This window comes from Cibotium barometz, chromosome 11 (genome assembly GCF_041138505.1).
Source record: "Cibotium barometz isolate CiBa-2024 chromosome 11, ASM4113850v1, whole genome shotgun sequence".
Lineage (NCBI taxonomy): Eukaryota > Viridiplantae > Streptophyta > Polypodiopsida > Cyatheales > Cibotiaceae > Cibotium > Cibotium barometz.
The window spans coordinates 42,764,672-42,836,760 of record NC_141056.1 but is presented as its reverse complement, the minus strand read 5'-3'; the positions used below and the strand labels follow the sequence as shown (position 1 = coordinate 42,836,760).

General features: G+C 40.0%; 2 protein-coding genes across 2 annotated transcripts; one reads left to right on the top strand and one right to left on the bottom strand.

Moving 5' to 3' along the window:
- Window positions 1-28,005: 28,005 nt before the first annotated feature.
- LOC147634195 (uncharacterized) lies at window positions 28,006-31,896 on the bottom strand. The gene is made up of 3 exons (XM_086805352.1): window positions 30,799-31,896; window positions 30,595-30,684; window positions 28,006-29,940 (listed from the first exon to the last, which is right to left on the bottom strand). The coding sequence occupies exons 1-3, from the start codon at window positions 31,462-31,464 to the stop codon at window positions 28,354-28,356; spliced, it is 2,343 nt and encodes a 780-aa protein (XP_086661478.1). The 5' UTR covers window positions 31,465-31,896; the 3' UTR covers window positions 28,006-28,353.
- A 22,133-nt stretch (window positions 31,897-54,029) lies between these two features.
- LOC147634194 (DNA replication licensing factor MCM2-like) lies at window positions 54,030-61,709 on the top strand. Its single transcript, XM_086805350.1, has 18 exons — window positions 54,030-54,411; window positions 54,591-54,817; window positions 54,898-55,085; window positions 55,333-55,421; window positions 55,573-55,762; window positions 55,859-56,078; window positions 56,149-56,356; window positions 56,451-56,585; window positions 56,661-56,852; window positions 56,972-57,144; window positions 57,240-57,428; window positions 59,589-59,705; window positions 59,790-59,874; window positions 60,143-60,289; window positions 60,449-60,574; window positions 60,668-60,850; window positions 60,932-61,093; window positions 61,381-61,709. Exons 1-18 carry the CDS (start codon window positions 54,409-54,411, stop codon window positions 61,492-61,494), a joined length of 2,748 nt encoding a protein of 915 aa, XP_086661476.1. The 5' UTR covers window positions 54,030-54,408; the 3' UTR covers window positions 61,495-61,709.
- The last annotated feature ends 10,380 nt before the right edge of the window (window positions 61,710-72,089 follow it).

Here is a 72,089-nt window from a genome sequence, read left to right as displayed (position 1 = left end):
TCATGCTTGTACGGCCCCCATTATAAGAGTAGCCATGGTTGAGTAGCAACCTGGGTGCTTGGAATCTCCACATGAGAAGGTAGCCTATGAGGCTAGATGGTTTAGAGACAACTTGGATTAGATTTGGCACACTTCCAAATAGATTACATGCTAAACTCGACTGTTATCTCATAATAGTCGTGGAGTAGTCCTAACATTACAGGGCCCGAACATGGCCCAAGATGAGTTTGAGTGGTTGTGGGAGAAGGGGAAACCGCCATACATGGAGTAGGCTCAAACAAGGTCCAAGATGAGTTTGAATGGTCATGGGAAAAGGGAAAACTGCCATGCACTACCTAGTTTATCTTTATGGGCTGATTCTACACCATGGATGGTGGCATCGACTATGACCACTGACGACCTAGGTGGTCATATCAAAGCCACCCCACATATATAGGCCTATATAGATACACGGCTAGCTGCTTCTCCAAACAATTCAATCATCAGTCTCCACATACTGTGAGTTACTCCCTAGATTCTCCTAGCATATATATAAGCTTATATGGATACATGGCTAGCCTCTTCTCTACATAGTTCATCAGTCATCACCATGAGTTTACTCCCTAGATTCTACTAGCGTACAACATTTATCTTAGCAATTCCAAATTAGCCGCTATGAAAGCTCCCTTCAGAGGAGCACATAGGTGTGGGGATTTACTATCTATTGTATCACTTCAATAATATATTCTTCTTCTTCTTCTTCTTCTTCTTCTTCTTCTTCTTCTTCTTCTTCTCTCTCTCTCTCTCTCTCTCTCTCTCTCTCTTTATGTAATTTGAGTTTTAAAGTTTTGTGATGTGAAAGATCCTACTTCTTGTGAGTGTTCTCTATATTCTTTTACATGTTATTAGAGCTCCAACTTGGTACGAAACTTATTTTCTAATTGTTATTTAACAGTTCCTTAGAGAAACGACATCTTCCTCAAGACCCCGCCCACCACTATTTGGTGCTAAAGGAAAGCTTAATAGTAACAATTATCCTCTCTAGAAGTTTAAAATTAAGGCTATTATTTCCTCATATGAGCTTTGGGACAATGTCGTTCATGTTGATGTTCACATGCCACCAACAAGGGATGTAGATGTCAACCTTCTACCACTTGCTATTGACCTTGACCTTGCCAATAATTCAAACCTTTGTAAATAGGTCATCCCTTTCCTGTGGCTCTTTGTGCCATCATTATGACCATGGAAGATAGTATGATAACCATGGTTCAGTATATCTTCACCAACTAGAAGTATAGACCTTGTTTTGTAGAGCTAATACGAGACCATGCTAACCATGGTTCAACATGTCTTCACAAACTAGAAGCATGGTTCTTGTTTTTGCAAAGCTAGTACGAGACCACAGATCCCTTAAGGATTCATAATCTCAAAAATCAACTTCAATAAGAGAAGTTGAGCGAATGTGAGATTATGGAGGTATTTCTCACCAGAATCAAGGATCTCCATGACCAAATGGCTACAACCGGCATGAGTGTGCTCTCCCTAGATCTTGTTTGTTGTTGTCTAAGGGTATTGCCGACTAAGTATGATAGTTTTGTTACATCTTTGAATGTGGGTGTCAGGCCTACTCCTCTCACATTTTAAGGAGTTTAGCGAGCATTGCTTCGGGATGAGGAGATGAGGATGTAGATTCACAGTGGTGGGGAGGGCCATGCTTTCTCTGCTAAACACAAAGAAGAATGTTCTAAATCTTCAAATCTAAAGAAAAAGGTTAAATGCTTTTACTATAATAAGAAAGGGCACATAGCCAAAGAATGTAAGAAAAATCAAGCAGATCCCAAGAATGGCACTCTAAAAACCAAGGAACAGTCCATTCATGTTGCAAAAATAGAGGTATTTGGAGCTATTTATTGCCATTGAAGAAGTGTGTAGTGAGATAATTAATGTTGTAGCACATGATAATTCTTGGATCATTAACAATGGGGCTTCTAGGCACATGACCAGTCTCACAAGGATTGGTATTCCTCCCTAAAGCCTATGGGAGATCGCATAGAGAACAAGACCATATACTTCCCCTACTCACAAAAAACATATAAGGTGAGGTCATCTACATAGAGAACAATTACCATATACTTCCCTTGCTCACAAAAGACATACAAATTTACATCGAAGGACTGTGTGAGAGACCAATAACCACAAAGTAAGCATCAATCCTATGGTACCATGCTCGTGGTGCATACTTCAACCCGTATGGTGCCTTTCGTAACCTACAAACTTTGATTTCAGAATTGAGAACCATAAACGTAGGTGGTTGTTCCATATATACCTTCTCCTTGAGGTACCCATTGAGGAAATCATATTTTACATCCATTTGGAGAGCATGCCATCCTCCTTGCACTGCCGCTGTAAGAACAATGCAGATTGTGGTTAGCTTGGCTATAGAAGTAAAAGTTTCCTAAAAGTCAAAACCTTTAACTTGTGCAAAACCTTTGGAAACTAACCATGCCTTGTACTTTTCCAAAGTATGAGTAGATCTATATTTTACTTTGTAAACCCACTTAGTGCCAATTACCTTATGCCTTGGAGGACAATTTACAAGGTCCCAAGCGTGGTTTTTCAAGATGAAGTCATATTCTACTTGCATGGCAGCCATCCTCTTCGGATCCCCTTGTGTTTCAACAAAAGTGGTAGGCTCCTATATCTTGAGTACCTATATAATAAGGGCAAAATTCACAAGATTCTCTCGAGCCTTTCTTTGCTCTTGTAACCTTCTAGATTTGCAAACATCTTGAAGTGCATCTCAATGGTGGCCAGAGGTTCTGCTCCATCCAAAAGTTACATGTACCACTTAGGGAATGGCTTACCTTTTAATGGCACATCAAGCTATGATTCTTTATCTTCAAAATTCATGTCCATAGGAAATGGGGCAGGCTTCCCTCGAGCAGAATGGGAGGAAGCCCGTGCTGCATGTGGAGGTTGTATTGCTTTGGTGATTTCCTTGTTGTATGATGAAGAATAAGGAAGCTCCTCCTCCATTCGATGTGGTTGTTATTGGAATACCACATCACGGCTCACTATGATCTTCTTTGCCTAAGGAGTATTGCGTCGATATCCCTTAATCATTTATTATCAGTGAGAAAAATTTAAGAAGAACCTCCAAGTTTCACGTGTATGAGGAGTTAAAGAGGAGCTTAGCCCTAAAACTGGCTTCTTGTGAGGTTTCTGGTGCTGCTTACCCATTATATAAGCTTTATATACATCTAGACTGTTTGAAAATTAGTGGCAAATGCTCAACTAGCTTACCTTTCTACATCTCTAAAAGCTTTAACATCCTGAGATACCCATATCTCTTATGCTAAATTTTGTTGCTACTCAAGTTAATCTGCAAATGCCAAAATCTCATACAAGTTGTTCCTCCAAATGTCCTTTGCAATGACCTTCTAATCTCCATCAAGAATGAATACACCATTCTTGTCGAAGTCAACCTACTAGTCAAGGTCTGTAATGGCTAAGACAAAAAGGAGGTTTCTCTTCATATTTGGGACCCAAATTTGAAAGACTTTTTATACAACCTTCTTTAGATATAAGTGAAATAGTACCTAAACCTATTATTGGGCACTTTACATCGTTGCCCACTACCACCATGGAAGCCTTTTTGTACAACCTCAATCTTTTATTAGGCATCATTGCCTACTACCACCATAACCTCACCTTGTATGTCTTTTATAAGCAAGGGAAGTATATAGTCATTTCTCTCTGTGTAGATGACCTCATCTTGATAGAGGATCACTAGAAAAAGATCTCACAAACACAATAAATGACCTCACCTTGTATGTCTTTTATAAGCAAGGGAAGTATATAGTCATTTCTCTCTGTGTAGATGACATCATCTTGATAGAGGATCACTAGAAAAAGATCTCACAAACACAATAAATGCTTATTGCAGAGTTTGAGATGACAGATCTTAGGCTCATGCAATATTGTTTGGGGATTGTGTTTGGCAGAAGCTAAAAATATGTATGTGAGATACTCAAGGCATTTAGCATGACTAAATGTATGTGAGATACTCAAGGCATCACCTATGCTACGAGCAAAACCCTCAATGGCTTTTGTGACTTCGATTGGGCGGGTGATTCTGCACCAGGAACTTAGTAACTGGGTATTATTTTTCTCTTAGTTTGAGATATATTCCTTGGATTAATAAGAAACAACCCCCACTATTGCACTCTTGTCATAGAGGCCGAGAGTACAAAGTTACATACTTTGCATAATGTGAGGTATTGTGGCCGAGGAGGATTCTATATGATATGAGAGTGGTGTAGAAGTAGCCTACAATGTTGCAATGTGACAATTAAAGTTGCATGGGCATTGCCATAATCTTGTGTTTCATGCTTACACACATTGAGATTCATTATCACTTTGTGCATGGGCTCATCATGCTCAAGGAGGATGAGATGGACCCGATCATAGAGAACTGTGTAGACATCTTGACAAAGGCTCTTAGCAGGGATTAGATGGAGCTACATCATACCATAGGAATAGTTAACCTTTGGGGGATGTTAGATTGCTTCACCCTTATTTTGTGATATTCAAGAATTGGCTAGCTCATTTTTGTACATCCCGCCATTATGAGTAGCCATGGTTGAGCAACCCAAGTGTCTCATATCCCCATATTCACACACGGGAAGGTGGCCTATAAGGCCAAATAAGGTCGGATGGCCATGGGAGGTGGGAAAACTGTTATGGGAAACTGTTATGCCTTTACTCCTTGTCTTTTCTACTAGCATATTGATAGAATGTGTAGCGAAAGAAGGGAAAGTGGAAACACAGGAGAGAGAGAGAGAGAGAGAGAGAGAGAGAGAGAGAGAGAGAGAGAGAGAGAGAGGAAACACAGGTGAGAACCTATTCTCAATATCATCATCCAAAGGAATACATGTCCCGGAGCAAGAGGGGAGAAAACCTCGTCTGTGAGAGACTGCACAGCAAACAATGCTAAGCAAGCATAAAGAAGGAGGGAGGCAAGCCAACTATATATATTCCCAAAAGTAGGCAGCCAACTAGCATCCACATGACTAGAATAAATGTCCAAGACTAGGATAAATATCCAAGACACCATAAAAATGGGGGTAAAATAGGGGAAAATATGTGAGGGGGCTGACCAGCCCCTATAGCTAGCATGGTCAACCCTAGAGGCTAAAATAGGACACTAAACAGAAAGCCAGCATACAAGGGGATGATGTCTAACACCCCCTCTCAGCACCGAATGCTGAGTGAACTCCAAGAAGCCAGAGACACCGTCCTCGATCCTAGATAAAAGACTGCAGAAATAGGTACCAAGAAAGCTCCACAAGCAATCTCCTTAGCAACTCAGCAACAAAAGCAACAGAACAAGCTGCCAGGTACACCGCTCCTTCGGAAGAAAATAACCATGTAGGCTGTGACGTGCTACTCCAAATAACGGTTCCAAACCCAAGTGTAAGAACACTCCCCAAGTCGAATGTCGTGTATCCAACTTCGAGAAGGTATGAAAAACCTTAAAACCAACCAAGATCAGATCCTCTAGATAATCAATCTTGGGAGAAGCAAACTGCTCCTCATCACTGGAACCCTCAAAAGAAATAGAGTCAATCTGCTCCAACTCTGTAGTACCAAGAGTACAAAAGCATCCTCGGAGAAAAGATCGGCATTGCAAGATGTAAAGACTCTATAGAAAAGATGGGGTCCATCTGCTCAAACTCCGTACCATGAGTTGCCCAAAGCTATACATGAGTACACACCACTGAGGTGGGCATCGCAAGATGAAAGGACTCCACATCCCCCTCTGAAAAGAGATATCAGACTGGTACAAGCCTAACCTGATTTTGATCCAAATCCAAAACACTCTAGAAGTACCACTGTGCCCCAGGCACGGTTAGCCACAGATCCAAAGCATCCCACTGGGTCTAAAAAAACATCCTCCAAAACAACAAACCTACAGAACTAGCAGGGGGGAGGCATCCTCAGAAGCATCACAAAGAGAGGCAGAGGTAGACTCCTCACAACAATGAGGAAGGGAAGCAGGAATATAAACTGCAGTGGTAACAAAGTCCTCAAGAGCATCACTGAGAGCAGAAGATTGTTCCAAAAGTAGAATTAGATCCCAACAAATAAATGATCCATGTGAGAGGATCACACCTCAAGGATAAAACACCCTCCTTGTTCTACAAACACTGCAAAGAACATAGGCTCGGACAAAATAAACTCTGCTCAAGGATCTCTAAAAAGATCACTACTCTCCTCCAAAACCTGTAAACTCCTATCAGAGAAAAAGTCTCCACAAAAACAAAACAGCTCCCGAAACTAATCCTCAAGTGAAGTAACTGGAGATGGCCCCCCTCTGAGTGTAGAAAACTCCTTTGGGAAGCAAAATGCAGCCAAAGCACTACTGTCCAGCAAAAAACAACACTCCACCGCCAACAGAAGGCAAGGAACATGAAGAAACCAGGAAACCATGTAGGCCAGGGACAAAGCACAGGTATAGATGCTCCAGAATCAGCAAAACACTGACTGAAATCAGAAATTCAATATCCTCCTCGAGTACCAAATTGCCTCCAAAGCCACAGTCCAAACAATAAACCCCCTCTGCAAGTGATATGTGCACCGGAGAAGAAAATGCAGCCAAACAAGGGCTACAAACCTGAAAATTTAGGCCAACTAGTGTCCACACTCCCTATGAGGAAAAACGCTAAAGAAAAGGTACCTTCGGGTCCAACAAATGAAGCCCAGATAAAGGTAGAGCTACCAGCAAGATCAATTCAGAAAAAAACGCAGCAACAAGGGCTGGAATTCTGAAAACACAAAGGTAAAAGGGGATGTAGGACGGGCTGAATCTGGAAAAGCAATAGAGATAAGTTACCACCAAGCCTTAGATCAGCAAACAGCATCAGAAAAATTGAAGGAGAACAAACGCAGCATGTAGGCTACTACTGTCCTCTGCACAAAATAGGCGGCCAGCACTACCACGGGGGGGGGGGGGGGGGATTTCTGAAAATGCTGCAAATTTGCAAAAAAAAACACAGCCAGGAGGGAGAGGAGTGAGCATCCAACACTGCAGATCACCAGCGCTCTGATACTATGATATAATGTGCAGCAAAAGAAGGGAAAGTGGAAACACAGGAGAGAGAGAGAGAGAGAGAGAGAGAGAGAGAGAGAGAGAGGAAACACAGGTGAGATCCTTCTCTCAATACCATCATCCAAAGGAATACACGTCCCGAGCAAGAGGGGAGAAAACCTCGTATGTGAGAGACTGCAGCAAATAATGCTAAGCAAGCAGTAAAGAACAAGGGAGGCAAGCCAACTATATATATGCCCAAAAGTAGGCAACCGACTAACATCCACACGACTGGGATAAATGTCCCCAAGACTAGGATAAATATCCAAGACACCATAAAAATGGGGGTAAAATAGGGGAAAAATATGTGAGGGGTGACCAGCCCCTATAGCTAACTTGGTCAGCCCTAGAGGCTAAAATAGGACACCAAACAGGAAGCCAGCAACAACAACAAGGGGATGATATCTAACACATATAACTTGCATCTTAGCAATTCCAGATCAGCCCATCGAAGGTCCCTTTACAAGAGCACATGGATGTGGGGATTTATCATCTATTGTATCAGTTCAATAATACATTATTCTTCTCTATCTTTGTTTATTGTGTAATTTGAGGTTTAAAGTTTATTGCTATGATAGATCTTACTTCTTGTGAGTGTTCTCTTGGATACACCACACATTGTATTCTCTTACAAACCCAACATCCTTGTATTCACATGAAAGGTGTCCTATAAGGCTAGATGGTTTAGAGATAGCTTAAATTAGATTTGGCATACTACCAACAAATAGGTTACATGCTACACTAGACCATTATCTCATAACAGTCCACATATGGAGTAGGTAGTAGATAGCCTATAGTGCCCGAACAGAGCCAAGATGAGCTTTGATGATTGTGTAGATTAGTTTGTCTTTATGGGTCAAGTTTACATCATAGATGGTGGCATGTTATGTCATAGTCACCTTCTTACGTATACATGCCTGGTACAGATACACGGTAGTCCCTTCTCCACACAATTTATTAGTCATCACTATGAGTTTACTCCCTAGCTTCTACTCGCATACAACCTCTATCTTAGCAGTTTTGAATTAACCATCAAAGCTCCCTTCATAGGGAGCTTTGATAGGGAGCTTTGATGCTAGTAGAAGCTCCCTTCATAAGCTTCTACTAGCATACAACCTCTATCTTAGTAGTTTTGAATTAACCACCATCAAATCTCCCTTCATATAGGGAGCATGAGGGTATGGGTCTTTTGTAATCATCGTATCGCTTTTGAATAATACAATACTCTTCTCTATCTCTATTAGAGTCCAATTTGGGGTTTAAAGTTTTGTGTTGTGGAAGATCCTACTTCTTATGAGTGTTCTCTTACATACACCACATGTTGTATCCTCCTGCAAAGGTATTAAGAATGATTTACCAAAAGAGAGATCCCATTATTGATATAAATGGATATTATTGAATTAAAAAGGACAGATTAGGCTTAAGGTTGGGGAATGAGTTTTGATGTGTAGCGAGAATGGTCGATAAGGCAATTGTGAATGAGGTTGGGTATGGCATGCACATTGAGAAACCATAAATTTGGACATGGCTGAATGGATCTAGGCACTTTTAAAGCTTCTTTTTTAAGTGTTGGTGACTCTTCAACCTGCTTTCTTAAAGCATGGCAATGTTGGCACAAAGAAGTGGAGCATGACAATGGTTACATAAATTTGAGGTGAAATGTTAGATTAACGAAAAATGTTGACCTTGACATGCAACTTTACATTGACATGGGCATCTCTACCTCGTTTGATTAGCATGATTGTGGGAATGTTTTTGCATCTTGGAGGGAGATGTGGAGCCCAATTGATTCTTCGGCTTGGAGGGAGATGTGGAGCCCAGTTGATTCTTGGGCTTCTTGGGCTTAGAGGGAGATGTGGAGCCCAATTGATTCTTGGGCTTGGAGGGAGATGTGGACCCTAGTTGATTCTTGGGCTTGTAGGGAGATGTTTTGTGCCTACAGGCAGATGTGGAGCTTGATTGATCCTTGGGCTTGGAGGGAGATGTGGAGCCCAATTGATTCTTGGGCTTGGAGGGAGATGTGGAGCCTAGTTGATTCTTGGGCTTGTAGGGAGATGTTTTGTGCCTACAGGCAGATGTGGAGCTCGATTGATCCTTGGGCTTTTGCTAGCTTTGGTGCATTGCTGCCCCGAATAGGCTCTTCGCGAGGGCGGTTTTCATGCGCCCTCTCTCTCTCTCTCTCTCTCTCTCTCTCTCTCTCTCTCTCTCTCTCTCTCTCTCTCTCTCTCTCTCTCTCTCTCTCTCTCTCTCTCTCTCTCTCTTTTTCATTCTTCTTCTTGTCCTTGGGCTTTTGCTAGCTTTGGTACATTACTGCCCCGAATAGGCTCTTCGCGGGGGCGGTTTTCATGCGTCCTCTCTCTCTCTCTCTCTCTCTCTCTCTCTCTCTCTCTCTCTCTCTCTCTCTCTCTCTCTCTCTCTCTCTCTCTCTCTCTCTCTCTCTCTCTCTCTCTCTCTCTCTCTCTCTCTCTCTCTTTTTCATTCTTCTTCTTGTCCTTTCTCTGGCTCTCATATTACTATTATTATTATGTAAAAATAAAAAAATAAAAAATATTGATTTTTAATGAGTTTTTAGGTGATGATGTGTCAACATAAGCCTATGTGATGACATGGCGATGTGAGCCTACATGATGACATGGCATTCATGAGAGCCAATGTGATGATGTGGCACTTTTTAAGATTTTGGGTGACGATGTGGTAGTGTGAGCTTATGTGATGACATGGTGATGTAAGCCCATGTGATGACATGGTAGTTTTTCTTCTTTTTTTCAAGTTTTTTAATTTCACAATGTGAGCCTACGAGATGACATGGCGATGCTAGCCTACATGATGATTTGGTACTTTTTAAAGTTTTTTTTTCAAGTGTGAAAATGTGGTAATGTGAGCCTACGTGATGTGGCAACATGAACCTACGTGATGTACTTCTTAAAGCTATTTTTAAAGATTTTTTTGATTGATGACATGGCAACGTGCGCTTGCATGATGATGTGGCAACATGAGCCTACGTGATGATGTAGCACTTTATATATATATATATATATATATATATATATATATATATATATATATATATATATATATATATAAGTTTTTTTGGGTGATGACGTGGTAATAGAGCCTTGGATGATGACATGGCGATGTGAGCCTGAACGATTAAAGTTTGTTCAGGTAATGACATGGTAATGGAGCCTATATGATTAGATGGTGATGTGAGCCTACGTAATGACATGGTAATGGAGCCTATATGATTACATGGCAATGTGAGCCTACATGATTAAAGTTTGTTCAGGTAATGACATGGTAATGGAGCCTATATGATTACATGGTGATGTGAGCCTACGTAATGATGTGGCACACATGAGCCAATGTGCATCACACTTTTTTCTTTTTTTCTTTTTTTAAAATGTTTTTTTTATGTGTGAAATGGCAACGTGAGCCTATGTGATGATGTGATATATATGAGCCAACATGATGATGTGGTACCTTTTTTTTTTCTCAAGTTTTTGTGTGTGTGTGTGGAGATTTTCTCCGAGAGGGTGTTTCAAAAATATAGGTGAAGAAATTTAAAGGGTCTAAGATGGAGAAAAATTAAAAGGGCCTAAGGAGTGGTACTTATTAGAGGGTTTGAGTGTGTGTCTGTGTATGTGTGGGTGCATATGCAGGTGGATATAGATGTGTATATGTACTATGTGCTCGTAGGTGCATGTGTGTATGTACTATGTGCTCGCATGTGCATGTTTTTTTTTCGTTTTTAGTTTTGCTTTGGGTTTTCAAGTTTTTTTATCATTCCTAGGTATATGTGTATGTACAATTTATAGAAAATATGTGCTACGTCACATACATGTGTCATTGTTCTAGTTTGAGCTAGTGAGTTGCTGTTATTTTGCTGTTATTGTGTGGCGCGCTTAGGTATTATGGAGTCATGGTGATCTTTTTGAGCCTTAGGGTTGCTCGGTGGTGCCACAAAAGTGTGTGCACAGCACTCTTTGGGTTTTGGCAACATGGGTGGCTCTTCATTGATGGGAACAAATATGGGTAAGACTACTACACATGGGCAAGGTATTGCCTCTTACTACTTGGCATCCACATATTCCTTCGACTTCTTTGAGGTGGTGTTGGCACATCAATCAAAGTCAAACCCACTATTCTCCATTCTTGCTTAAGCTTTGGGGTTGGCGTTGGAGGCATGGCTTTTGGTCTCCACTCCATCATAGCGTTTGGTGTTTAATGGCATAGTTGTAGAGGCTTGTGGTGTAGGTTTCTTGACTTCGGAAGCCAAATATATGGGAAGCCTTGTGCTTCTAGCAGCTTGGTTGGGATGACCCAATGGAATGTCAACTCCATTGGGCTTGAACTTGAATTTGAGGCCTACCGCTTGACTCTTTTTGTCAAGATACAGTCCATGAGGTTTTTGGGACCCAAATAGAAGGGTTTATGTAGAAGCCTTGAGCTTCTAACATCTTGACGATGGGGCTTAGGGTTTGGGTAAAACTCTATTGCATAGACCTCTCACTTTGGCAGATCTTTGCTCATGGATAGGCTTCTATTGTTGGCTAAATGGTGGCTGCCAAGTTTTTGCATGGGCATCATACTTTCCTTGGCTAGCCATGATACTCAAGCTCTTGGTTACCTCCCTTAAGGATTATTTAGGTTGAGGTTTTAGGGTTGGTCTTCGTCTTCATTACTGATGTTTTGGATCTTTATAATGGTTTTGCAGGGGTGGTCCAACACGGTGAGGTGAAAGGAGTGTTAGGGGTAACAGTTACGTAAGGTGATGGCTTCTTATAAGTAGAAGGATGAGGCCTGGGATGTTGATAGATGTGGGTGCCCTCATACACCAAGGGTATAGTAACCATTCCATGGGGAAGTTTGAGTGTTGTGGTTCTTACCTGTGATGAACAGACTACACAATCAGTGGGCTACAATCCATCCCCTCCCGAGGATGATGCTCTATTTCATTGTACTTGTGTAGGGTCACATAAAGCTTGCAAGATATAAGTTTAGTCTAAATTCAACTTAAAAACAACCGATGATGCTCTAAGGTTCACTCACTAGTTCTATGATTGACTTTGGATATGGTCAAGTAGGGTCAGTGGTTTGTACTTGACCACTTAATCACGTATTGCCTTTAGTTCAGTATGCACCTTTCTTACAAGCACCTGGGCTTGTTTCATTCACTCCTTCTCCAACATGGGGATGGGATACTCTTCAAGTTTATTTGGAAGGTTTGCATAGTCAATGGGTTTCTTCCCTTTGGGAAGAGCTAGTTTGAATGGGAGATTGCTTGTTGTCTCTACGAGCTATTGTGCAAACCACTTTCAATGGTCACAATGTCATTGCTCTTGATAATTGATCGTACATTGTGTTCATGCATGCTCTTTGAGCTCTTCTTCTTTTGGACCTTTGGTTCTCGTTCATTAGCCTTTTTAGGGACTACTATGGCCTTTTGGGCTTGTGCCGCAAGCTCTTGGGTTGCTAGCTTTGAGATCAAAGCTTGAGCTTGGATGTTTCCTTGGCAACAAAGTTTATGGCATTGTTTATAGAGCTAGTTGGTAATTTGGGGTTCGGAGTATAATGGCGGCTCCTATTTCCAGGTGTTCCATTCTCCCTCCAGTCATGTTTGCATTTAGTTAGCTTATTTCATCCCAAAGCTCCTCGCTTGAGGTGGATCTGAAGGATTTTTGCCTTCTTAATAGTAGAAGAGCACTTTGTTGAGTGTTGATTGTTTGCTAACTAGGACCGAGGGCTGGGTGGGTTTGAGGAAGTGTGGTTTGATGCACTATAATCGAGTATATTATCGTTTCCAATAAATAGTCTAGATTAGGTTTGTGTCAAGGGTCTCCCTCTATTGAAATGGTTCTCTAGAGTGCTTCTTAAGGCAGGTCAAAAATTGATTTTAGACATGTCTTTTTTGCTCAAGCTAAAAAATTATGTTTTTTCTAAGTTAAAAGATTTTTTAGGTATTTGATGTTTTTCCCTAGGTTCATGTGTGTTGACTCAGACCTATTGACTCACGCCTCTAGATTCACGTCTCTAGGCTCATGTGTCCAGGTTCACGTCTCTAGGCTCACATCTGCTCTAAGCTTACGTCTTTTTTATATGAACTAGGCTCACGTTGAACTAAACTTGCTTGGGTGTAATATGCGGAAGCTTACATATAGGATTATACTTTGGATAACGAATATTTAGCACCTTGGTTCTAGATGATTTGCACAATGTAGCGGAAGTAAGAGAGAGAGAGAGAGAGAGAGAGAGAGAATAAAGACATAGTACACTCGATTGGGTCCCAAATACCCTCTATATCCACCAAGGATGGTGTATTTGATTTATTGAATGATGAGAAAAAGGCTGACTTATGGAGATATTCCCTTGGCTATAAACCTTCAACTTGAAGATGACTTAAGCTCCCTTTGGTTATCTTGGCCCTTAGAAAACTTCAACACTTTACAAATTATGAGATGAATAAAGCCGTGGCTAAGCCACACTTTTATACTAATCTATGTTATTGGTCGATGGGTTCTAAAAGGGAGTTGGTGCTGAAATAAGCACATGACTTGTTTTTATATGCATAAAAGAGGTGCCTTTCACATTATGAATTGGCCACCTTATTTTGGTTGCTGCTGCCCATGGCCTATCTAGGTTGCCTATACTGGATTGGCCTCCATGGCTAGCCGACTGGCTTTGGTCAAGGCTATATGGTTTGGTCAATGGCTGCCCAAGCTCTATGACTTGGTTGACCAAGGCTTGTTGGCCCCTTCTTGGGTTGGCTAGCTGGGCAATCCCTTTTTTGGGGCTGTTATGAGCTAATGCCATGGCCCATGGGCTGCCCCATTGGTAGCCCAAGAGTAGGCCAGCATGGGTAGTCCCATGGCCCTACTCTATATATATATTCCTAAATGCAACTATATTCTTCCTTAGATGCCTGGAATTTGGATACAAGGCAAATACTCGAAACATCTATCATCATTTCAGAGGGTGACTCACAGTACGGACTAGCAAACTGATCCATTTGTGGGACTTACACACCTAACCAAGACCATGTACGAGACTTATACACCTGACCTTGGATGCTTAGAGTGGAGCCTTGGTTGACTCATCTCAGATTAGGGCTCATAAAGGACCAGTTTTCACTCCAGGTCCTGCACCTACTGTACAGATATGTCTATGTAGAATCCAAGCGAGGATGCACGTGACATCCCCTTCCGCTTAGCTTGACAGAAGCCGCAAAGCCTCCAAATAGTCCTTTCTCTTAGCTTGACAGAAGCCGCAAAGCCTCCAAATAGTCCCTCAATAATGTTTGATAATCTTCAAAGAAGGTCTTGTCAAGCCACACTGCTTCATGGGTCCTCGATCTTGAAACTTCATGAGGAATTGTCTTTCTTTTGGGGGCTGGAGCCGTGCTTGAAACGATGTAAAAGGATTTTTTCTAGAACCATAACTTTAGCTTTGTCCACACTATGTCTCGTTCCCATTCATCATGGACATTGGTCCAATATAAGACTTCAACCAGCTGACATGGAACACATTATGCATGTTTCAACTGGGAGGTAGCTTTAGCTTCATGGAAACCTCATTGATCTTCTTTAAAATGGGAAAGGGTCCGAAGCTCCGAAACGATAGCTTTGGGCGTTGCTTTCCCACATGTTTCAACCTTTGCTTCATTATCTTGAGATATACCCAATCTCCTTCTAAAGATCACATCTCTTTTGTCACTGTTGGCTTTTTGAGTGTCGACCTCCTGTGCTTTAGTCAACCTGTCTTTTATAGACTCTAAAACCTCCTGGTAGGACTTCATCAATCTGTTAGCTTCAGGCATTGAGGACAATGTCATGGTCAACAAATACTAGAACGGTCTTCCAAATGCTACCTCGTATATGGAGTCCTGCCAATAGAGCTGAAGAAAAAGAATCATTCAACACAACTTGAACTAAAGGCAAAAGTTGTTCCCACTTACCTTGTTGGTCGTGAACATAACACTTCAACATGTACGCCAAACTGATTGTAAATCTTCATCTGGCCATCTGTCTATAGGTTGAATGCCTGGAAAAATTCAGCTTAGTTCCAAAGTTATTAAATAATGCCCTCCAAAAATGACTGGTAAACCTGGCGTTTCGATTTGACACAATGGTCCTAGGTATGCCACCTACGGGGGCACCAATGCTAAATAAACAACCTAGCAACATCCTTAGCAGTCACATTAACCCTACAAGGAATAAGCATAACAAATTTGCTAAAATGATTGATAATCGTCAAACACTGTGTATTATGCTTATCTAGACTAGGAGGTAGGTTCATCACAAAATCCATCGAAATTTCCTGAAAAGGTCCTTTATAGGAATAGGTAAAGGCTGTAACAACCCTAGCTTCTTCCCATGAGGAGCGCTCACTTTTTGACAAACCAAACATTGTTGCACATGAGTGAACACATCTTGCCTCATTCTTGTCCAATAAAACTACTGCTCTAACTTATTCATAGTTGAGTTCATGCCCCTATGACCACCGGTAACATCATCATGGGCATCAAGGAGAAGGGTCGGCGAAGAAATTTTTTAACATGCAAAGTCGACCTTTGTAGAAAAACCAACCATCGTGTATCAAGAAATGGCATAGTCCTATGGCGAATGCTTGTTCCCACTAAGTACTCGATTATTCCACCAAACTGTTGGAAAATCTGGATTTAGTGGTGTTGACGGTCACTCCAATTTGTGCTTGGCATCGTCTAAAGCCAACGCAAAGCCTAGTGCTCTTTGCAAACCTCAAAGTCGCACCCATAAAGAAAATGTTTCCAATGCTTTAGGGCATGTATCACCGTGAGGAGTTCTTCCTAGTCATAAAGCAAGTAGTTCTTCTCTGCAGGGATTAACTTATGAGACATGTAAGCTATTGGATGCCCATTCTGTTTTGCAAGACCACTTTGATAGCCATGTTACTCGCATCGATGAGATCACCTGAAATGGGTCATCCTAAGAGGCTAACGCTAAACAAGGAGCCTCAGATAATACAACCTTGAGGTCCTTGAAAGCTTGTAAACCCCGAGGGGTCATCTTAATCTTTTGCCTTCAAGTCTTGATGTCTTTAAGAAGATCACTATTAAGAGCTGTCGAGACGTTATAAAACTTATCGGTGTGGGTGGAGTATGCTTGGCAAATACTCACAAATGACCTGACATCATATATTGTTTTCAAAATCTCCTAATTAAGGATCTTCGCCACTTTTGCTTAGTCTAATTGGATGCCTTTGGCATGAATTATATATCTATGGTAGTGAACCTTGTATAAATAAAATTATGATTTCCTCTTATTGACAAAATCTTGTTGCTTTCCAACAATTTCATCACTTTTTTTATGTCAATGTTGTGTTGCTCTTGTAGCTCAGAAAATTAGTATGTTGTCCAAAAAGATGAAGACACACTTTTCTATCAAGTCCCTGAAAACCCACACCATCATGAGATAAAGCATAGCTGGGGTATTTGTTAATCCAAAAGGCATGACCAAGAACTCGTAGCGGGCTCGCTCAGTTTGGAATGCGGTTTTGGGGATGGTACCACTTTTGAGGTCAATTTTTGAAAACACCTTTGCTCCATTCAACATCTCTAAGATGTAATCAATCAGGGGCATATGGAACTTGCTCTTTATCGCGTTAGCTTATTGAGCATGCAATAATCTACGCAAAGCTAGGAGGATCCATCCTTCTTTTTCACAAAGAGGATTGGGGTTGTGAACGATGACACACAAGAGCGCATAAAACCGGATTGTAGTTCTTTGACTTGATGGTCCAACTCCATCTCCATGGCCTTGCTCAGGCAGTGTGGAAACTTATTAGGGGGTTTGGAACCTAGGAGGAGCTTAATTATATGATTGTCCAATCTAGATGAGGGAAGTTTGGGAGGTAAGTTGTCTCAAAGAAAGATCTATTGGAAACGATCATGTAGGGCCTTGTACTTCTTCAAAGCACTCGTCTCACGGTCTGGGTGGTTTGAACGTAGATCACCGCACACTTTATGCCTTTTTGAATCTCTCATTTAGCTTGAAGATGACTAATGATTGGAAAGTTAGGTATCCTTGGTTCACACTTAATGATCATGGGAGCCTTTGACACATTTGAGTAATTTGAAAGGTGTGTTGGTCCCAATCAATGTCTGGGGTCAACTTGTGAAACTGCTGGATCCCTAAGATTTTGTTTGCACCTACAAGAGGGGCAACCATGAAATTACACACAAATCATGTGCCCTTAATGATTTATTTAGCCCGGCAAGCTTCAAACTCGATGGTCACTAACATGCCCGTGCTAAATCCCTCCACTTTCTTATCTACCGAGATCAACAAAAAATGGGCTTGTCGAGTGGCCTGTTCTGTGACCAGGTCCTCTGTACTACTTCTATCAAAAAATATGATGACTTTGTGGCCACCTATGTAGCCAAAAAATATGATGACTTTGTGGCCACCTATGTAGCCAAAAGTCATGAGCAATTCATTTTATTCATACTTCTGTCAAAAAAGGTGACGACTTTGTGGCCACCTATGTAGCCAAAAGTCATGAGCAATTCATTTCGTTCATACTTCGAGTCATGGTTACCCTTCTGCTTATCTTCAAGCTCCCAGCTGTTGACAATGGCACCAACCAAAGTTGGGGGTGCATGAGGACTAGTGACAACCTGGGGAGTCGATGGCTCACCACAGCAGCCATTGAGGCTTAGCAGGGGTATTCTTAGGGCAAACCCTAGAAGTGTGTCCTTTTATATGACAAAAGAAGCATCGCCCCTCCTCCTTGTATTATTTTCGTGTTCTTTAGGTCTGATCTTACCACCTATCTTGCTAGCCAGAGTCTTCTAGTTTGGAGTAAGGCGAGGTCCATTGTTTGAGTAGGCGAGGTCCACTGTTTGAGTTCTTAGAGCCAGAGGCTCTCGGATAGACCTTGACTGGGTTTAGTTCTTGCCCTTGCTAGAGGCACTGCTACCTTGGCTACTCCAAGCTAGGAGATCTTTGGTTTTCCATTTTTATACTTCATCTTGGCACTTTGCACAAGTGAAAGCGCCCGATCAAAAGTCTCTAGTTCAAACATACGTACATCCCACTGGATTTGTGTCTAAACCATAGAGGAATTGACCTCTTTTTTCTGCATCCAATTTTTGTAGTTGTAGAACCAAGTGAATGACTTTATTTACAAATTGGAGGGTAGGTAGGTGTTTTGGCGCAATTCCCAAAACTCATTCTCGAGTCACTCAAAATAAAGAGGCAGTAGAAAGTGCTTCTTGAGGCTAGTGACAAATTGGTCCCACTGAACTCCATAGTTGGAATTGACTTGGGCCCAATGAGTCCACCATGGCTTTGCCTTCTTCGATGTAGCAACAACTAGCTAACACCACTGTCTCTATATTAGACTTCCTACTAGTAGCAAAGTAGGCTTAAAACTGATGAATCCAAGAATACAGAGTTGTGGGATTGAGTTTACCATTATACTTACTAAAATTCACCTTGTCTCGTGAAGGTGAATCAAAGAATACAGAGTTGTGGGATTGAGTTTACCATTATACTTACTAAAATTCACCTTGTCTCATGAAGGTGAGTCAAAGAAGTCACAATTATTGTCATTGCATTAAGAACTGTAACGTGTCATCATTGGTTATCTAGTGTGGCAGTGCGGGCTGTCGCTTATGTTCGAAGCTCTATCTCCCATACTTGCAATTTATATAATGCACTGGAATGCTGTGTTAACTCCTCAAGGGAGATAGCCGACGCATGGATCTGGGAAGGGGTTTGGGAAGGGATCTCGGAGATGGAGGGGAGGAATGGGTGTTGAGGTTTCGTGAAGAGGTATATGTTTCTCCAAGGCCTGTATATAAGCTGAACATGCCTACATATGTTCCCCTTGTTGTGCTATGATGCACATAAATTCCCAGAACATGGCGTTTGTGTCATTAATGATGATGACCTAGCTTCTAGAAGTAGTCGTTGTCTCAAGGAAATAATTTCTGCAGGGATTTGGTGTTCTCTCTCATCGTCAGAATTTGCCGTAGTGGGAGTGGTTAGGAGTTTTCTAGACTGCAACAACACCATCCACTATGAGTGTGGGAGCCGCCGTTCCCGGTCACTTCCAGAAACCAACCATCCTTCCACAGATATGAGTCACACCAGAATGGGAGTGCAACCGGTGTCTAAAAACCAACCACACAAGCGAATTTTCTTTCTTTCTTTTTCTTGGCTGAACCTCCTTAACAAACGGCAAAGATATGATACCACTGTAACATGTAAAAGCTTACATACACAATTATACTTTGGATAATGAATACCTAGCACCTTGGTTCCAGACAATTTGCATAATGTAGCAGAAGTAAGAGATTGCGTAATGTAGCAGAAGTAAGAGAGAGAGAGAGAGAGAGAGAGAGAGAGAGAATAAAGACACAGTACACCTGCTGATTGGGTCCTAAATACCCTTTGTAGGGCGCCCACCAAGGATGGTGAATTTGCTTTATTGAATGATGAGAAAAAGACTAACTTCTAGAGATCTTCCCTTGGCTATAAATCCTGAAGATGACTTCGTTCTTGACCTTCAATCATCTTTGCATTATGCATCCTTTGGTTGTCTACCCTTAGAACACTTCAACACTTTGTGAATTATGAGATGAATAAAGTCTTGGCTAAGCCATGCTTTTATACTAATCTATGTTGCTAGTTGATGGGTTCTATAAGGGGGTGAGTCTGTTGAAATAAGCCCAGGATCTATTTTTATATGTATGAAATAGGCATCTTTCACATTATGAACTGGCTGTCTTGTTTCTGGCTGGTTGTTGCCTGTCCAGGGCCGCCTTTGAGGTTGGCCACTGCTGGACTTGCTGACTCGCTAGTCAAGGCCATATGGGCTGCCCAAGCCCTATGATCTGGCTGACCAAGGCCCTTTTTTGGGTTGGTCGCTTGAGCAATGGCCCTTTTTTGGGGCTATTATGGGCCAATGCCATGGCCCACAGGCTGCACCTACCGCTGGTAGTCCATGAGTAGGGTAGCATGGGTAGTCCCATGGCCGTGCTCGACATGCATTCCTAAATGCAACTGTATGCTTCCTCAAATGCCTGGCATCGGGCTACAAGTTGAATACCCAAAACACTTGTCATCATTCTAGAGAGTGACTCACAGTACAGACTGACATTGTTCCATGTGTGAGACTTGCACACTTGACCAAGACCATCTATGAGACTTGTACACATGACCTTGGATGCTTAGAGTTGGGAACCCAGGCTGACTCATCCCTGATTGGGGCTCACAAGGGACAAGTTTCCACTCTGGGTCGTCCTGCACCTGCTGTGTATAGATATGTCTACGTGACATCGAAATGCAAGATGCACGTGACATTGAGGCATATAATTTTATGTACGAAGCCTATGACATGGTTGGTGTGTAATTATTGGTGGGCAATAATTATTCTTAAATTTTTCAATAATTACAAAGGACAAAACTTAACTTGAAAATTGTAGCTAGTACACATTATATGTAAGAAAATCCCTAAAGGACATGAGTAGATATATCCTTACAAGTCTTTAAGGTCTTTAAGGCAGTAATAATTGGTTAGTACAATATTAGCTATACCTACTTTTAGACTCACTCGTGTCTCCAATCCATGGCTCATGTCTCTATGCTCATGGCTCGTGTGTGTCAACAACTGTCTTTTTTCATGAGGCTATGGGCCCATGTCTCCCAACCCGAGAGTGTTTGGCCTAGTTTTTGAAAATTTTTGAGGTTTTTTGGACTTGCTGAGGGTGATTAAGAGTCCTAATCTTGATTAACTATTGTTATATAAGTAATTAAGTATTTTTTTATTGTTTTTTTGTTGGTTTTGCATGCTTCTAAGCTACTAATTCAAACAATACACAAATAAATTATGAAAAATGTGAACTACATAAATAAAAATTGACTATTCCACTATAGTTCACACCTAATAGAGCTTAATACTCATGTTTTGGGAGTGGATTCCACTCCTAGTTACAATTGCTAAGCTATTCCTTAGCCTAATGCAATGAAATCTAAGCCTTGTGGGCTCCAAAATCATGTAAATCACCAAAAACCATGGTTTTTTTCCTTCGAAGATATAAAAATAGAATGCCCTAATTCAAATAAACTTTAAATCAAAATCAAAAGCAACAAAACTAACACATGTAAGGCTTCAAAATAGCATGATTTTTTGAGTGTGATCTCCTAATCAACACAAACGAATATTAAGTGATCCCAGTAGCTTGGAATGGATGAATAAATGAAGCTAAACCCTAGGCTATTCCACGGCAGCGAGCCAAGTATGTTCTTCAAGTTAAGATCTTACCGTAGCCTTGTAGAAGCATGTGTCATTGGTAAGCAAGCAAGAAGATAGAAGAGGAGAGCTTACAACTAAAATATTGTAAGGGAATGATTGTCTATTGCTTATTGTCAAAAATAACTTATATACAAGTGATTGGTTTTCACACTAGGGACGTGATGGACGAGCTAATGTACCCACAATAGGAAGTTGCATTTGCGGCTCTAGACAAGACCTAATGACAGATGCTTTGGCAAGGCTAAGGTAAGCTCTTAAATTGAACATATTTGGTGCTATTAACCACTTTGTTGGTTGACATGGTTTCACCCACCCGACCTATCGTAAGGTGCTTGGCCATCTTACCCACTAAAATGGGCACTTATCTTTTGTAAGACGGAATTGGAATATATAAAGCGACCTTACCTTATGCTTAATGTTAAATAGGGAAAGTCTAAGGACTGCATAAGCTGAGTTAATGTAGTTAATAACACACTATAGGGTTTCTTTACATACCTAAGAAAGTTTGTCTTTTTGAAAAAGCCCAATTTGATGATCTTTTATCTATGGAGCCTAACTATGAAACAAAAAAAATGGCGTGAAGTGTTTGAAGAAGCATTACCACTCGTTTGTCACATAGAAGCTACCGTTTTGCCAACATGTGATGATGCCATGACCCTATCTCAAGTGGTTGATTTGTTCTGGCAAGAGCATGAATGCTCTAATACCAAAGGAATGAAGGGAGGGCTCTCTATTCCTAGATGGAGGTAAGAAGAGATGGTCCTTTGCAATGGTTCTCTCTCATAAAAGGCAGGAAAAGAAGAAGAAGCTATTGCAAGAAGAAAACCTCCAATCAAACCTATCTTGCATACACCCATCAAGCACCCAATCAAACCTATCTCACATGCACCCATCAAGCAAGCAAGATTTAATGGCATACACGCAAGAAAGAAGAGGTAAGAGGAGAGCTCACAAGTGAACTATTGCAAGGAAATGATTGTCTATTTGCAAGAGAGGAGAGCTCACAAGTGAACTATTACAAGGGAATGATTGTCTATTGCTTATTGTAAAAAATAACTTATATACAAGTTACTAGTTTTCACATTAGACGACAGACCAAACTTTAAATTGGTCTAGTCTTTATTACTAGTCTTAAGCAAGTATATATTACAAGGGAATGATTGTCTATTGCTTATTGTCAAAAATGACTTATATACAAGTTACTAGTTTTCACATTAGACAGACCAAACTTTAAACTGGTCTAGTCTTTATTACTAGTCTTAAGCAAGTATATACACTAAGTCTCTATTACTAGTCTTAAGCAAGTATATACACTAAGTCTTTAGAATTTCCCTATTTGACATTAAGCACAAGGTAAGGTTGCTTTATATATTCTAGCACCATCTTACAAAAGATAAGTGCCCGTTCGAGTGAGTAAGATGGCTAAGCGCCGTAGGTCGAGCGAGTGAAACCGTGTTTGCCAACAGAGTGGTTAACAACTTGCTATTGGCTTTTACTCTCAGGTTGGATTTTATGAGGATGCTCGCAAGGGATAATCCTTGTGCATGTGTTTTGTACCACAGCTTATGCAAAGCATAGAGTTAATGTGGTTCTAGCTTTGTGAAGTACTATTCTTCATTGGACACTCAGCCACATGATGAGGTCCCTTGCAATAATAACACTACAATGATTGTCTTTCTCCCAATGAGTTAATGCCTCTACCCTTGGGTTGCACTGTAGCTCGGTGTACGAGACGGTATTGCCATTTGTGTTGTAATGGCTCCAGTCTTGTGTTGGTGGGTTGTGAGCTTCTAAGAGCTCGATGTAGATAGTTTTTTGCACTTTATCCTCCTCATCTCCCATTTTTTGTTAAGGTCAATTAATTCATGCATGTTACACATGAAAGTGGTGGTTGAGGGGATAGAATTAGTGGTGGTAGGGGCATGTTTCGTACCCTTAGGATTCCTCGTTGGGCCATGACCTACCTTTGTTTGAGGTGTGTTGGCAATCAAAGGTCTCACGATTGGAGCTAACAAAGCCAAAGATGATCCCGTCCCCCATTTGCATTAGCAAGCAAGGCTAGCATACTATTTCACTTATTGATTCCTATAGTAGTGAGTCATGTCATGGTTATTGACTCTAATGCAACAATGTGTAAATTAGAGACCTCCTTGATCTCAGATTTGGACATTGTGTGCTAACAAGCATGACTTGCCCAATAAATTAGACACTAGATCAACTTGTGTCTAGAATATAGATGCAGTTGGCCAACGTTGTCTCTCCTTATACTAACCCTCAATTGTGGGCCATTTGTTGTTCCCAACAATTTGTTGCATAAGACCTACAACAAGCTCTTTGGTTGGGTGTGCTATGGGGAGCTTGTGCTTGACTTGGAAGGTACAATGCCAAATGAGGCCTTTGATGGTCCCTTTAGGTAGCTTATGTGCACAGGTTCCTATGAAGTTATCATCAAAGTTAATTGTGCGTTGGCAAGGATCTATGTCCTTGAGCATATAAGGCATTATGCATGTTATGTCTTGGAGGCCCTCTAGGAGCATCTTGGTTAATAACCACTCGTCACTTTACATGATAAAGTTATGGGCTCCAAGAAGTTTCCTTGTGTTGCTTGGGAGTACTTGACCATGAAAGCACCATTCATGGTGTTGAAATATGCCTTGTCTTCTAGTTTCAAAGAGCGAAAGCATTGTCCTACTTTACTTTCCATTATGAGAACAAAGACATTAAGCTTAATTTGGCTGTCCATACAACCCCAAGCCTTGTAAATCTAGTTGAACATCGCCATATGCAAGATAGGATCACCAATCCTATCAAACTTGGTTATCAATTTGGAAATATGAACTGGTTTTAATCTTTCATGTAGTCTTAGTACTAATACATGTACCTTTGTTGGTGGATCCTTGTTACGATCGACCTAATGCTTATATAACTCTTAATCTCATAATACATCCATCAATGAAATACGTCATTAGCGAATTCATCTTGGCTTGTTGCCACATGCTCTTGAAGCAAGAATCGTTAAAAGTATTCTATTCGGACCATTACGAGTGCTTGTCCACCAAGGTGTAGATATAAACATCGTTACTTCATAGCTTGATCATACATCATTTTGAGATATTTTTCTTTGCTTTGTGGTGTAGAATATTAGTGACATCATTATCTATTTACCCTAGAAGTGCCCTTCTTGATATTAATCATGCCGAGTGAAAGACTTCACTGGAGAGACAATGGAGAATATGTGTTGTTGTGCAAGTTGTATTCAATGATGTTCAATGGTCATTCTTTTGAAGAAGTGAGAAAGATTGGTTAGTAAATGAGAAAATTAGTGATAGATGAAAGACCTAAACAAGGTGAAGAGACCTTTGCAAATGCTTGCATTTTTCTTATATTTTTGTGTAACGCGCGGAAGCTCTAGGTAGTCTTCTTTCAGCCCTAAACACTCTTGAAAACCTTCTGATGCAAAAACGCACCATGATGCAAAAACGCAGGTAGAGAGAGAGTAGAGAGAGAGAGTGAGAAGTGCTGGAATTTCAGTATATACTATGTACAAAAAAGGTACAGATCCTTGAAGGCAGCCCGCTGCCTTCATAAAAAGGTTCCTAACCCTAATTTCTGTCCCCTATGGGACCTCCTATTGACTCACACCCCTAGTGGGTGGAATGAGTAAAACATGGAGCACTTGGTGCCTTTTATAGCACTCTTGGACAAGGTAGGAGCTGGCCGACTGCTGGTCGGCCAGTTTTAATTCATTAAATCCCTTTAATTCAGCCGACTGGTCCTGGTTCTGGCGCCTGCCTGCTGCCCTTATCTGCTGGCTCAGCCGACCACTCCAGTATGCTGCCGACAGCTCTTTGACCATGCTGATGTCAGCCGACAGCATCCCTTTGGTTCTTTCTCCAAGCCCAACCTGTCCACTACTGTATCTTGTGCTCCACAGTCTGACTCTATCTGGTTCATAATCTTTATCTGCTTGCCCTTTCTGGATTTAGCCCTAGAAATGTCCATGGCATTGCTGATGCACATGACATCCCCCTCTGCTAAACTTGATGACGGGAATCCAACCTCTTGGATGACTGTCATCATCCCAATCCTGTTCCGAAGTCCCTCTGTCATCATCCATCCCTGGCAAACCTTTTTCTCTGAAAATCCGGTCTGTTCTCCAAACCACTCTGTCTCTAATTTTCTGGTTTTCTTTGCTGAATCTTCGTCCTTGAAGTAGGCTCTGATACCAATGTAACGCGCGGAAGCTCTGGGTAGTCTTCTTTCAACCCTAAACACTCTTGAAAACCTTCTGATGCAAAAACGCACCATGATGCAAAAACGCAGGTAGAGAGAGAGTAGAGAGAGAGAGTGAGAAGTGCTGGAATTTGAGTATATACTATGTACAAAAAAGGTACAGATCTTTACAGCCATAGGCTGCCTTCATAAAAAGGTTCCTAACCCTAATTTCTGTCTCTGATGAAGATCTATGCATCTGGTCTTCCTCTAGTCCACAATCCATTCCTGCCCTGATTCTAAACACCGTCTTGGTCTTCGTTCCTGGAACTGAGTCTGGCACTCTCACATCACCCTTGGAGGATCAACCTCCCTTGGGACCGTTCCCTTAGAACCCATCTGGCTCACGGAACTGCCATCCCCATCTGGCACTGTGGAACACCACCAACAAACCTCCTGGGAGTTCTTCCCGATCTGTGTTCCCGTGTACTTTCCTGTACCTTGGACCTGTACACCATCATTTGGGCTTCGAATCCGTGTACTTTCCTGTACCTTGGACCTGTACACCATCATATGGGACTGAATCAGTGATTAGCTTGGCTGAGCCTGATGCTCTGATACCAATGTAACGCGCGGAAGCTCTGGGTAGTCTTCTTTCAGCCCTAAACACTCTTGAAAACCTTCTGATGCAAAAACGCACCATGATGCAAAAACGCAGGTAGAGAGAGAGTAGAGAGAGAGTGAGAAGTGCTGGAATTTCAGTATATACTATGTACAAAAAAGGTACAGATCCTTGCAGCCATGGGCTGCCTTCATAAAAAGGTTCCTAACCCTAATTTCTGTCCCCTATGGGACCTCCTATTGACTCACACCCCTAGTGGGTGGAATGAGTAAAACATGGAGCACTTGGTGCCTTTTATAGCACTCTTGGACAAGGTAGGAGCTGGCCGACTGCTGGTCGGCCAGTTTTAATTCATTAAATCCCTTTAATTCAGCCGACTGGTCCTGGTTCTGGCGCCTGCCTGCTGCCCTTATCTGCTGGCTCAGCCGACCACTCCAGTATGCTGCCGACAGCTCTTTGACCATGCTGATGTCAGCCGACAGCATCCCTTTGGTTCTTTCTCCAAGCCCAACCTGTCCACTACTGTATCTTGTGCTCCACAGTCTGACTCTATCTGGTTCATAATCTTTATCTGCTTGCCCTTTCTGGATTTAGCCCTAGAAATGTCCATGGCATTGCTGATGCACATGACATTTTGTTAGCCTTTTCTATGTTTTTGTTTACTTTTTGCTCACTTTCTTTTTTTTAGAAATTACAAGTAAGGGTACAATCTTTTATTTTAAGGTAAGCAAGAATCTAAGGCTTGTTAGCAACAAGAAAGAAGCAATGGAGGTCACCTTCCTTAGAGAGAAACATGGGAATCATTACATAAAGAGATTGTTGAGAGAATATGTTCCTAGCGAGGTTTGGGTTTTCAAATAGAGCAGGATTAATGGGAACAATTAGGATAACCTATTGTGGTTGCAACTTTCAAAGGAATGCAAGCGACTGATCGTACCATGGACCAAGCTTCACCCACCATGGCCCCCCATCTAGAGATGTACCCAGAAAGATGACAATGACTAGTCTATGTTGCATGCAAACTTGCATTTACATTCCGCCAGTGGATGAGCAAGTATGTGTTTCCACTCCCAAAGCAGCTACTACAGCAGTTCACCAATTGACGAGAAGAATGGCAAGCTAAATAACTCACCCATTGGCTGTTGACAGTTTAGGAGCTTTGGAGATTATTGACAAGGATTTGAACAGCTCCAAGTATGGAAGATTCCTGTGCCATTCTACCCTTTTTTAGGCAGACATTTCTTGAGACTCCCTTGGTGTTATTTCTTACCTCCTTGTGAACTACAGGTTCTTGTGTCCACCCTGCTTTTTGAGGGTGCAGGTTTGTGTGTCTATTACATTGTTTCTACAATGTGTGCTCAGACAACTCTGTTGTGGATATGATAAGCCAGAATGTCGAAGTTTTGAATAGTACCTCTTCAAGTGTTGAGGCAGCACGCTAGGTGAGGTTACCTATTGCTTGCCCTCGTTGTAGTGCACGCAAGTTTGTGTGGCTTCTCTGTTTGTGGAGAGGGTTCTTGGGGTCTGCTCTCTGGCTGCTTTGGCCCCCTTTACCATTTGAGATCTTGGTGCACTTCCTTGAAACTACCACCTTTAGAAGAAATCTTTGAGCCACCACAAAAAAATCTAAGCATGTTAACATATCAAACAAGAAAACTAAGCTGGACCTGCCATACTACTCGGCTTTTTATTTTGAGCCACTACCAGCCCAAAAGAATCAACTACAGGCTACATTGTCCAAGTTAAATTACTCAAGATTTTGAGGTTCTTTGAGAAACGATCAAAATTCATAAAGCGAATGTTTATGAGGTGAATTGCTCAGTAATAAACCTCTTTGATACTATCTCCTACAAACTTTTAACAGCTGTACAAAAAACAAAAGAATCAAACCTCCAAATGCATGCTAGGCTGCATTAAGTTCTCCTTGCACAGATGAAAAAGCATGAGACTAAAGACCCTCGCCACCTTTCAGTCAAGCCTGCTGCCCCTCTAACTTTGCTTCTAGAAGCTTTGCTTTCAGACTATTATCCCTTAAACCTCTTGACATCTCACTTGAAACTTTACTCCTGGGATCTGGAGACGACTAGTAAGGGTTTTACTGTCGAGTTGGACTGGACATCATGTTTGAACGCTGATGCATAGGACCAGATAGTGTGTTTGCATGCAAACAATTATTTTCTGATATTTGATGCCGCCAGTCAGATGTACCCCCAGATTTTGCACTCTCTTCATAGAGACGACCAGAACTTCCACCTCCTGCTCTGGTAATGCTTTCAGAATGGCCTTGTACATTCCTTCCCATCACTTTTGGACTGAAAGAGATAACGCCTTGTGAGTCTTCATGGCCACTTTGCCATGACTTGATGCTTTCCTCTCTTTCTTCTTTCAAAACTTGTTGCTGCTCTTGACTCCACTCCCTCATTTCACCTCCTTCGATACTGCGTTCTATCCATTGAGAGTCCTGTGAGTAATCCCAATGCGCATCCCTCTCTACCCTGACTTCTCCACTTCCTTCTGAATCGATTTGGTTTTTCCTTAGTCGCTCAAGTCCTTGAGATCTTCCAGCTAGCAGTTGGTTTGATTTGTCCCCAGTTGAACCTTTTTGATCTGTGGACCTCCTTCCCTTGTATTCAAGTTCATGCTGTTGGAAAGCTTGTTGTTCCCATTGACTGCTTCCAGGTCTCACAAAATATTCATTGTTCAGCTCAATTGAGTGCAGATCATCATCATCTTCTGTACTACCCTCATCCAGACCACCCCTCAAAGCACTTAGCTTCACTTGAAGGTCACGAACTGAATCCACAGAATTTCTACCTGGAATTAGAACTCTGTGTTTGTTTGGATTTGGGTGGAAGGAGTCAGCCAGATTCCCACCAATGATTGCATCTAGAGAGCGCATGCTTAGATCCTGCCTTGAAACACCTGAAACAAACTTGGAATCACCAGCTCTTTTCGCTTTGAGAAAACCCTCCAGCTCATTTCTGAGCTTATCCAGCGCTGTGTTCTTTTCTTCCAATTCCAACTTCGCCTCCATTAGCTTCATCTGGACCCTTTCCTCTCTCCAAATCTCAGCCATCTGAAGCATCTTCCGTTCCTCTTCCACTTCTTCCCTTACTTTAACAGACTCGCGTTTCAGCTGCTCTACTCTCGCTTTGTCCTCGCCTCTCTCTCTAGCCAATTCATCACACACATCTTCCATTAGTTCTCGAGCTTTTCTTTCCCTCTCAAGGTCTTGCAAAGCTTTTCCCAAACTTCTCTTGACATCCCAAAGATCTCTTGCTACCTTCTTGTGAATCACTTGAAGCTTTTTTTTGGACTTTCTTTCAACTTCCAGTTCCTGCCTAATGGACTGAACAGCTACCCTGACATTTTCCTCCTGTTGTTCCCGCCACAAAGCCCCCTCTTCTACTATTCTTTTGCTTATGATCCGAACTTCTTTGTGATGGGCCTTTTCATTCAGCAAGAGCTCTTGCAACTGAGAGCGAGCTTGATCTAGCTCAACTCGCAGCGCACCCACTAAAGACATGCTAGATGCATGTTGCTCCTCTAAACTCCACACGCGATTAAGCACCTTCAAATATTCACTTGTAGTTGTAGGTCCACAACCCAGATTACTTGAAATACCTTTGATGCCAAGCACCGAATTTCTAGGAGTAGCAGAGGCTCTGCCATCAGCATCAATCTGAACATGCGATGAACATATCCTAGAATCAGGAAAAGGTGAAATTAAAGTGGCAACAATAGCAGATAACACTAATTCCATTCAAAACCCAAATACAATAGATGCAGATAAGACAAAAACTTTGACCTCATACATCTCATGGATCCAGTCACACACACCAACATTTATGTCCTCTTCAGTTATAGTTGTATGATTAGTTCCTATCATTACTCTGAGGAAGAACACAACCCAGAGATAACTGAAGCAGGCAGAAATGTCTAACTGGCCAGCCCCCTGACTTCATGCTTCAAGCACTCCCCTCTAAAACCCCATGGTAAGAACCAAGGCACCCCCAACCTACACGAGTGATTCCTAAAACCTTCCACCTCACAAGAAGGGGGAAAGTACTCTTACATTATGTTCTTCAGAGCTTATCTTGAGGTGCAAGCCGGTGCAACTCATCGAATTCAAAGTCCAAACTACATATGTCCCTGGGGGCAACGCACATAGTCAATTAGGGCAGATAACTAAATCACTTCTGTATGAGCTTGAAAGTTTGATGGGCCTCTCCTCTAGGCGACGTTTGGCAGTCAGTTCACAGTCTAGCACAGATTTTTCCAGGGAATGCACAAGAAATAGCTGTAATGCAGGTGAAATCGCCAGTAATATCTCTACCTTGGGAGCGTCTGTGATAGTCATTTTCTGTACCCTGTTTCTCTCCATGAGTCTGTCATGACTAGGTTGCTTTTTCCCACCCTCTCGAAACTGCAAAACATATGCACCAATTAGAGATACTGCTTACTGTAGGAAAAAAGATATAAAAAAGGGCAAACAGTCAGTTAGTGAAATATGATACGCAACCATGCAGCCAGGCCATACCTTGGTCTTCTGCGTTAATGCCCTTCTCTGTGATCCCTTGCTGGCGCGGCTGGATGCAGGTGAGAGGAATTGACCGTGCAGCATTAATCCCTTGCTAGTGGGACTAGCGTTGTTATTGATGTGATGTGGTTCTTGCTGCTGCTGTTGCTGCTCATTATCTCGGATCTTGTTCGTTCCACCTCTAAAGAAGGGCAGCTCCTGAAGTTCCCAGAGACAGGCAGCTAGCTTGCGGGCGGAGACAGGGACACGCCGATGATGATGCTGTTGCTGCTGCTGCTCCTCAATGATAATCATGGCATCAGGCATGGGACTGTCATACACCTTCCAGCTTGGCACAGGGGTGCTGGGGCCGCCTCTTCGGCCAACAAGAAACGCACGCTTCAGGCGAAAGCCTGATGATGAACTCGCCATAGGAGAGCTAGCTGCAGAGGAGGCTCTAGCTGGCTTTCTCCTCAGCTTCTTTAGGGTTCTCCTGTGACTGTCTGCTGGTATGACCATGGCCATGGCAGGGGCATCACCATTCTCGCCTTCTTGGTCTTCCTCGTCTACTTCTTCTTCTTCCATGCGTTGGTTTTCCTTCTGAGGCATGATGGAGGGACTGATCGTAAAGCTAGGGTTTTGTCTGGTATGCAGGAGGCCTGATCGACAGAGTGGCGGTAGGTGCATTTCACAGCTCCTTCTGTGGTGTTCCGGATCTCCGATTTTTTTTATTTTTTGTAAAGCTTAACAGGCGGCTATCTCGCCTGCTTGTTGCTGGAAAGTCAGCCACCATCGCCTTGCTTTCAAAAATGGAATACTGTGAAAGCCCCACGCATATGTGGTTGCAACCTCGCATGCAAAGTGGCGCACGTGCGCTCTATCCGCCATAGCCACAGCTCCGCAAGCTTTTTGCTTCGGGGCAAACGCAGAAAGTGACCAACCCATAAAACATAAAAATTATCACATAATATAAACCATGTTACCACATAACTACCAAGTGTCCCTCTCCCATATCATCTGTTTTTTCCCTCTCCAAAGGAGGAACACACACTCTCTTTCACCCCTCCTAGGGAAAGGTGGAGGGCCACAACCCAACACTTGTCCTAGAAGGAGAAGGGCGTCGTCGCCTGAACTGTCCCCCCAGTGTCAGAAATAAATTTTTTTTCTAACCAGTGAAAAAAAGGATGACCTTCAAGGCCAACCGGTTGTTATTGAAAACTTGCATAGATTAATCGGTTTTATAACTAAAACTTCAAAAATTTGAATCTTTAAATTCAAGGCTAGGCAAAATTATAACCGGTTTTTCTCAATTTCAGCCGTGAAAATTACACTAAAGGACGGTTTTTTTCTTACACTGGTCCCCCCCTCCCCCTCACCGCCCTCTTCGATATGATACTGACTAGTGGGTAGACCCGTGCTTCACACATCTTTTGAGACCTTCAAATTCAAATTCTACCCAACTTCCCCAAACCTCCTCCTCCCCTTCTCGAACCTCCAAATTTTTACCACGTGGCAGCTTTGTGAAACTCTTCCTTTATATAATATATATAGAGAAGAGATGAGCTTCCAATTCACGAAGAGAGTTTCAGTCCATCAATAGAAAAACAAAAAATAAAAATAAAAGGGTTAGCATTTACCCTCCGAAAAAAGTGCTAAAAACCATTTTTTTAACCAATCAAATTAAGATCAATTAGCTTTCCTTGAGAATTTATTCTAAATTTTGATTTTACCACTAAAGTACTACTAAAATGTATTCACTCCTCAAAAATCAGGTCGATGAGAATCCTTAGCCAGATTTCTTTAATTCTCGCGTGTAAAAATACACTATTATTTCATTTTTTCAAGCACGCACCCCCCTCTCAATCAACTATCTGGTTAAAACATCTCACCCACCCAGCCGATGTGTAGGGGATTTAGGATTTGGTGGTACTAAATCGCTAGTTCTAGTGTTCCCCCTTCTAACCTAATTATCACCAAAAGTCTTTACATAGTGATATGGAAATGGCTTATTGTGGGATAGCCCAAGGTCAAAATAATTATTTCATGGTAATTGTGCAAGATCCTCTTTATGTTGCTCAAGTATTTGTTCAAATTATGTTTACATAAATTTTTCATGGTCATTTTAGAAACACGATTAATATTATGTTGTAAACACCATGTTTTCCTCCCTAGAGAGAAATGTCAAAGTTGAATGTTTTTGAATAGAGTGTGTCACCACTTGAACAAAAAGTTACGTGACAAAAGTTGCTGCCATTTTTGTTTATAGTGTATTAGGTTTGCCTTTAGACTATGTAATAGTTATATTGTGTTAGGTTTGCCTTTAAACTATGTGAATAGCCAAAGCCTAACCCTTCCCATGATTACCAGTTTTTATAATCCAACATGTTTATGCCTATGATTAAAAATAGCCTAACGTTATCCACAATGTTCATTGTCAATAGACTCTATGTTCAAACTTGTGCTTTCATTCATTTTCAATTTTTGTCAAGTTGTTGCAAATTGAGCATGTGAACTTTGTGGTTGGCCATTCTCTCTTTGGCATGTTAGAGCTTATGTAGTTAACATCCTAAACTACAATCAAGTGTTTAATTAAAGATGAAAATAGGGAGGAAGGATAAGAATGCACTTACATTGGCTTGGTCCCCTTCACATGACAAAGTTCATTTAGTTTTCTTATTCAAAATAGGTCATTGACAAAGTTTATTTAGTTTTCTTATTCAAAATAGGTCATGGAAGTTCATTTAGTTTTCTTATTCAAAATAGGTCATGGAAGTCCATGTAATTGATACTTTAGTGATGATCTTTTTTTCCATGTTCTCTATTTTATCTATCAATGCAAAATAGATCATGCAAGTCCATGTAATCGATAATACTTTGGTGATGATCTTTTTTTCCATGTTCTCTATTTTATCTATCAATGCAAAATAGATCATGCAAGTCCATGTAATCGATAATACTTTGGTGATAATGTTTTTTTCTCAATTTTCATAATGTCTATTTATCTATTATCAATGCTCTCATGATCATCCATGGTCTTTAACTCACTATTCTTGCTAATGCTTTTGATTTTTGTCTATTTTCAAAGCCATATACTTACACATGGCCTCAACCTATAAATTTGGTTAATTTTTAAGAAAAAACAATAAAAAGAAAAGTTAACGCATCCCTTGGGTCCATGATCAATTGTGCCATGATTTCAATCATCATGACTTCCCATGAATATCTATTAAAAATTTATCATTATGGAATTAACTAAACTCATATGTGTTGTACAACATCCATGAGTTATTAGGTTTTTCATTTAGACTGACTGTTTTTAACTACTTGACGTTTTATAAATGTGTGAAAATTTAAGCATTGAACTAGGCATACACATATATACATATACACATGCTCATACACATGCATACACATATATACATATACACATGCTCATATACCATGAGCATGTACAACTTGTTTATGCATGCAAGTGAGTTTGGGATTAGTGCAAGGGGTCATTAGCTTGTTTGTGTATACAAGTGAGTTTGGATCAATGCAAGGGGGCATCAACTTGCTTATGCAAATAATATTATAGATGGAGAGACCATGAATGTATATACGCATGTATGCATGCACATGCACGAACTTCAAGGAAACCTTTATGCAGCAATAAAAAAAGGAACTACCTAGGAGGCAAAGCAAAGGTACTCAAAACATTGAAAAGTTGAGATGACTTGTTTCCATGACCTACTTGATGATGTTTAGGCTATCGTAGACACCACAAATAAGCTAATGGAGCTCAAAGTCAATCCCAACAAATCTTAGGTAGATAATCTTTATTTTTGACAAAACAATAAAAGGATCTATGAAAAGATGGAGTCTGGGGATTACATGCATTCCAATGCTATCGAATCTTTAAAAAAGCAAGAAAGCCGAAGTACAAAAAGAAGATCCTAGAGGATGACATGTTGAGAGTCTCTAGCCAACCAAAACTTAGATTGGGAATTAAAGTCTTTCACGGGTTTGTTCAGCCATGGTTTGTACCTCTAGAGCCCTTGTATGAGTTGTAACATCAACATTCGAGAAGGTATCTTCTAGCTCACTATTCTCATCTTTTTGTGTGTCATTAAAAAATATGAGCAAGTTTGAATGCCCAAGCATATTAATGAATCCATGTTGAGCATAAAGAAAAAATTTAGGCACTTGATTTTCTTACTAATTTAATCAAAATTTTGTGCAAAAGTCTCTCTATAATGTTCACACCATCATTAATGTCACACTCTCATGTACTTTCCATTCTGAAGGCAATTGTTTTTATAGAGCAACCTAGCTATACAAGCAATCAAGTAATCTTGGCTCTTTATTTATCTTTGGTGATGAGGCTTGTATTGTGGCCATCCTATGTTAATTTTATATTTGATCAACTTCTTACTTGTCTCCAAGGTGGATCATGGGCAAGACGTTAGGGTACAATAAGGGAAGCTCATCCTCTAATGTGTTTTCCTTTATTTTGTCATTTCTTTAACCATAATTAGGCAAAGTACAAGAGGAGTGTGAAGGATAGAGTTAAAGTGTGTGCGTGTGTTTGAGTGTGGGAGTGAGTGTATATGTGTAGATGTGTAGTGTCCCACCCTATTCTCGAGAGTAGGTACACATAGGTGAAGGAGTGGCTAGCACTTGTATGGATAGGACTACTACCCACCTAACATAGAGAGTAATGTGACATAAATTCCACAACTAGGGAAATTCTCCTTTGATATAAATTGTCTAATGATTTGCATTGATTTGAAAGAGACGGTCACTATAGAATCCATTATCAAAAAAGTAGGTGCACCAATTTATATATATCAGCAAGTTCTTTAACCATAATTAGGCAAAGTATAAGAGGAGTGTGAAGGATAGAGAGTTAAAGTGTGTGTGTGTGTGTGTGTGTGTGTGTGTGTGTGTGTGTGTGTTTGAGTGTGGGAGTGAGTGTATGTGTAGATGTGTAGTGTGCCACCCTATTCTCGAGAGTAGGTACACATAGGTGAAGGAGTGGCTAGCACTTGTATGGATAGGACTACTACCCACCTAACATAGAGAGTAATGTGACATAAATTCCACAACTAGGGAAATTCTCCTTTGATATAAATTGTGTAATGATTTGCATTGATTTGAAATAGGCGGTCACTATAGAATCCATTATCAAAAAGTAGGTGCACCAATTCATATATATCAACAAGTTCTTTAACCATAATTATGCAAAGTACAAGAGGGGGAGATTTTTGTGAAATACACACTTTATGACTTTGATTCTTGAGTTTATTACTATTTACACGAATAGACAATATATTGTTTCAAGGTAGTTTATCCTTTTTCTAAGAAAGACTTGAGATATATTGTCCAATAAATGGCCATACAAGTGTACTAAGAAACATAGCTTCAATAAATGGGTGTACAAGTGTACTAAGAAATGTAGCTTCTACAAACGGTCATACATAGCTTCTACACAAACGGTCATACAAGTGTACTAAGAAATGTAGCTTCTACCACAATATTAGGTGGGTTTAAGTTCAATGGTGTGTCTATGATAAATCTAAAAGGCGCTATTCAATTGTGGGTATTTATTATCTATGAAGGCTAAACCATCAATATATCTAAAATACAATTCATTATTTATCTATGAAGGCTAAATCTATGGAAAAGGAGTTAGTGTATTTATTATCTATGAAGGCTAAACCATCAATATATCTAAAATACAATTCATTATTTATCTATGAAGGCTAAATCATCAATATATCTTAAATATAATTTATAATCCTTATGCATAACACCTTGTGTACGTACAACGTATGTATAAAGGTAATTTCAAAATAGGTAAAGCATAACAACTTCTGTACATACAACATATGTATAATGGTAATTTCAAAATAGGTAAAGTATAAATCACACCATAAATGGGAGAATGAGTAAGTATAAGCAAAATTTCATATATGGGGAACTTTATAAGCAAAAAGTTTAACTTTTGATACTAATAAGAGTTTAAAAACACATAATCATATCAAATGAAATTGAAAAGAAACATAAGTCCCTCTTACGGAGTTTCTAAAACATTAGATTTGAGATTTGAATATTTGCATTCAAACTATTTTTATATTGCTTTGAAAAAATGTTGATACATTAATCCTTCAATATTTGAATAAAATAAGACCTACAATAATTATTTGATTCTTTTGCTTAAGTCTTAAAATGTTTTAATTAATCTTTGTCTTCATGCTTTAGTGAAACAAGGTTTCACTTTAATCCTTTTTCAATCAATTTATCATGTCTTCATGCTTTAGTGAAACAAGGCTTCACTTTAATCCTTTTTTAATCTACTAATCATGCCTTCATGGAGAGGTGTTTGGTTAATCTCATCATGATGAGAAGGTTTAAGTGTGTGGCAATAAGGACTTATGCAGTGGGCTTGTGAGTGGTGTGCGCTTCTCTGATGTTGTTGTGTTAAATGACCTCCATATCTCCCTTGTTTATAGCTTTTTAAGGGAGACATGAAGTCATACCTTCACCCAAGATGCAAAGAGGTATGAATTCATTTTGACACTTGTGTCGGTCGCTCCAGCATAGTAGAATAGTGTGTATCACTAGTCCAAGTCTTTCATCCTTTAGGTGCGAGAAAAATATGAATATACATTTGAAAATAGTGAGAGAACAATGAGGAATAATGTTAGCTATAGCGACTTATATTGAGAAAATATTGTGCATTAGTGAATCATTAGGAAAAGGGAAGGGCTTTCTCTCCCTTTTTCCTAAAACAAGCACTCTCTCTCTTTCTTCAAAATCTTAAAGATCATATTCAAGCAATATTAAATAGATTACCTATTTTTTAAAATTTGATAGTGTCCCTTTCCAAAACAACCCAATCTCATCAAAATCTAAAAATGTAAAAAATAATGATCCATTTGGATAAAAATGTACAATACATTTGATTTGAATCCCAACCTCCTACCCTTTTCCCTTTAATTCCATCATTATAAGGAAGATTCGAGCTTCCGATATTTTGATAGGTAAGGTAAGTTATTTGAAATTTTGCCATCTGGAGCTTAAATTTTTAAAGTTTCTTTTACCCACATATTTCTTAATGCCTTCATAGCATTTTGTAAGTTTTCCCCAAATTATTTTAAATATTTCTGTGTAAACCAATTTCCCTCCTATTTGGAGGGTAAATTTAAACTTATGTCTTTAGTTATTTGTGTTTCTCATCACATCTTGTTATATGATTAAAATATATTTAGAATCATGCAACCTTGTTAGAGAAGATGAATTTGAAGAGATTAAGAAGGATGATGATTGGGGGTGCTTTGATTTTTAAGTGCCATTTTCAAATGAGTTTGAAGTAATTTAGAAGGATAATGAGGGGTGCTTTGCTTTTTAAGTGTCATTTTCAAATGGAACTAAAAGCTCATATTTTCTTTCACTAATATGAGATTAATATTTTTTTTAGAAACAAGCCAAGATCACGGACCAATGATTATTTGGTCTAGAACAACTCAAGAGTGAAAGTGAAGGTATGTTTGATAGTTTTGTTCAAAATTAAAAGAAATGTATTTTACTTAGTAAATGTATTATTTTCATGTGGTTTCTCTGGTCAGACTTTTTTTTTCTTCTTTTTTTGTGCCTTGAATAAAGATTATGATATTTTCTATTGTTGTGTGTATTTTATATTGAATTCATTATTTTCATGGATAGATAATGTATGTTGTTTAAATAAAAGTACATTATTCAGTAAATGCATTTTGTTTGCATGTGATCTTTCACAAAACGTTATTGAAACCTCCGATAGCATTGCCTTTCATTTTCTACTCGATAGAAAACTTGTGTAGGCATGTGTTAATGGTAAGTCATTAAAGAGTGTGTTACTATTGGTATGGGTGGAATAGTGAGTCATGAAAAATGACAACCAGTCATGAGTTGTCGTTTACAACAGGCCATCTTATTTTTTCACTAGTCCTAAATATTGATCAATTTACAATCTTTTGGAGACATTAAAGATTTTTATAACTTCTGCAAAATAAGCATAGTTTCAAACTTCTTTTAAAAAATGTATATATTGCTAATTTAAAGGTGAAAAAATTTCCACTTTTCATGTCAAATAACAAAATGTAAAAAATAGGGCCAATGACAAGATCTAATATTCTTTAAAACTACTAATAATTCATGCATGTCTATGTAATGTATAATACATTCTTTACTTAGAATTACAAAAAATGTGATTTTCCTTCTACAAGAATTTAACTAACTTTATCCCAATCATTGAATTAGAGCATATATTTGATGTTAAGATAAGTAGGTATATGGAGTCCATGGCCATAGAAGAGGCTTATTGAAAGAAAAGATTTCTCTAGATTTAGATAGAAAACCAACGATCCAAATGATCAAATTTTAGACAATAGTAAGTACTATAATTTATAAGTTTACTTTATTTTGATCTATCGGTTCAATTTAGAGTTAGACTTTGCACGAACACAGTTTTTAGTTTAGAACGATTAGATTTTGAGCCATGAAAAAGGCAACAGTTGTCATTTTGAAAAATTAATGAAATTTTAGATTCTGGAATCCACTTTGTTTTCTAAAATTTGATTGTTTGGATCGTTGGATTTCTATCTAAATCTAGAGACATCTTTGCTTTCAATAAACCTCTTCTATGGCCAGTACCTATCTGTCTTAATATCAAAATATGTTTAAATTCAACCATTGGATCACATTTATATACAAAGAATTTTTTTTAAAAGACAATGCACTAGCTCCATGTAAGAGATTTTCATCAAATTATATTGGGTCTAAAAGTAACGTCAAGTTTATCACCTATCAGTTTGTGGATAGCACGTTACGTACAACACAGTCTAGAAACGTGTAATGATACAAAACTTCATGCTCAAGGGAAAGTGTGATCTAGAGATGCTTAAACAAAGCAAAAAAAATAAAGAAAAGTGGAATTCATCAACGTGGACATGCTTAATTTGCATGATATATAAATTCTTGCGCATGGATTTGAGTTAAAAAATTCTAGACACTTGTGCCAGATCACAATTGATATGTTAAAGCAAAAGGTCCGATGACTCTCCTAGTTGATTGGAAGAGTTTCTTCTCCTTTGTAATTTATCACATTTTCTAAATTGAAGAAGAGAACTCTTTTTTCAATTGAGAATATTGGATGTTGTTGAGTTTAGAGTAAAATGTAAGTTATGTTTTATGCATTCTTTTTTCACAAAAGTAGTGGTTTGAAAGTGTGTCTTTTGTCCCCATAAATTTGAAAAAAGGTACATTTTGGGTTTTTGTTTTTCAAAAATGGAGTCGAGTTGTCGTTTGCATAGTTTTGTTGTCATTTTTCATGACTCGCTATTGTGGATGCCTGGTAAGGGTGATCACTTTTGTTCACTCTCAAGGGAAATAGGACATCTACCACCACTGCAAGGGGCAAGGTCACGGGCAGGGTAGCTCGATCGAGATAATTAGAGCACTCACAATGTGTCCCAAGAGCTTGTTTGTTGGCAATAAGCCCAACTTGTAGTCCCTAGCCTTTTCAATTGTTTTGCATAAGATACCTTTTAGTCTAAGATCAAAGATGAAATCCACCACTAAATGCCATAAGAAGTGATGTCATCCCAGAAATGTATCAAGTTACATTGACCTCTCATGGCTATATAAGTACTATGTACGAGTTCATTTGTATCAATGCAATCAAGTCTATTTTCATTATTTTCCCCCTGAAATTTTAACATGGTATCAGAGCATAGGAGACTTCTATTTTGGAGCTTTCTAGACTAGACTTCTATTTTGGAATTTTAAGCTTGGAGCTTTCTAGCTACTCGCTAGCCATTTCCATTCATCATTTTTTCTTGGAGCTTTCTATTCCATTTCCATTCATCATCTTTTTTAGAGCTTTTCCCTTTTGGAGCACGCATCAACCCCCCTAACCACTACTCATTGTTTATAGCTTCTGTTGTTAACAACAAGCAAGCTCCCATCGTAGCATTCATAGTACGCTTATAGTTGCTTCTGTTAACAACATGCTTTGCTTAGAGGGGGCTAAGTGTTATCATCGTAGCATGGAGCCGATTGTGCTTTGTAACTCGGCAAGCTCAACAACATCTACAATAAGAGCACAATGACATCATGCTGAAGAAGCTAGCAGTCAGGCTTGGAGTGGTCGGGAGCACCAGTGGTGCTAGCAAGTAGCGCACCATCGAGGATGCACTGATAATGTCTCACCTATGTTCTGCCTCATCATCTGCTGCTCTCCTTAATGCTGGCCACTTACTGTCCACACTAGCACATGTAGGCGCACTGTGCCCGCCATCTGCTCTCAGCTCCATTCCAACTTGCAGTCCTCTATTTGTAATCTCAGGTCTGGCTACCAATTGTGCAACCCACCACGTAGCTCACATTAAGCCTTAGGGTAAGGCTTGATAAAGCTTTATTATAAGGCTTAATAAAAGCCTTATTTTAAAAAGGCTTGCATTTGAGCCTACATCAAAGTAGAAGAAGAGCTTGGCAACATTTGCAAAAATCATTTAAAAAAAGAGGTTTAATTTTTATTCTGGGTTTTTTTAAAATTATATTTGAGGCTTTTCTCCAAATTGGTCATTTTGTGTGAGATTTTATGCCAATTGGAATTAGTCATGGCATCTACCCTAATCATGGCTACCAACGCAAAGTCTCACAATAAATTCAATGGCCAAGGTTTTCACACTTACCAGACCAAAGTCAATCCAGCAAAAGGGGAAGGCAATGTGTCCACTAGAGCTGTCATAGCCACAAATCAAGCACGTGATGCATAAGCCCTAGGCATCATTATCACTGCATTAGATGATAATTATATTCATTTACATTGATGATTGTGACACTGCAGGACACTCCAAAGAAAACCTTTGGAGCACAGGCAAAGCACTCTAAAATAAGTCTAAAAATGTAATTATATGAGTTTTCTAAAGAGCATAATGAATCTATTGCATCTTTTATTAACAAGTTGAAAAGCATTATTAGCCAACTTGTGTATGTAAAAGACCATGTGCTTGCTCAAGATACTATAGCCATCTTGCTTAAAGCAATGCCTATCGAATATAACAACATTGTCACTATGCTCAAAGAGAAGAAACCAATTCCTTCCTTGGAGAGCACAATCAATTCACTATAGGAGGAGTAGAAGAAGCTTGGATTTGTTAAAAGAAAGCAGCCTTCTTGCTATTTGTTGAGCTTTGTTATGTACCTTTTAATTTCTTATCTTCTTCAAACAAAGAGGATTAAACACCTTCAAGGTGGAATATTAGTAAGAGTTGTTACCACCAATTAAAACTCTTGAGGCATGCTTTTAATCAAGATCGCAATTGCATCTTTCTCATCCACGGGTGCCTTGATACTTGCAAGTTGCATCATAATGCTTGTGTTCTTACCTATATGTTCCACAAATGAGTTGCAAGTTGATACCTGCAAGTTGCATCATAATGCTTGTGTTCTTACCTATATGTTCCACAAATGAGTCTTTGAACTCCATATTAAGCTATTTTCAAATTTATTTCTAATTTTTTCCCTAGCTCCAAATACTTTCTCTAGCTCATCCCATGCTTCTTTAGCATGCTCTTTGTTTTACTGATGTGGTGAATGATATTATCCCCAAGACAACCCAACAATGATGGCCATGGATTTTTTATATTTATTTATTCATGCTTTCACTTCAACATCACTCCCTTCCTCAACCTCATCTCCATTTACTACCCCCCAAAGTTCCTTTTTCATGAGTAAAAATATGACTCTTGTTTGCCATGTATGAAATCCTTCATCTCAATAAATTTATCCACTAAGATTTGAGTAGCCATGGGACTAGGTGAGTGACTAATTATCTACTTTCATTATTTTGAGAATTAACATGGGATTAGTGTAATTAATCAATGATTAGTGACTAAGCCGAGCCAAATCTCTTTTTGAATCTTTGTATGGGAGTAGAAAATGCCCAAGAAAGTGTATAAGCTTGTGGGTAAGACCCTCCTCATTGACCACTCACTCACCTCGCTCACACAGAGAGAGACAAAACACCATAAGAGCGTAACACTGTATACCAAACTGTACACAAGAATGATACAAGAGAGACTATGCTCCAACACAGAGAATGTCATACATCAGAGAATGTGCTCTTTGCTTAATGTGCTAGAGTGAAGGTGATACAAGCCAGAGTGTCTCTTCCACAGTGTGCTACGATGAGTGTCCTATAAGAGGGAGTCCATCCTGCTGTGCTGAGAGAGTGCTCCCCTTATCTCCTCCTTGGGTGTCCTCCTCCTCGAAGTCCCCACCCTCATCATGTAGTGTAGAGGGAAGATCTTTCGTCGTGGTGCTCAAGAGGATCTCGCCATCCCTCGGGAAAGGGAGAGGGGTGTTGCCTCCGTGAGTGCCATCGGAGTTGGCCATGCGCATCGAGATGTGGAAGGGCATCGACGGTGATGGTGGTGGTCGAAGATGTCGGAGGGCATCGACGGCGGTGACGACAGTCGGAGGCAGTCAAAAGGAGCACCGACGGTGACGATGGTTGGAGGTGTACTAGCGGTGACGGCGGTCGGAGATGTTGAAATGCATCGACGACAGCAGTTGGAGCCATCGGAGTGCACCGGCGGTGACGGCGATCAGAGTTGTCGAAGGGCATTGATGGTGACGAAAGTTGGAGCCATCAGAGGGCACCGACGGTGATGGGCAATCGGAGAGAGCCGTTGGAGGGCACCGGTGGTCGGAGATGTCGGAGGTGATGGTGGGAAGCTCTTGGTGGAGTGTGGAGGACCTCGTTTCTTGTCCACATAGTAGATTCGCCCCATAAGGTGCTCCACACCCTCCTAATAAGAGGGTTTGCCAAATGGTAAAGGGGTTGAGCAATGGCAACCTCTCCATCACAAAAGGTGGTTTTTTTGGCCACAATCTTTTATGGATAAGATTAGGGTTAATAGACTAATTACTCACTATAGAGATTTAATCTTGCTAATTATGGTGTTGTGGGATGATAATGACATGAAAGGGATGACATTGGCTCTGATATCATGTTAAAAGAAGTGGATTTAAAGAGAGTATTGAGTGCATAAACATGAGAAGTGAGAGCTATGGTGGTGGGTGGAAGATGGAAAAAGACATAGTTCGAGCATAGTATTAACACTTATGAAGATAATCAAGATATGAATCAAGGCTAATCATATACTCACAACTTGCATTAGTGAAAATGATCTTGGTACATCAATTTATAGCCACATGCTAGCTACCATACACTTTCTCTCATACATCATTGCTTACATCACTAGATATTCCCCTTTTTGACCACATTCTAGACTCTTATTCACCATTTACATTGATTGCTCATTATAACCTTGGCTAGACCATAACCTAAGGTTTACACACATCTAAATACATACTCATTGATTGACAAACACAAATGTGCCCCATAAACATGAGTTGGCACCACATTTCTCAATATTTAAGCTATCAGCTTTTCCAACTTGAGCCGATGTCAAAACAAGCAAGATATGGCATTCGAGATTTGGGCACCTGAGCTTTAAAAGAGACATAAAGGTCTGGGATTGTGACACATCTACCATCATTTTTAGAGATGTTAGATGTGTGTGAAGCTCATATGATGAGCAAGCAGAATATTAACACACATTTCCACAAGAAAACAACTATAGAACTTGTATATGTAGATCTTTGTGGTAAAATGCCTATCACCTCATAGGGTGGTTCTTCCTACTTCTTGTTACTAATCGATGACTTTAGTAGGAAGATGTGGGTGTATTTTCTTTAGGATAAGGCTGGAGCTTTTAGAAAGTTTAAAATATGGCATAACTTGGTAGAGAATGAGACAAGAAAGATACTGAAGAAGTTTTGAATAGATCAAGGATGATAATTTACATTAATGCCTACTACAAGGAGCATAGGATCAAGAGAGATTTGACAGTTTCTCATACTCCATAACAAAATGGTGTTGCAAAGCATTAGAATCACATAAAGTTGTGGAGATGGCACGGAGTATACTCAAAGGCAAAGGATTATAGAATTCTTTTTGGGAGGGCCGAGACAGTTAAGCATGTAGTGCATATCCTTTAACAAGAGTTACACAAAGTTAATGAAGGGCATGACAACTTAAGAAGCTTATTCAGGTAAGATATTCTCAATTGCATATTTCAAGACATTTAGTTGTGATTGTTTTGTGCATGTTCCACACTCATCTAGAACCAAATGGTGGAATTATAAGAGCAAAAAGTGTATCTTCTTGGGGTAGAGTATGGAGTTAAAGGGTTATCAATTATATGACCTAGAGGCAAAGAAGATAATTTTCAGTCGTGATCTGGTGTTCAAGGAACAACCTCATCAAGTGAAGGAGAAGGTTTGTCCACACTATCTTTTAACAAATAAGTGCCCAACAGACACAACTACTAGTGATAGTATCAACTCTATAAGAGGTGGATCCATCTGATGATGAAGAAGAGAAGCTTGCAAACACCTCATAAGGGGCCATATCCTAAATGGGTGAAGTAGCTCTTGGATAGGAAAGTTCCTCCTAATCACAAAAGTGCCAATAAGAGAGGAGTAGAAGAGGGCCTTCGTTGACATTGTCAACATGGCCTTGATGGGTTGAGATAATGGAGGTATCGGAGCCAGCCAGCTTGGAAAAAGCATTAGCATTTGAACTAGAGAAGGTTCATGGAGTCACAATTTGACTCAATTTTGAGAAATCACACTTGGGATCTTATGGATCATCCTGCAACATAGAAGGTTATTGGAATCAAGTGGGTTTGGAAGGCCAAGTACAAGTCTAATGATACATTTGATTAAGTACAAGGTAAGTTATGGTGAAGTGTTTTGCATAACTTGAAGGGTTTGACTTTTAGGAGACATTCGCTCCCATAGCTATATTGACTCTATTTGCATAATACTAGACTTGGTTGATCATGGGAAGTGGTCGGTATTACAGTACAATAGAATGAGGGTATAACAATGAAAATAGTAGCATTTTTATACCTCAAGTCTTAGGAAACAACGGGGCTATTTGTTGCTATAGACGCTGCTATTTTTTCTACAACGAGTTTGCTATCTACCAGCAATTATGTCAGCAAATGTTTTTTGCTATAATCGTTACTAGGCAACAAAATAAAAATCTGCAAAAAAAAAAAAATGCTGGCATAGACTGGGGAGTCATCATAGGACTCCCTAGTTTACCCCTGCTGTTTTTTTTCGAATATAGAAGAGAGAGTAACATAGTAGAACTTGGAAACATAAAAGAAATAAGTGAATACAAAATGGTTTTTATTCATCGGTAAATTGAAAGATTTATACACAAGGCTAATGGTAAGGATGAAATGGACAATGAAAGATCTATACAAAATAAAGCATAAAGAAAAAAAGGATGACTAATCATCATTCTCATCATAATCCTCTGCCTCATCTACATCATGGCTTGACTGTACTCCACAAATTTTTCTTCATCATGAGGTAGCCCTTCACCTTGATTTGCCAGGTATAAAACCCAGTTCCGTTGAATTTGTCGGGGAATTTGGAGCTCATGATGATGAAATATGATGCTTGATGTTGATAACTTGCTCATATATATGATTTAAGCCCAAATAATAAAAATATCATCAATATAGATCAAAATAAGAATCACCATGTTGCGGGAGCAAGAGAAGCAGAAAATAGGCGACTGGAAAAACGATGCATACACCAGCTTCGGTGAACCAAATACTTCAAGATTTGGTATGCTGAATTCTCACATGATAGCCTTGAAGCACCTAAAAGGAATTAGGCTAATTCGTATAGAGACGGCGCCGAATGGATGCGATTAGCAGAAAACGGCCTATTTGGATGGCGATGGCGAATTCGCGAAGATGCGACCAAATTGGGCTGTGAGCTGCGTTGTAGGGCAAGCGTGGGAGCAAAGCAACAAGCCTACATCAAAATATTGGGATATAATCACCTCAGATGCAAGCATGAAGGCAATCTACAGCATGCTGTCCAAAAAAGAGAAAAATTGGCTATGGTGATTAAGATAAAAATTAGGGTTTTTGCTAATAAACTAAACCTAATTGGGTCATGCTCTGATACCAAATGTTGGATATGATAATTCAACTATGAAGATTTATCAAAACATACTCAAGGTGGATCAAAGCTTGTACAAAACATCATGAATATGAGGGACAAAAACTGGTATATGCAGAAAATTACTTTGAGATTAACACAAGAAGACACTAATTATGATTAGGCATGAACCAAACTTACATAATCACTTGATCACGACTTGTACCTTCTTTAGAGACTCCTCTACAGAGTTGCATGAACAATATGCACCAACCATTTGTAGGCTTTACACCAACCCCACTGACCACCACTAGCCTAACAACCACATATTAAATTGGACTAAGGATTTGGGATTACATTTATTCAACAATCCCCCCTTAAGACCAACTTCTTACAAGAACATGAACAAGACTAACATACCTCCTTGACACAATGAGTGTAAGAGTCCCTCCTTAACAACAACATAGGGTGGTGTACTCTCCTCTACAACTCGTCAAGTTGGAACAACATAAGTCTTGACTCAACCACATACATGACATGATTTAAAAGGCATACTCATCATCTACATCTTTTATACTAAGACTAGAACAAAGATTTGTTTCTTCCTGTTGGTTGACTTCTTCAACCACATGTGCCTTTGCTAGCTTTTTATCTTTTTGGTAGCACTTTGAGGATGGATGATTCGTCTTCCCACAATACTCACAAGGATGTTTGGAGAAACAATCCTTAGTAAGATGATTTGTACGACCACAAATAGTACACTTCTTCTTTGCCAATGTCGAAGTAATAGCATATGCATAAGGATCTAATACATCCTTTGTAATCTTCTTGTCTTCTTCCTGCAAAGAATTTATGATACTTTCCAAGGAAGGGACTAGCTCCTTCTCTTTAAGTACTGTCACAATTTGCCTAAAATTTGAAGGTAAACTTTTAAGCAATATAGCAATAGCATCTTCTTCAAGAACAGGAGACTTTAATATAGACCAATTGTGTCATTAAGCTCTTCAACCTATTAATCACAGCTGTTAAATTTTCATTACTCTCCATGGTTAGATCAAAGAGTTGCATCTTCAAACTGATCTTGGAATGCTTTGCCTTTGCACCAAAAGTACGTTCCAGTAATTCCCAAGCTTCCATAGCTGACTCAACATCATCAATATAATGAATAAAATCATCTTCTAAAGCAGTAATAATAATACCAAGTGCTTGCTCATCTTTTGCTTGAAGTGAAGCCGTTGTAACTCTTGTAACTGCAGCAGAAATACTTGCTTCATCTTCAGTAAGTGGCTTGACCATACTCCACAGATTTTTCTTCATGAGGTAGCCCTTCACATTGATTTGCCAGGTATGAAACCCAGTTCTGTTGAATTTGTCAAGGAATTTGGAGCTCATGATGATGAAATATGATGCTTGATGTTAACTTTCTCATATAGATAATTTAAGCCCAAATAATAAAAATATCATCAATATAGATCAAAATAAGAATCACCATGTTGCAGGAGCAAGAGAAGCAGAAAACAGGTGACTGGAAAAACGATGCGTACAGCAGCTCCGATGAACCAAATACTTCAAGATTTGGTATGCTGAATCCTCACATGATAGCCTTGAAGCACCTAAAAGGAATTAGGCTAATTCGTAGAGACGGCGCCGAATGGATGCGATTAGCAGAAAATGGCCTGTTTGGATGGCGATGGCGAATTCGCGAAGATGCGACCAAATTGGGCTGTGAGCTGCATTGTAGGGCAATCGTGGGAGCAAAGCAACAAGCCTACATCAAAATATTGGGATATAATCACCTCATATGCAAGCATGGAGGCAATCTACAGCATGCTATCCAAAACAGAGAAAAACTGGCTATGGTGATTATGAAGATTTATCAAAACATACTCAAGGTGGATCAAAGGTTGTACAAAACATCATGAATATGAGGGACAAAAACTGGTATATGCAGAAAATTGCTTTGAGATTAACACAAGAAGACACTAATTATGATTAGGCATGAACCAAACTTACATAATCACTTGATCACGACTTGTACCTTATTTAGAGACTTCTCTACCCTATTTTTAGTTGCATGAGTTGCATGAACAATATGCACCAACCATTTGTAGGCTTTACACCAACCCCACTGACCACCACTAGCCTAACAACCACATATTAAATTGGACTAAGGAGTTGGGATTACATTTATCCAACAATGGGAATGGGTTGATGTTTTATGGGCCAAGGAAGTGTCACATAAGTTAGCAGATAGATATTAAGAGAGTTATAGATCTAGGTCTAGACTAGCCCTTGAGGAGGCCAAGCTTTTAGAGCTACGTCACATGTGATATGGGACATGCATGATGGTAATTTGTTTGCAAGGTGATCTTGAAGAGCTACATCACGTGTGGTATGGGACATGCACGATGGTAATTTGTCTACAAGGTGATCTTGAGATGTAAAGCCCTCATGCTATGGCCATGCACACGTCTCTCTCTCCCAAGCTTAAGGGTGCTTTATAGTAGTTAATATATGGTTATAAGCCATGCCAACCTACTCCTTTGCTTGTTTGATCTAGTCACATGCATGTGAGTTCTTTGCTTGTTTGATCTAGTCACATGCATGTGAGTTCTTTGGGTGTAGGACAATAAGGGGGGGACCACATCTTAAGGGTGTTAACACTAGTTTGGTAACGCTACCTATGATGGTAATTAGTATATGGTTGTAAGTCGTGCCAACCTACTCCTTTGCTTATGTGATCTAGTCACATGCATGCGAGTTCTTTGGGTGCATGACAATCAAGGGGGGACGACATCACAAGGGTGTTAACACTAGTTTAGTAACACTACAAGACATAAAGGTGTCTTTCATAGGTCTAGAAAAAAATCATTTCTTTAAAATAATAAATCCACTCATGATTTCCTTTCTTTATATAAATAGACATGACTAGATCATAATGGCAAAATTAAAAGTCCACTATACACCATTCCAAATACAAGCTAGTGTAGCATTTTTCACAGTCATCTCCCAATCTATTGTATAAAGTTGTATAAAGTTGTTACATAGCTCGTAGTTGCTACAAGGAGCTAGTGTAGCATTTTTCACAGTCATCTCCCAATCTATTGTATAAAGTTGTTACATAGCTCGTAGTGGCTATCTACAAGGAGGCTACAAGGAGCTCGACTGGCCTTTGAGACCATCCACTCGAGCATGGATGGCGAGCGAGCCAGGGTTCAAGCGAGAGGGCACTCGGGCGTAGTATAAAGTTGTATAAAGTTGTTACATAGCTCGTAGTCGCTACAAGGAGCTAGTGTAGCATTTTTCACAGTCGTCTCCCAATCTATTGTATAAAGTTGTTACATAGCTCGTAGTGGCTACAAGGAGCTCGACCGGCCTTTGAGACCATCCACTCGAGCATGGATGGCGAGTGAGCCGGGGTTCAAGCGAGAGGGCACTCGGGCGTAGTCCCACGGGCAAGCAAGCTGGGCCCTTTCAATGGTAGGGATGTTCACTATTCAAAATCCATGAATCCTCAACTAGTGGAGCCTGAGTAGATGAGCATACCTCTTCAATGGTGACCCAAAGTTCAAGCTCAGTCTCAACATTATCAATTGACTCCTTTCCCTTCTATGAAGACTTCAAGGTGCCATTCTTCTCATCAACTTGCTTCTTTATGTAGTCTTTGACAGTATGACCCTTCTTATCTCAAAGTAATAGTAGCTCCCTTGAAATTTCTTCTTCTTGTCATGTCATCAGAAGATGGCGTGCCTTTGCCTTTAACATTGGCCCAAATTACAGCATCATCATCATCATAAATCTTCACATCTCCTCCTAAAGCAGCATAGCACTAAATCTTCACATCTCCTCCTAAAGCAGCATAGCACTAAATTCTTCAAATAATAGAGGTGGTACTCTAACCTGAATGTTTAGCGCTATAACCAAGCCATCGTATTTAGAAGAATTTGGATGCATCTCTGGCTAGTTCCTCACTGATCTTTATAATACCCATTTGGATACATCTTTGAGCTAGTTCCTCACTAGTCTTTCTGATCTCACAAATTTTTGTGTCTATATGTTCTCTACTATTATTTTATATCTACAAGAGCTACAACGGCTGCACTTCAAGCAAAAGATGAGCAAGCACTTGGTATTATCATTACTGCTTTAGAAGATGATTTTATTCATTATATTGATGATGTTGAGTCAGCTATGGAAGCTTGGGAATTACTAGAACGTACTTTTGGTGCAAAGGCAAAGCATTCCAAGATCAGTTTGAAGATGCAACTCTTTGATCTAACCATGGAGAGTAATGAAAATTTAACAGCTATGATTAACAGGTTGAAGAGCTTAATGACACAATTGGTTTATATTAAAGTCTCCTATTCCTGAAGAAGATGCTATTGCTATATTGCTTAAAAGTTTACCTTCAAACTTTAGGCAAATTGTGACGGTACTTAAAGAGAAGGAGCCAGTCCCTTCCTTGGAAAGTATCATAAATTCTTTGCAGGAAGAAGACAAGAAGATTACAAAGGATGTGATAGATCCTTATGCATATGCTGTTACTTCGACATCGGCAAAGAAGAAGTGTACTATTTGTGGTCATACAAATCATCTTACTAAGGATTGTTTCTCCAAACAGCCTTGTGAGTATTGTGGAAAGACGAATCATCCATCCTCAAAGTGCTACCAAAAAGATAAAAAGCTAGCAAAGGCACATGTGGTTGAAGAAGTCAACCAACAGGAAGAAACAAATCTTTGTTCTAGTCTTAGTATAAAAGATGTAGATGATGAGTATGCCTTTTGAATTATGTCATGTATGTGGTTGAGTCAAGACTTATGTTGTTCCAACTTGATGAGTTGTAGAGGAGAGTACACCACTCTATGTTGTTGTTAAGGGGGGACTCTTACTCATTGTGTCAAGGACGTATGTTAGTCTTGTTCATGTTATTGTAAGAAGTTGGTCTTAAGGGGGGATTGTTGGATAAATGTAATCCCAACTCCTTAGTCCAATTTAATATGTGGTTGTTAGGCTAGTGGTGGTCAGTGGGGTTGGTGTAAAGCCTACAAATGGTTGGTGCATATTGTTCATGCAACTCATGCAACTAAAAATAGGATAGAGGAGTCTCTAAATAAGGTACAAGTCGTGATCAAGTGATTATGTAAGTTTGGTTCATGCCTAATCATAATTAGTGTCTTCTTGTGTTAATCTCAAAGCAATTTTCTGCATATACCAGTTTTTGTCCCTCATATTCATGATGTTTTATACAAGCTTTGATCCACCTTGAGTATGTTTTGATCAATCTTCATAGTTGAATTATCATATCCAACACCCATGCCACAAATGTAACAAGGTGAAAAAACAGCTTAATAAACATAATTTGATGACTTCTAGAGAGACCACTCCATCAATCAGAGACACCTAGTTTCCTCTTTCAAAATGCAACGGTAACAAAAAGCTAGTTTGGGAGGACATCAACACAATTTGATGACTTTTAGAGAGACCACTCCATTAATCATAGACACTTATTTTCCTCTTTTAAATGCAAAGGTAACAAAAAGCTAGTTTGGGAGGCATTAACTTGGGGTGACAACACTATCCCAAAAAACCTTTCTTGTGTGCTCCTTGGAAAACTTTATAGGAGTAAGGATAGCGGATGATGCTTAAGCAGTCACATAGGTTCAAAACCAAGCGTAAACCCACTAAGAGTAAAAGATAGGTAGGTATATGTATAACCAGGATCTAGAGACAACTTCACAATCTATCCTTAACTCATAGGAACTTATTATTGAGGCTCGTGACGAGATGCTACACTTGGCTACATTTAGATGTGGCGTTGTCCACTTTTTGAAGGAGGGCATACTTATGTCTAATGCATCATGCATGAAGATACCCCTTACTCATATGCACATTCTAGCCATAAGTTTTCCATTTTTTTTATGATAATGTGGTTGTTAGTTTTTAATTTTATTAAATATAAATGGATAAATTACCATTATCTTCTTATAGATTTTACTTGTCATTTGTTAGATGTTAATAACTATTTCTTTTCTCTCCTCCCTTTCATTATTTCGTTTCTTTAGATGGTAATATGTGATTTTAATGAGGAAATTGGTCAACTCAAGATGGCTGCATAGATGATGGGTAAGATAGTGCCTCCATTGAGAGAATTGGCCTTCAGTACTATTGGCCAACTAAAATAGGAGGAAAGGAGCCTAATTAAAATCCCTAGTGAGGAAGTGTTAGTCTTAACTCACTTTGCTTCTTCTTTTGATACCCTTAGACAATGGTTTGTATGGTTGAGGTCGTGGAAGTTGTCTAATGTATAATGGGTCGAGAGCCTCTCCCTTCTAATAGATTACTGAAACCTTTCCCTTGTGTGTGTATGATTTCCCATAACAAAGAGAGAAAAGACATGAGATATGGCAACTAGATAAAGACCTTAAAGAAGAAATATAACCAAGGCAAGCCAAAACGAAAGAAGAGATTAATCTCCTAACCCAGGCTCTCATATCACTTTGTTGGGATTGATGAGTTGTCAGAGAGAAAGAGAAGAGAGATGAAGTAGACCATTAAAGGATACATCTCGATGACTAGTCTTTGTGAATTTATGCATAACTCTCTTTTGTAGAGGGTGAGCTCCTCTTTCTAGCATCCACAAAACCACCCTCCAATCATATCCAGAATTACAAGGTTGTCCTCTCAACACCTAGAGAATCTCTCTTACCGTAAGGTTCTACCTTCAATATTCTTTAATTTGATAGCTCTGCACCCCTCCCCCCCACCCAAAAAAGGAAGCCTCGTGCCACTATGTAGGGTATTTATTGTAAAAAATAACTATACTTAGAAAAGAAATAAGTGCTAATCAAAATATATCTACACCAAATCCAAAATTTTGAAAAAACAAAATCTCTTCCCTTGCTTTACTTGATGATTGATTTCTTAGTGTGAACAATAACCATACTTAGACAAGAAATAAATGCTAATCAAAATATGTCTACACCAAATCCAAAATAAATATATTTCCTTTCGTTACTTGATGATTGATTTTTTAGTGTGAACAATACACATAGAGTTATTGCTAATAAAAACATTTCATACCAAATCTTGGAATTTTTCAAAAATAAAATTGCAAAAAAAGACTTTGAATTTACTCCACCCTTAGTCTCTAAGGGTAACTTGTGTCATCTAGGGACGATTTCTAATGTAAGGCACACTATTTTTAATGTCTTTCGCCGTATCCATATGCTCGACTGGTGCCACGTCCGCCGGCGAGAAGTGTGAACCCAGCGTGAGGACGCTGGCTTCCCGCCCAAACTAGTTTCCCGCCATTTACAACGAAGGCTTCCCCTGCTTCGTTGTTCTCATCCTGGCGACCCTCGAGTAAAGAGAGACAGGACTGGCTCCGATCATCAGAGCTGCCGCTGCTCTCTTGGTGCCCACGGTATCGTTCTACTGGAAGGTTGCAGAGATCCTCAACAAGCGGCTTCGTGTCAGAAGGGGGAAACGCTGTCGCTGAGGAGCATCAGTTGGCAAACCAGAAGCCCTTGCTTCGCTTCAAGGAAGACATTTTTGGACGCTCTTCCCCAGCCATGGTAGTGTGCGTGTTTTGTGTGTGTGTGTGTGTGTGTGTGGGGGGGGGGGGGGGGGGCATGTGTGTTTCTTTCTATGCATGTGTGCCTGTGGGCGAAATCTACAAGGTTCTGCACACTCTACATGTCCTAAAAGCCGCAAAGAAGTCTGCAACTCACCTTTTGTGCCCTTGCACCTGCAGGATGCCGATAACCCCTCATCACACCCCTCCACCCCCGGATCTCCATCCTCAGTGGGGAACTTCAGCACAGACAGACTCCCCCACACCACCAGCAGTCCCCGTCGGAGGAGCTCTGCACATTCTGCCTCCGATGAAGCTGAAGTGGACCCTGAAGTGTTTGCAACTGACCCCGGTGATGAAGAAGAAGATGAAGGAGAGGACCTTTACCACGACAACTTCATGGAACAGTACGGCCTCTTCCAAGGTTGCATTTTGTGACAAATAGAATTACAATTTTTTGATTATATTCTGCATTGTTGACAAACAGAGACTATCAACCCTTGGGAAGTCAAGACCGATACGAGTCTCAGGATATTGACGATGAGTTGGAAGATGACCGAGATTTGGATCAAATTATGGCTGACCGCCGTGCTGCTGAGGCTGAGCTGGATGCACGAGAAACTGTCCATGGTGTTATGTTCAACCGCAAGCTTCCACGCATCTTGCATGACCGTGGTAAAGTGTTTTCTCTTATCTCCTCTTCCTTGAATATAATGGTAAGGCCTGATATCACCTGTCCTTTGTTTGTTCTGTCATGGCCTCATGCACATTGACTATAATGTGGCTATCCTCTCTGATTTGGTACTAGTTCTTTTGTTGCAAAGTGTGATTTCCTGTTTGCATGTGTGCACGTGCGCATGCCACCAGGGATTGTTTGAAATAAAACCTTTGAATGGGGTTTAATGGATTTGTTTTCTATCAGATGATGATTCTGAAGTGGAATACAGACCACGCCGCAGGGCTCGAGTAGAACCTCCTATTACTGATCAAACAGATGATGAGGCCTATGAGGTCAACACTTTTCTTGATTTGAAGAGGCTTTGATTCGTTTTAGAGTTGAGGCATGTTAACCTTCAGGAGTAGCTCTGTTTTAGTGTTAAAGTTTCAGAAGACGAGATCTGCATTGAGGTTAAATATCAAGGTTTCTGAATGTGATCTGTAGGAAGAGGAGGAAGATGAGAATGAATATGAAATGTACAATGTGCAAGGTAGCCTTAGAGAATGGGTCACAAGAGATGAAGTCCGCAGATTTATTGCACGTAAGTTCCGGCAGTTTCTGGTCACGTATGTGAACCCAAAAAATGAGTCTGGACAGCCGGAATATGTGCGCCTGATTGATGAAATGGTAGCAGGTGAACTCTTCAGATTGATCTTTTGAAGAGTCGACAGAAAGTGACTTTTTATATGGAGTTGAGTCTCGACTAACTATGGCTTCTTGATTCATGCAGCAAACAAGTGCAGCTTAGAGATGGACTACAAACAGTTCATCCATACTCATCCCAACATAGCCATTTGGCTTGCTGATGCACCTCAGTCAGTCCTGGAAGTCATGGAGGAAATTGCACTGAATGTGGTTTTAAGGTTTCATCCTAATTATGAAAAGATTCATGACAAGATTTATGTGAGGGTAACCAATCTTCCAGTCTTTGACCAGATTCGCAACATCAGGTATGAACTCTTGTCTAATTTCATGATGGCTAAGCAAGACAAAACGATTAACTCCTTGTCTGACTTGCAGGCAGGTGCATCTGAATACTATGGTCCGAATTGGAGGAGTGGTAACCAGACGATCAGGGGTGTTCCCTCAGTTACAGCAGGTTAAATATGATTGCCACAAGTGTGGAACTATTTTAGGACCCTTTTTTCAAAACAGCCACTCAGAAATCAAGGTTGGATCATGTCCAGAGTGTCAGTCCAAAGGCCCTTTCAGTGTCAACATTGAGCAGGTAAATTCAAGATGTTTCATTGCAGGTTACACTCGGAATGCGAGTTTTTGACTGTGGTATCTTGGCTTATTGCATTTGATTGTAAATATCCCAGACAATATACAGGAATTATCAGAAGCTCACATTGCAAGAGAGTCCTGGCATTGTCCCTGCTGGTAGGCTTCCTCGATACAAAGAAGTCATTCTTTTGAACGACCTTATTGACGTTGCCAGGCCAGGAGAAGAAATTGTAAGCTTTTTAAGATTTACTAAACTCTTCCCTCGTGGCCTGTTTGGTGTTTACATGATGTCTTGCTTATTACAGGAGGTTACAGGTATCTATACAAACAACTTTGACATGGCTCTGAACACAAAGAATGGGTTTCCAGTGTTTGCTACTGTAGTAGAGGCAAACCATATAAGCAAGAAACAGGACCTCTTTTCTGCATATAAGTTAACTGAGGAGGATAAAGCTGAGATTGAAGCGCTATCAAAAGATCCAAGAATTGGTGCACGGGTAAAGTCTTGCTTTTCACTATCTACACTCTCCTCTGGCGGTTAACTTGTCGTGTGAGTTTCTTTAGTTCAAAAGGTGTCAGGATCCAGGCCAATTGAATCCTTTGAGCAAACTTGCAGATCATCAAATCTATTGCTCCATCAATATATGGGCATGATGATATAAAGACAGCCATAGCACTGGCTATGTTTGGAGGACAGGAAAAAAATGTGCAAGGGAAGCATCGTCTAAGAGGCGACATCAATGTCCTACTTCTTGGTGATCCTGGCACTGCAAAGTCCCAATTTCTAAAGTGAGCTCTTGGTGAACACAGCCTTTGCCATACCCTGTTTGTTTTCGTATTCACGTCACTGTTCTTGTTCACGAGAAGATTCTGGATGTTATCAGATATGTTGAGAAGACTGCTCAGAGAGCAGTATACACCACTGGCAAAGGTGCCTCAGCAGTAGGATTGACAGCAGCTGTTCACAAGGACCCGGTGACACGAGAGTGGACCTTGGAAGGTGGAGCTCTAGTCCTCGCTGATCGAGGAATTTGTCTGATCGACGAGTTTGACAAGATGAATGATCAAGACAGGTACGTCCTTCCATTTTTCACATGGTCTTGGCTGATTTTTTTGAAAAGCCTTGCTTAAACTCCTCAAATTTTGTCTTGCATTGATCTCTGGAAATGAACTGACTAAGAAATATTGGTTCGGTTCACTCCTCAAAGTGACCTTGTATTGCATTGCATAATGTCAGGATGCAGGGTATCCAGACTAAATCTACTGCTGCTCTTGTGTCTATGCTGAGAACCCTTCTCTCTCTCTCCCTCTCTCATACCAGTTTATGCATTGGGCTCCTAATCAAGAGATCCTGGCTCAAATTTCACTCACTACACTTTGGTGTCATCCTGTGGATGTTCGGAGGTCTTAGTATTGGAGAGGACTTTTCAACATGCTTTGGTACATTCTTTGCATGGCTTTTACGTATTAGTATCTATTTATTTCATCTCTCGTCATCTTTTCTCCATTCCCTTCTCATGTTTTATCCTCCTTGCTCCACTTCTTTAGCCCTCGCTTTTTTCTCCTTCTTCCTTTTTTTTTTTTCGTAATAGAAGATATATTACTAAAATTACTTTACAAATGGCCACATGGCTGCCATGTGATGTACTAGCTTTCCCTTACTAATTACTCCGAATCATAGGTGTAGCTCGGAGTACTCTCATCCAATATATAGCTGTGTCATACTCCACCAAATGAGTTGACCGCAAGGAAGAGGCTTGCCACAATAGTAGCTCTTTTATACGACCTATGTGGTGTAATACCCACTTTTGCATCAAATATGAAGGCATTCCTAGTAAACCAAATATGCCACATGGATTCTGGAGCATGCATGTGCGCGTGCTCGTACAGAGTGGCGTCACATGGAGGATAGGATTAGTGCCCACTTGGCACGCCTTTGGTTCCGCACGGATTGTGATTATTCCCAGTCTAAACCCTCGTTCAAGACTCTTCGAGTGGAGGTCAGTTTCACTAGTGCTTCATCACACCAAGATTGATATGCGGATTGTTTCATGGACCATTCAGGGTTAAGGGGGGCCTTAGTGCTTTTAGAGACGAGGTGTCCTACAAGGTGAGCTTCAGAGGGCCATAGTGGGGAGATCCATAGACATTTTTTTCTCCACAGGAGCATCATCTCACAGAGGGACGCACTCGTAGATGCGGGAAGATTTTTCCAAGGAGTCATACTTTCTGGTCCCCATCCTTCGGCCCCTTAGGGACGCAGGGAGGGGTGTGTATCCCTGTCAATGAGGAGCTGTTGTCGGCAGTGACTGGCTCAGGAGTCATTCTCTCGGGGCGGCGAGCATAGTGGATTACCATTACTATCAGAGAGGATAGTGTTGGCTTCCTCAACATCTATGCTTCGAATGCTGTTGTAGGTAGAGCCCTCTTTTGGAGCTCAGTACGGCAGGCTCTCCCTCAGGTTGACTTTTGGTGCTTGGGCGGTGACTTAACACGATTGAGACAGCAGAGGACAGGCTTGGAGGTGGCACGACCACAGTTTCAAGAGCAGAGTACTTAGCTTGGGAGGAGATGATTCTTGCAGTTAGGAGATAGGATCTTAGGCATCTTCTAGAGTATTGGCATAGCCTTGGGAGCCTTTGCTTCTTGAGATCGGATAGGAGGAGCATCGGTCCTAACGTCTCTAGACTTGACAGGTTTTATGTTGATGAATGGGCTTGCAGCGCAGAGGAGGTATGATTGGTGTTTTGGCAGGTACTTTCTTTTTTGATCACGCCCTGGTTATTTTGTCCTTGGAGGATCCTTGGAGGCATGACAGGCATGTGAGCTCGAGGATTCCGGACAGCCTCATTTAGGATCGCGAGATATGTAGCACGATAGAGCAGATATGGGCAAGATTGGATTTTCTTTCAAGCTCTATTGCGTGCACATTGGACGAGGGCTTAGGAAAGATTAACAGTTTCTTGCAGGAGGCAGCCCAGAGCAGATTGGAGGGTTTTCGGGAGCGAGAGGAGTGAGGAGTCTTGCCTCTTTACAATGGCTTTAAGAGAGGTCCCCAGATAGCCAGCGGATCGAGTCAGTTCACGACCGTTTGCATGGAGATTAGATCCATAGAGGAGAGGAGGGTGGAGTACAAGTATCATGCTAGGGTCTGCTGTAAACAAGTAACAGTTGATACTTTCAAAAGTAATAGGCTGTAAACAAGTAACAGTTGATACTTCGGTTGGTTGCAGGGTGAGTATTCACGAAGCTATGGAGCAGCAAAGCATCAGTATATCAAAGGCTGGCATTGTTACCTCATTACAAGCTCGATGTTCTGTTATCGCAGCTGCAAATCCCGTGGGTGGCAGGTCAGAGGCTGCAGGCTGCTGTGCAACTTGATTTAATGTATTTATAATACTTTTTTGCTCACATTGCTGCTTGGTTGTCTGCAGATATGATTCAGCAAAGACGTTTTCTGAGAATGTGGAGCTTACAGACCCTATTTTATCGCGATTTGATGTCCTTTGTGTTGTGAAGGTATGTTAAAAAAGTATTTCTCACACCTGTTTTTCCTGCACAGTGAAGTCTGATGTAATTCTACATCAACTGACTGATTTCATTAAAGACAAGCTTGCAAATGCTATTTTCACAGTGAAGAACGTAATGCTTATTGGGGATCACATCAAGTGATGTTTTTCTGCCTCTCCATCTTTTGATGGCTTGGAAACAATGAGATCTTTCTGGTTTGCTAAAGAACATGTGCAAGCACTCTTATCCATGCACTCTTCCTGCCCTGTGTGCACAGGATTTGGTGGATCCTGTTCGGGATGAAATGCTGGCAAGGTTTGTGGTAGATAGCCACTTCAAGTCCCAACCAAAAGGTTCAGAAGATGCCAACCCTGATGCTAGTATGGAGACGCCATCAATCTCTGCAGGCACATCTGATCCAGAGGTAATCATGCTATCTACGTCTGTAACATATTTGGACTGTTATGTTAGAGATCTTGTGTTAAATTTGGTGTGAAGACCTTGGTTAAGGACATGCCAATCTTGACATCCATCTCACCTGTAAGTGTGCATTTTAAGTAGTGAGCAAGGTTTTTGTTTGCAGATTCTTCCACAAGAAATGCTCAGGAAGTATATAACATATGCAAAGTTGAACGTGTTTCCCAAATTGCACGATGCTGACCTTAACAAGGTTTCACTTGTCTATGCGGACTTGAGACGAGAATCTATGGTGGGTGTTTTGGAGCTTTGAATTGCTGAAGCTGTGGCGATGAGAAGTGTAGGGTACATATCTCTAACCTTCATCTTTTGTGGATGACTTCAGCATGGACAAGGTGTGCCCATTGCAGTGAGACATATTGAGTCAATGATCCGAATGTCAGAGGCTCATGCCCGGATGCACCTGCGGAACTATGTCACTGAAGACGATGTGGATATGGCGATTCGAGTTCTATTAGATTCCTTCATATCCACCCAAAAGTACGGGGTACAAAAGGCTTTGCAGAAGGTGAGATTCTAGCCATTTCACTATCCTGTGCTGAAGGTTGCATGTGGGCAGTACTGATAGTTCTGAATCTGGGCTTGACAGAGTTTTAAGAAATATATGACCTACAAGAAGGATTTCAATGAGCTTTTGCTCCATCTTCTGCGTGGCCTTGTGAAGGATGCAGTACGCTTTGAGGAACTCATGGGCCGTCCTAGGGTCCCTGTAACCCAAGTTCAGGTCAAGGTGGAAGACCTTGAAGCAAAGGTAATGAGCATGGTGAAGTGCCATTCTTAATGCTGCGGTGTTGAAGGTGTAAGTGGCCTTTTAGGCACTCCTAGAGGAGGCCTTAGGAATCTTCCTCATAGTTCCTCGTACCAATAAGGATGTAAGGTCTCTGTTAGCATTTGCATAGATGATAAGAGGGCCTATTGTGAGTAAGTAGTTGGATCATAGAAATATGGATATAAGGTCTCTGCTGATAGCATTTGCATAGTTGATAGGAGGGCTCATTGAGATCTGAAACTAATTTATCTGCCTGGTGCACTCTGCAGGCTAGAGAGTATGGTTTCACAGACCTACAACCCTTCTATGATAGTAGACAATTTACAAATGCCAACTTCACCCTGGACGTAGCCCAGGGCCTCATCACACATCCATTGGTATGATTTTATATTCTAACCTCCAGCAGTTTGTGCTCTAGCCTATCCTGTGCTGGGTATGCTTTTGGAACAGCACGCAACGTCACAGAGGTCTGTCTTAATCGCATGGTCTTCCTATGCATTACTGGTCTAGCAAATCAGAAGCCCATTTGCAATTGAGATTGTTTCTAGCCCGTATTTGCTTAATGAAAATGATAAATACGAGGTGCTATTTAAAACAATGCGGCACACGAGCTCAAAAGATTTAAAAAAAAGAAATAATAAATAGTAACTAAGAATAATGTTCAAGGGAGAGAATATGATGGAATGTTGAGCGTACATAATTGTGAAGGAGGATGTGATGATGCAATGCCGAGTGTACTTAACGACACGTCGACAAAAATCTCTCTTGTGATAGTCCTCTCGGTTTAGGAGACAACCATCCTTGGTTGTAACTACCAGCACACACGAGTGATCAAACACATTAATCGTTTTCACATATGTTATTACATATTTAAGTGGATTCACTTCCACCTTGGATTTACTCACAATAATTAATTGGAATCACTTTCAATGTTCTCGTATGCGTCATATATGTCTTAGAGTTAATTAGATTCACTCACAATCAAACTCACAGAACCTCTATATGTATCACTCGTGTCTAAGAGTTGATTGGATTCACTCAATCAAACTCTTACATTGGATTCACTCAATGTTTTCATGCGACACGTGTTCAGAGAGTCTCATGTGTTACAGTTGGTTGGATTCACTCAAAACCAACTAGAGTCACTCTTCATATTCACTCTTGATTCTTGTATCACACTAGGTTATCCTCATCAAGAATTAATTTTGGAGAGTTGATAGGATTCACTCACACATTCCTTAAATGCATTACATGTCACAATTGATTTGATTTACTCACAATCAACACTTAGAATCTTAAATGCATTATACATGTCACAGTTGATTTGATTTACTCACAATCATCACTCAATTTGTGATAAGTTATCTCACAGATAAATATGACTAAGTATTTATCATAGACATGTAAAATATACATTGTATCAAGGATTTCAATGTGTAATAAATTCTAGTGTTCCTTATCACCAAAAATTATCTCACATAAATCTAGAGATAAGTATGTATCTAAATACTTCACATAAGATTAATCTCGTAATCCATACCATAAGACTAATACATTGTAAAAAATTCATAAAGTATAGGTCAAGATAGAAGGACCAGTTCCTCCAAGAAGTTCTACTTTTGATATATAAGAACTCTCCTTGAAATTTACAAAAAAGTCTTAAATAAACTTATTGTAAAGATAAATAAATGAATATGTGTTGCTCTAGGAGTATGAGGAGTTGCCGTGGTAGTCTTGTTTTTTTTATCATTGATCATATTTAGTCCAAGTGCATCAAATTTAAATAACAAATATTAAATAATGATTGACGATAAAAAATAAAATCCAAAAGTAAGAGTTTTATCATGATGTATTGTTGGTTATAAAATGAAAAGATTAAGAGAAATAGATAACTTAAAATGATTCATTAAAAATTAAAAAAATATAATTATTCGATAAGGATGAGGACTTATCGTTGTTTAAGTGGAGATGATAATTGTCAAAAACTCAGCATGGCTCCATGGTAGAGATCATTGGTATAATCTCCACGTTATGCTTATACCACACATGACAACATGCTTATCCTTATGCACGAACGCAAAACTATTATAATGTTGGCTTTGGGCTAGGTGAATAACCAATTCTTTTTCTTTTTCCTTGTTCTCTTCTCTTTCTTCTTCTCCTTTTTCTCTCTCCTCTTCTTCTTTCTCCTTCTTTTTCTTCTTCTTTCCCTCCGGCTCTCCATGTGCTACCAAGCAGATGTGGTTAATCCCATATGGCATCATGTTAGTCATCGACGAGGGTATAAGTAGAAGAGTGGATTGGAGCTTATTCTTGCCTCTTAAGGAGACATCATCCTCGTGTTGAGTCGGTTGTCTTTAATGACGGTGTTTGGTCGTCTCGTCGTGATTTACGATTGTTGTCGTGTGTGCTGTTTGGCGATGTGGTTTGTCGATCTTTGTGTTGTTGGTGGTTGGTGCGTTGTCGCTGTCATTTAGCCTTGGTGGTTCGGTGTGTTGGTGTCGTGTTTTGCTTGTGATGTGGCCTTGTCTCGTTGGTGCACAGGTCGTGTGCTTGTTTCGGTGCTCGTTGTTGCTGTACCGTTGCTTGACCCGTTTCCTTCTTGGAACATGTGTCTACGGCTCCTACTGATGTGGCCTTTGCACAAGGTGGTTCTCTTCGGTCTTCGTGTGTCTGCATTGCTTTACACCTTCATATAGAGGATCAACAGATCTTGGGCCGTTTGAGTATCCCAAATACACATCTTTTGGCAAAGCGTACTTTGGGCTTTGATACCATTGAAACGAGAAAGTACACGGGACCTTGAGAAGCGTGTCAATAGAAAAATACAAATGCGAGAGAATACCAGACCGCCCTCCCAAGCATGTGTTGAAAGCATCCTCGCTTGAGTATTTTATAGTGTTTTATTCCATCAAAGATAGATTACATGGCTATTTTAGCTCCAAGCTTTCTTTATTTAAGAAATTAGATAATAAAATATTTCAAAAATCTCACTCTTGTGATAAATTCTCAAGCCTTGGGATTGGAGGCCTTTGTGAAGGCCCATCATACACTGGGAGTCCAAGGGTTGCCAATCACTATGATAGACTCGCCCAGGGGAGTTGCTGGAGGGTTGGCTTGAAATGACTCCAAGCTCTCATCTAATTTTGTTGTCGAAGGTGATTCTCAAGCCTTGGGATCAGGGGCCTTTGTGAAGGTCTATCATACAGTGGGAGTCCAAGGGTTGCCAAGTGTAGACAATGGCCGACTCTTCCTTTAGGGGCTTGGAAGTTGCTGGAGGGTTGGCTTAAAATGACTCCAAGCTCTCATCAAATTGGTTGCAAATTTGTTGTCGAAGGCGATTCTTGGGCCTTGGGATTGAGAGCCTTTGTGAAGGCCCATCATACACTGGGAATCCAAGGGTTGTTAAGTGAGGGGTCCGATTCGAGAGCTGATCAATCATAAAGGCCTTTAGGGCTCATCACCACCAGGAAGGAGAAATCATTGAAGAGGAATCTTTAATGGAGGTGGAATCTTAAACATAATGGGATGTTAAAGGAAACGAGCAATGCATATTGGACTCTTCCTTGTCCCAAATAGGTATGTGATTTGAGAAGCCATCTAATCCAAGTGGATCAGGTTCTTCTCAGGTTGCTAAGCAAGTGTAGGAAGACCACGACTTATTTTCATATTGGGATAGGTTGGGAGTATGTGGATCCTAGTTTTTCAAACATGCATGGATATGGTGCACATAATGAACACAAGGTGAAGAACATGGATTTCTCCACAGTAAAAGATGCTGGCCATTACATAAATCTTGAAGCTGGGCAATCCTTAGTATCAAACATCTCTTCATAGAGTACTCATAGAGTGTAAATAAGATGAGTGGAGAATATGTTGATGTCGATGTATATGAACTTGAAATATCATTAAAGCTAGAGTTAAAGCACCCAAAGGTGAAGAATGCTGAAACATCAAAGCCTTTTGAAGTTAGTGTGGGCAATACGTAGACTTGGATGAACCAGGGTCTTCTTCTCAAGGTGCACAAAATATATTTGCCTAGAAGAATATTGAGGAGATGATAGAGTATGTTGATCTTGATGAGGCCTATGATGATCGATGCAAAGAGGTGGTCAATTGCACTCATTGGATACTTTGATGCATGCACATAATATCCTTTGAGTCCATCTTGAAGGGATCAAGAGAAGAAAGCAAACATCACAGAATTTCCTAGGGAATACAATGGAAACTTAATCATGGAGCTCCCTCCAACATTTGGAAAGGTGAATGGAATGGAAATCATGGAATAAAAGTATGTTGGCCACATTTGGACAAGATCATTCGCAACAAACATGGCAATCAGGTGTGAGCTATTATAGTGGGTCATTGCAATAATGTGATAGGACAACATGTCCTTTCTTTGTCAGAATAGCAAGAAGCACAACACATCTTCCTTCCAGGGGGGGTATCTCCAAAGGAAAATTGCCCTTAGTCTTCTAAGTAAATGGAAAAAACAAAATAGTATGTGATTTCTCTTAGAAATCGACATTGTGTTGATACATGCAATTGTGTTGTGTATTATATAATGCCACATAACAATAACATGACAAGGTTGATGAATCATATGGGGAAATACAAGCACTATGTTCAACCGGGGACATCAAAGTCCATGATTGAGAGAAATAAGAAGCTTGTTGGTGGGTGGCTGATGTCCTTAAGGTGGTTAAAATGCTAGGCCCCATAAGGTTTAAATGAGCGTGGCAAAGGAGCTAATGGGTTCCTTGATGAGAGACAAAGCTACAAAAGGATGTGCTATTTGGGAGAACGGAGAATGAACTAACAAAATTTCTTGATGAGTTGGTAACCCTCATTGAAAACCAAAGGTAAACTTTTCTTGGAACTAAAAAATTGATCTTCGTGTCGGTAATAATATCATGTAGGTTTCAAAGGATTGTTGCTTCTTCAGAAGAAAGTCCAAGATTTGAGTTGGGGAAGGATTTGATATCCTTTTGTTATTTAAGAAAAGTACAATGTATTCTTTTTTTCATGGTAGCCATATTCCAAGATAGGTTTTATCAGATAAAAAATGTTTTATCCTTAAGATGTCAACAAAGGAACAAGAATCTGGTGTCGACCTTATGATTTGTATGCGACAAGGTGGGAATGGAGATTTGTGTAAATCATGGGTGTAGTTTGATCACACACATTGAGCCATAAATTGGAATACAATGGCATGTCATTTATATGACCCGAGATATATACAGACTTTTGTTAACCTACTCTAGGCAACATTGAAATAGAGTCAACTTTAATATTAGAATTTTGTTGAAATGTTAGTGTGTAGGAGCTAATAACACTAGCCATGTGTGAAACGAAAGAAGAAGACGCATAGAGCCCAGTTTTGTTTTGGGAAATAATAAATACTACTATGCAACAATGTGGTTACCCACCACCAACAAACTTCCATGACTTCATGTCAGGTGAAGTTGAGGAAAATTGGAATACAGTGAGGATCGTCTTTAATGGGGGGTCAAAGACTAGAATGAATGAACGAGAGGGATCATGTTTATTCCATTGGGAACAAAGCTGCACCAACACAAGGAAGTATGTGAAGGTAGAAAATCGAAACGAGCATCTTGCCATGTGTGAAAGATGGAGGTTGTGCAACACTAAAGAAGAGGCATGCAAATAGAGAAAGCACATTAGGAAATGGTGGCGAGAAGGTATTGTGCATGAAAACAATATCCCATCCATGGATATATGGTTTAGTTGGTGGGAAGTACGGGTTGCCCATTGGGGGAACCTCATGTTTATGGTATGAGTCATAATCCTACTTTGATTATATTTGATCGCATGAAATTGTTGTTGAAATTTATTTAATCTCATAATAGGTGAAAAAGAGTCCATTGGAAGAGGCATGTACTTCAAGGATAAATCTGGCTGAGAGCATGCATGGAAATTGGTTGGTTGGTTGGGGAAGGTTACAAGAGTAAGATTACTCTATATGATGCATGTGTATCAAAGATGGTGAATGCCTTAATACAAAGTGCTAGTAGGTAGCATGCGTATATAATAGGAAAGCATGTTGGGGAACATCCCAGTTTAGAACTTTGATAAACAGAGCAGCCTCAAGGAGCATTGCCACACCACCTTAGGTTGCACGAATGGTACAAGATGCAATTACAGGGACACCTATGTTTAAAGGCCCAAGACTACTTCATGGGGACAAAGAAACCATATTGAGAAAGAGGTGTAGGTCCTCAAGCATTGATGTATAGTAGCTCATATCGGCCGCCAAGTTATGTGATGGTGGAGAATATAGAGCCACAAACAAAAAGCACAAACATAAATGACAACCCCAAAAAATTAGTTTTTAATCTCTAGATGAGGGCTTGGTTTCAAACTAGGGCATAGCTTCACAACAACCTGGAGAAGGTGCAAGAGAGAGGTCATCTATTGTCAAAGAGAGTCCATCAAACTTGATGGGGTGATCCAAAGAGCCCCAGTGAAGTCCAAGGTCAAATGTTTTGGCTTGATAGATAGCAAAGTAAAATGTAGCGAATACATTCAACATTGTGCAAGAGGGGTAACAGCTCCTTGCTTCTTTTTTGAAAGACATCACCCAAGACCAAGAGGCCCAAAATCACAAATGATGTGGTTTTGTGATGATAATATCACTCATGCATGGCACATGGATCATAGTATCACATGCATTACGGAACTCCCATCTATCTACTAGAGGGTGGAAGAAGGAATGAACATCACATTTAAAGAACTAGGTACTTTGGCCACCATCGATAGTTTTAGGTTGCAAATAGTGGAAAGGTCCAATAATGCTACATCAACATCAAATTATGGATATATGGGGTTAGTATCAACACTTAATGATGGTGGACACATGAGCTCAGCCTCAACACCAAATGATGGACACATGGGTTCAACAAGACGATCGCGATGTAGGGCAAGTATATTCAAGGAGGCTGAAAAAAGAATGGAGAGTGCTCAAAGTGCACAAGCAACTATCATAAGTGAGATGATGCTTGAGCCTTTACAACATAGTATTTTTCATCATGTGGCAAGATAGAGGACTCTCAGAAGGTTAGAATGATACATATGATGTGCATATTAAAGACAGAGCCCTCTTGCATTTGTCTCAATTTCCACAAAAGGGAGTGCGCATCAAAACCATTTTTTGCATGCAAACATCTATACTATGTTTTCTTGCATGTGTTAGGGATTCACAAACATGAGAATATGTTTGTGTATCATCCCATCCTTTTAGTTATGGATGTATCGACAACCCTTAACCATCCTAGAAGCTATGTGTAGTCATCCCTATGACTAGGTAGTATATATCACAACATTAAGTTTTTTAGTGATTGTAGTAACTATGCTATTGTAACATTATGTTTTTGGTGATTACGATAATATGATGTGCATATAAAGGCGAAGCCCTCATGCAGTTGTCTGGATTTTCACAAAAGGGAGTGTGCATCAAAATTACCTAGTCATCCCTATGACTAGGTAGTATATATCACAACATTAAGTTTTTTAGTGATTGTAGTAACTATGCTATTGTAACATTATGTTTTTGGTGATTACGATAATATGATGTGCATATAAAGGCGAAGCCCTCATGCAGTTGTCTGGATTTTCACAAAAGGGAGTGTGCATCAAAATTACACTTGGCATGCAAATATCTATACTAAGTTTTTTAGTGATTATGGTAATATGATGTGCATATAAAGGCGGAGCCCTTGTGTAGTTGTCCCAATTTCCACAAAAGAGAGTATGCATCAAAACTATTCTTGGCATGCAAACATCTATACTATGTTTTCTTGTGTGCGTTAAGGCTTCACAAACATGAGAATATGTTTATGCATCAGCCCATCCTTTCAGTTATGGACAGCCCCTTAACCATCCTAGAAGCTATGCATAGTAATCCCTGTGTCTAGGTAGTATCACAATATTAAGTTTTTCGTGATTACAATAATTATGCTTGTATCCCTGTGTCTAGGTATTATCTCAATATTAAGTTTTTGGTGATTACAATAACTATGCTTGTATCGCAAACATTAAGTTTTTTGGTGATTACAAAAACTATGCTATCGACACATTTTTTGGTGGCTAGGGATATCGCAACAAAGTTTTTGGTGATTCTAGTAATTGTGCTTGTAATGATGACCCTTTTGTATGATCCATTTTAGGTGGTTATGATAACTATGCTCTTATTTTTTAACAACGAAATCCAATAAGATACTTTAAAAGTATGTTGTAACAATAACCCTTTTATATAATCCCTTTTAGGTGGTTCACACAATAACTATGCTCTTATTTTATTACAATGACAACAAGAAACTTTTGAAGTATTCTAAATTTCACACTTCAATGTGTTTGATCAAAAGATAATAGCCTGAAATATACTACATTTTCATGAATTGAGGATAACAATATTTTCACCGTATCGAAAAAGCTTGTAACTTGTTGAAATTGCCAAAAAAGCTCATAGAAGGAAGCTTGCAAAAAAAAATCCCCCTACCATTACCACTACTACCACTGCTGCTACTATTATTTATACTCCTTATTTAATCATTTTATTCTACTACTACTACTACTACTACTACTACTACTACTACTACTACTACCACCACCACCATAGTAGTAGTAGTAGTAGTCTACGACTACTACTACTACCACCACCACCATAGTAGTAGTAGTAGTAGTCTACGACTACTACCACCACCACCACCACCACCACCACCATACTAGTAGTAGTAGTAGTAGTAGTAGTAGTAGTAGTCTACTACTACTACTACTACTACTACTACTACTACTACTACCACCACCACCACCACCACCACCATTACCACTAATAAGTAGTAGTAGCAGCAAGAGTAGAAGCAATAGTAGTAGCAATAGTAGTAACAATAGTAGTAGCAGTACTACTACTACTGCTCTATTGCTATTGCTGCTTAGTAGTGTTGACAAATCAATCATGGTTCCTACTAATACCACCACCACCACCACCACCACCACCATAACCACCAGTAGTAGTAGCAGTAGGCAGCAGCAATAACAGTACTACTATTGCTGTCTACTACTTTAGTAGTGTTGGCAAATCAATCATGGTTGATATCATGGAGGATCAAACACTATGATAATCATGATTATGTATGTAATTAAGGTAATAAGTAAGATACGATTAGGTTACACTAATGACGATGATTTAGCACAAACCAAGTATCCATACAAATCAACCTTTGTTAATGTACCCTTAGTCTATCCTTTTCTAATGTGCATGCTCTTCCCCTTGCTCTACTCTTGTTGCACTCTCACACATTGCATTTCTCAACACCTCCCATCAATTTGATGAGGGTCTAACACTTAACATGTATTGACTTGATCACCTTACTTACACTCCATACTCATATGGTTGGAGTGGTCCGTCTATGTTGCTGTATGAGCTACAATGTTGGCTTTGTGTTGACACTTTACACATTGAGAGAGTGGGGTTACAACCTAGGGTTAGGAGCCATGCTCCCCATATCATCTAGAAGAGGTGACCTGTGTTGCCTCCATCCTGTGAGGCCTCATCTCACCGTCTTCCTTCTTTTACATTACATTGGCTTCTTCGGCTCTCTTTTTATGCCAACAATCCTTTGCTATGTGACCAATTTTGCCACAATGATGACATGTTATCTTTTTCCTTGGTCCTTCTTTGGTCCCCGATCTTGGTCCTCTTGAGAAGAATGCTTTCTCCTCACTTGATGTAGCTTGAGATGTCTTCCCTTGAATCCTCTTCTCTTCTTCTATGAGTGCTGCTTCCACTCCTGCAATGGTTGGATCTGGGAGGTTCTTCAAGGTAGCCACCAAGGGCCTATACTCCTCAAGTGTCATGCTTTTTAACAATATGGCTATGGAATCCTCTTCTTCTACTGGTGCCCCAATACCAGCCAAATGTTGTGTTATGCTCTTCATTTTGTTAAGGTGTGCTAAAAGTCACTCACTATCTTTAATATCCAAGCCAAAGATTTATATTTTCAAGCTTATTTTTGAATTCTTTTGCTTTGCCCCAAACAATTTCTCTAACTCATCCCAATTAGATGTATCTTATAATGCAATGTGATGAATAAATCCATCACCTAATCCTAATGCAATGATAGTTAATCCTTTTTCATTCTAGCTCAACCATTTGTTCTTTTCATCCCCTTCATCCTCCGAACATTTTTCCCTTCCATTTACAATGTCCCATAACCCATCCTTCGTTAACATAAATTTAATTTTAACTTGCCATGTGTGGAAGGACTCCCCTTTAAACTTATCAAGCACAAATGAAGTAGTCTTTGAGGGTTTTACCACTTGAGAGTACTACTCAAGGTGAGTGTCTAATCTCAGGACAAGTGATTTGGGTGAAAAAATTAGTGCTAATACAAGAGTAATCACCAAACTCCAAGAGGAGCTCACTGTCTTGGTGCAAATACTGGGATCTTTTGGAGGATAAAATTGAGTGATCAAAACAAGGAAAAAATAGATATAAGATCATATAGATGTTTAGAAGATTCCCAAGGTGATCTTTGTTGCCTCAATTAGTGAGAAATCTTCAATTACTCAGCTCTAATTGTAGGTTAATCAAAAACTTGCAGAAATAAGTAAATGCTCAGTTCTCACTCTTCCTTCAGCCACTTGAGCTCAAATTCAAACCACATGTAGCCCTAAGTATGCTATTTTACCTACTCAAAGAATTCGTCACAATTCGTATAGTTGTCAGGTAGAAGAAGGGGATTTTTTTGGTAATTTTTTGTTTTGATTCGTGTGTCTCCCCTGAGCAATAATTGCACACCAAAATCTTCAAGGAGCGATGTCCTTATATGTTTGATGTAACCCTAAGAGCATTTTAGCCAATTTCAAGTGTGCTCGTCAAATTCATCAGATTCGCAGAAGTACCTGTGGCATGATTGAAAACTGGCGGCCTGTGTGCAATAGAAGGTGCATTTTCCTG

What these genes read in the sequence shown, in the direction of transcription:
- LOC147634195 (XM_086805352.1), bottom strand. Translation starts at nt 31,464, where the DNA reads ATGCACCTACCGCCACTCTGTCGATCAGGCCTCCTGCATACCAGACAA. An exon ending in CATTAACGCAGAAGACCAAG is followed by an intron (nt 30,685 to 30,798) that starts GTATGGCCTGGC and finishes TATGTTTTGCAG; the next exon opens with TTTCGAGAGGGTGGGAAAAA. An exon ending in CTATCACAGACGCTCCCAAG is followed by an intron (nt 29,941 to 30,594) that starts GTAGAGATATTA and finishes TCGCATGTTCAG; the next exon opens with ATTGATGCTGATGGCAGAGC.
- LOC147634194 (XM_086805350.1), top strand. An exon ending in ATCCAAGAATTGGTGCACGG is followed by an intron (nt 56,853 to 56,971) that starts GTAAAGTCTTGC and finishes GCAAACTTGCAG; the next exon opens with ATCATCAAATCTATTGCTCC. An exon ending in TACAAAAGGCTTTGCAGAAG is followed by an intron (nt 60,851 to 60,931) that starts GTGAGATTCTAG and finishes TGGGCTTGACAG; the next exon opens with AGTTTTAAGAAATATATGAC.